Below are 72,089 nucleotides of genomic sequence, written 5' to 3'. Positions count from 1 at the left end.
CCAGAGCCAATGGTGATGCATGAGCAACCATTGGCGGGCCCATCAGCTGCAGCAGGGGAAGGCTGTATTTACTTTTGGGAGAGGTGAGTCATGCAACTTCCTCTTTTGCTTGCTTCTGAGGCAGCTTCTGTTGTGAGGGATGTAACTTACAGCCACTGGGAACAGTCAGCCCCTCCCCAGCAAAATGGGAGAATTGTTCAGTTGGTAAGACTTCGTGTTTGTTCAAGTGTGGGGAGGGGGGCAAGTGGGACAACATTGTTTGAATTCTTTTTGTGTTATAATTCATTTGCTAAAATGATTGCAAATCAAATCGTCTGGGAACAGAGCTGATTATAGGTAATGGAAACCAATTTTGATTTAGTCCAGAATTTATAGCAGACAGAGAAGGGTGAGCATAGCTCTCTGCTGCATTTTAGGTGTGTGGGTATTTTTATTAACACATTTGGGGAACCTTGTTTTATTGACAAAAAGCAAAAGGAAATCTGCTATCTGCAGCTTTTCTTAGTTCTCCGGTCAATATCCTGACAATACCTCGTGACCTTTTTTTTTTGTGGCACTATAAAGCAGAACTTCTATGCAGATGGGAGGGAGGAAGTTCCACACTCCAAACTCTCTCTTAATTTCTTCCCATCTCTGAGTGGTGAGCGCTGGCTTCCTGACTAGAATCCATGGCCACTGCAGTACTGTCAACCACAAATCATCTCTCAAATCATCGCATGACTCCAGAACGGGGGCTTGAAGCAAAACACCAAATATTGCAGGACTCAGAATAAAATCGTGAGAGCTGGCAGCTCCATGCACTACTTGTGTGTGTACTGGAAAGTAAAGGTCAGTCACCCCTGGGCTATGCAGAGGCAGCACAGGGGTAGGATTACACGAGGCACTCATGTTTCAACACCAAGTGTTTTTAATAATAGTGTTCATAATTTTTTTAAAAAGGAATGATCCATATGGGATTAAAATCCACAGAAACAGTGTGGTATGTTGTGGGAGAGGGAGTAAGGGGGAACCCTTATCCTTGCTGTCACTGTGACACAAATGCTGTGAAAATAGGACTTCACTGGCCTCACTGTTGTTTTTTGGAAGTGATTGTGCATCGATTGTTGGTTTGAATATCACTTGCCAGCAGCAATTTGCCAGCGGCTTGTAACTTTTCCTTTTGCTACTCCTAGTTTCATCAGGAGCTGTAAAAACTCCCAATTAAGCTTTCTGAATAAAATATAAACGTTTAAAAGCAGTTCTACTCAAGCACCGTTGAAACAGGGCATGCAGGCAAATGCTGCTGCCTGTTGGTCAGTTGAGAGTGTCTGCTTGGCTCTGTGTGCACAAGTTTGTGGGGAGGGAGGTGGGCAAAGGGAGGATTTAGCTGGATAGTGAGAGCTTCTCCAGCCACCTTTATCAACTGCCACTTCCTTCACTGCCTCTTTCCCTCTTCACTTGCCTGATATGTCATCCTCCTCTTACTCTTTCACAGGGATGATTCAATTATTTGAGGCCCCATACAGACCTGTTTTAGTGGGCTAGTACAGGGCCCAAACCTTTCCATCTCCCCAAATTCCTATTTTCAGACAGGTGGGGAGGGATGGAGAGGCAGGGAAGGGGGGGTAGAGTAGGTGATGTGTCCAGAACTGGTGACTATGTATTTGTCCACTTCGGGAGGATGTTAGACTGGTAAATATGAGGAGTGGGAAGCTTGCAACATGCAACCAGACAGAAACACAATAAAATGAAGGCACCCTGGTTGCCTAGAGACTCTGTTGTAACAGAGTTCTTGTGCTTTGTGTGGAAGGGAGGAATAAGCATGCCTGAGGAAGCTGAATGGAACTTTATTGCACTAAGATAAAATACTCTTTACTGTGGCATCTCCTGATGCCTCCACGTTTTTTCTGGGCAGGGCTCGCCTTTCCACACAGAGCTGTTCTAAACTTTGATTTGCCCTGAACCCTCTTTGGAATGAGCTTCTCTGACTGGCTAATAGTTTACTCACTAACACAGAAGAGTCTCCTGGGCATGATGAAAGTCCCATTGCTTCCTGGGGTGGTGCTGATGGCCTGCCGCTTGGGAACCCCAGTCAACAGCCACCTCACCCTCCTCCCCGAAGTCCTCTTTGACACTCTGTCCTCCTGCTTTCCCTCGGAATGAAATATCCCATTTACCATTGTTTTAAACATGCTTTAGGATAGAAATATCACTGTACTCTACATCAACACCAGGGCCAAAAGGATAGCATCACGCGTCCATGGACCTACCCTCCCTGCACAAAGAAACTGATGCTTAACACCATTGTGCTCTTGAATGGAAGCACTAAACCTCACAATAGCATATTTATCTGTTTAGTTGGGGAGGGCGGTGGGGGGAAGAGCCTCTGACCCAAAAACTTTGGCTGCAGGTATAATCTTATTATCTTAACTGTCCCTGCTCCTCTCCCTAGCAAAAGGCACGTTTCCTGTCCCCATATTCCTGCCTGCACTAGTCCCTTCACTTTATATCCTGTTCCTGTCTATTACCCTACCCTCCTCCCACCTTCATCTCTCTGAACAAATCCCTCTCCCTCCTCCCCAAACTGTGCTGCCAGTGGGCTATCTGCTCCCACTCTGGAGCACAGTCAGGTGCTGATCGGAATGAAGTCTGTTCAAAATTCTTCAGCTACAAAGCTGGCTCGCTGTACTGTGCTGGCAGAGATGTTTCCTCTCTTCCCTTTTCACTTTATGTGCCCATTAAAAGTATCCATAACCAAATCAAAAATCGTGCAGCTGTTTCAATAGCTGCAAAACTGCTTAGAACTGGGAGCCTGAGAGCAGAAAAGGAGACCTTTGTGAATTGAACACTCTGAACTAAGTTGTTTGTGCAAACCCATGTATAATTAAAGCCTCTCTTGTTCGTGAATGGAGCCATAGTTACATACTCACAATGTATATCTTTGCTTCCAGCTCAAATCTTTTTGGGGACTTTGCCCATGATGTGTATTATCGGGTGCCAGCTATTTTAGTGCATCATCATCATCATTCAAATGGTGGAGCACTCTGCTGCATTGTGGGGAATGTTACCTCGAAAATGTTTCTTTATAGAATGCAGTGTAGCCAGTCCAGACTTGATCTTGCTAACAAATGAATGTCATGCTTCCTCTAAAGGCAAGGTCCTCTATCCCCTTGCAAGTGGAATGCCGTATAATTCAGATATGCGCCCTTACTTGTAACGTGCCAAGATACAAAATAAACAGCAACTTTCATTTCAAACTCTTCCCTTTCCTCATCCAAAAAGTCAAGTTCCAAAGAAAATGTTTACCCACAATATTTTCCCAAACAATCTGGAAAATATTTTAATGGACCATTTACTTAGTATCTAATTAAATTTTGCATCATGAATAACATATTCAAATTGCTGTAGCATTATGAATAAGGATTCAATAAAAATATACAGGATAAAAGAAATCTACAAAATAACTACCATTAAACTAATGAGTAAAAATTCAGCAGCTATAGGAAAATCCACCGGAGAACAAACAAACTGCAAACAACCATATTACCAAACAATATTAGTCAGTTTTCAGCCTGCTCCCTCATGTCTGTAACACAGAAGGGGGAAAAAAAAGAAATACTCAGAGGAAAATAGTTTGATGAAAGCAAGGCCAAACACATACATAGAGATATGCAGTAAACACTAGCAGCTGTGTGGCTAGTGGTCTCAAATAATATCAAATCTTTTAATTAAAAATGAATTAATTGTTCCAAGGTTCTTTCTCTTGACAGAGAACGCTTGCAGTTGTGCAGATTGTAGCTCCTTACACAATTTAAAAATCTGAAGGCTATCTTGAAAATGTAGATAAATAATTAAAAAAAAAACACCTGACTTTAGTTTAAATTGTTCTTGTCAAGCTTCACCTGGATCATATGAATACTTGACTAAAGGCTGGTTGTTCTTTATAAGCCTCTCTGACCCAGATCCAGCAATGCACAGGCATAACTTTAAGCTTATGTTGCTCCATGGAAATCAATAAGTCTACTCATGCTTAAATGTTTTGCTACGTAAGGGCCTCGATGGCTATAAGAACATTGCTCTATCACACAGTCTAGAGTATTGCTCTGCTGCATAATATAGCACAGAAAATATTATCTGTTCTGTATATAATAGTAGTTAAGTAGCCCACTTGGGGGATATTCATGAAACTTTTGCACATTATTTACTGAAGAATTTAAACATAAATGCAGTCAAATAGAAAAGCACTTTTTATTGCCACCTCCTGCTCTTACGTGACTATTTGGTATTGGCTTAACTCGTAGGTAAAATAAGTAAAATTGTGTGATCTCACAAAGATGAACCAGTTCCTAACTTGAAACCCATGAGTAGGCTTATTGACTTCATTGGTACTACTGGTGCTTAAAATTAAACAAGCAGGTGCAGGATCTTTCCAGGAACAGGATCTTTTATTTCTAATTCCATTAGGTTACCCAGCCTACTTCTACATGACTTGTATTAGAGTGAAATATAGGGAGACCTGCGATATTCAAGACCTCTTACTCCAAATGAAGTTGTTTTCATAGAATTCCACTTACTTACATTGACATGTGACATGTGACTTACATTTTTATGGTTTCATTTTTAAACAAAATGTAAGAGATGGGGGCATAGGTGGCCTGGCCTACTGGTTACTTCTGGGCTAGTGTTGCCAAGTCAAAGATTCGCCACAAGACGGTGATTCGTGAGCAGGGGTCAGAATAGGTGAGAGCTAAAATCAGTAGGTAAGAGGGTCAGAGTCAGGCTGGGATTGGAGACAGTGGATTAGAAGTTATCAGGCTGGAGTCAGGAGGCAAGAGTCATGATCCGAGTAAGGCTGGGGTCAGAGACTGAAGATCGGATAGCAAGGCAAGGTCAGGAGCCACCACAAATCAGATGTCTGCATAGTTGTCCACACAACTTCCTGGGGCACCTTCAAGGGTTAAATCGTGAGCGTAGGCCAATCAAAAGGCACCAGAGTGCTGTTGCTGTGGCCCCTTTGGGCAGTGCTTCCTGTGGCACCTAATTTCCACAGTGGTCCTGGAAAGTGGTGCTGCATAGCCTCATAATCGTGGTGTGGGAAAGTCAGTTGCCCCAGAGTCTGCAGACCCAAGTTCTGGTCCTGCAGATCTTTATACATGGTTCCGAATAGCCATAGGTTGGTGGCATGGATTTATGCACGTATGCTGTGTGGTGAACCTTGTGTTGCTGAAAATAAGGGCCACTAGTGGTGGATTAATTCTACAATTAAAATGTATATTTTGTATGTTTTGTTTTGCATACATAACTTTGAGAAATTTTCACTAAAGTATATTGAAAGGTCATTGTGTGGTAGCTTTTTGCTAGCATTCAAGATCCATTTTAAAAAGTCAGTTTAGTACAAATTAATATCCAGTGACAACCTTACTTAAGTAATACAGGCTATGGATAGTATGGTTACTGTATAGTGGATTGGCTTTCCAGTTAGTAGTATTAGATATTTGTGAAAAATATGATAGCATAAAGAAAGAGACCTTATTTTTGTCCATTACAGCTATTCCCCTATTCCATTTTGTTTCCCCAGACTCCATTTTGTTTTCTGTTCTCCTGTGGCCGCCCTTCCCTGGCTGTTAAGTTGTTTAACAGGGCCACTGCCCTTCTCAAAGGGAGGGCCCCTTAAGTTGTTTAACAAGAGCCATTGCCCTTCTCAAAGGGATGGCCACTTGTGCTGCATGCTAAGTGGGACCACTGCCCTTTTCAAAGGGTTAGTCCTGTTATCACCTCGTTGAACCTGGGCTTGGTGTAGGGTAGGCAATGTCCAGAGCTGCAAGGCCTATTGTGGTTTTAAGATCCTGGGCATGAGTCATAGTCTCATGTGCTCTTGAGTCACCTATTGCACAGGACTATGTCCAGGCATGTCTCTGGGCTTACCTTCAGTTTTTCCCCTGTGCCCCCTCCCCTGTGACAGAGGGAGCCTATCAGGATTACTGGTGGGAAACTGCCCAAGTTTGCCTTTAAAACCAGACATTTTTGAAACACACCTCAGAAAGGTTCCTGCATTGCTGCCTGGTCTGATCAGCCAGGGGTTCTGGGGGGTCCTTTCTCCGCTCTCGTTTTATTTTTGAGCGTACCCCCGTTTTTGAAAACCCCCCCATGAAGAACGAATTGCTACCTGAGAGATCTCCTGATTATTGAGACTGTACCGAACCCTCCTTGTCTCTTCTGATGTTGCTGCTGCTTCTGCCTTTGCTGCTGCCTTGGGGACTGGTAAGAATCCCTCTGTAAAAACTTTCTATACTTTTATTTTATTATTTTAGCTGCTGGCTCTGTTTCCCCAGCACACAGACTCAAGCTAAACCTTGGTCTGTGTCTTAAAACCTCTCTTAAACTACAGGGCTCTTTGCCACTGCTAAGCTCTGCTCCTGTGGGCTTTGCCTTGGGGCTCTCTGCTTTCAGCTGTATCCACCGCTGTAGCCACCATCCCTTGGCTTCCTTGGGAGCTGGGTCCTGGATACATACCACTCTGCCCTCTGTAACCTCCCCATAGCATAAGGTGCACCATAGGTCTTGGTTTTTTTTAATTTAATAAGTCATAGTTTGTTAAGATTGTAGAGCTTGTAAGTTTCTGTGATATTTGTAGTGTTGCCTAATTGTTGGTTAAGATAAGTTTAGAAAATCATTGCCTGGTTGTATTCTGTAGCTGCTTGTCATTTTATATAAGTTTGATTAAGTTAGGGGATAGATAAGGTTTTTACTATTTGAATTTGTCTTCCCACTGCCCCAATTCCCCCCCCCCCCGAGCTCCCCAGTCACTCATTGCAGTCTCTCTGCTGTTTAAACTTGCAGCCTGTCTGCTCTCTGTGTCTCCCTGAGTTTAAATCTCCCTCTGTAGCGCCTCTATCTTTGGTTTCTGCTCCACCACGTGCTCCTCTTCCCCCATCCCCTAACCTCATTCCTCTACCACTGCCTTTCTCTCTCTCTCTCTCTCTCTTTTAATCCCTTCCCCCACGTGTTCACCCCACTCCTACTGCTGCCAAACTTCAATTGTATTACTGAAGTCTAGCATAAAACCCCATTGGTTACCCTTTTTCTCTCTCACACACCTCACATTTTATATTTACACCACTGTGACACATTTTTACCTAGAGTTGTTGGTTATTTAACACATTTTACCCATAACTGTTAGTTGGTTATATGCTGCTGTGACACACCCTTTACCTAGAAATTGTTAGCCACCTGTTACATTTATACTTCAGTGTTAGTTGGTTACCAACTGTATTGTACCCCACTGTATTGTACCCCACTATTGAAACCCCCTATACTATACTAAAAGAACTCCCTCCCCAATTGCCTACCTTAACAAACCCCATACCCCTCACTATTAAATTTTCCCTGTTTTTGCATTTTCTTAATAAAGTTTATTTTGCACCCCACCTGTGTGGTAATTGCTCCCCAAGATCCCATATACCTGCAGGCAGGGACAATTTTAAGGCATATGCACAAGAAGGTGGAGTTAAGATTGAGTGATCATTTGATTTCTATTTTAATGTTGTATTAGCACTAGTTATTTTGCCTGGAATTTCTTTGATTTTTAAGTGATGGCAGTGCGGGGGATGTGTGTGTGTGAGAGAGAGCTATTCAGCTAATACATTCCTTGAGCAGAGGCTTTTTGATTTAACATTTCCTGTATGCAACCATCTCTAACAAAAAGCTTACCTTGAATTACTGATTGCTAACATTTGCTATGCTTATGCACATCTGAGGAAAGGACCAGTCACAACTAAACAGCTTTGGACAAGCCAGTGCATAAACTTAGACTCTACCAGTGTTTTAAGTTGCTGTACTTTAATGGTTTCTGCAGGTCTATGCTTCAACCGTTCTTCTTATGAGTAGCTGCATTGTTGTCAATTGTAGCCAATTAGTTCATTTTATTGCCCATTTATCATTGTATTATGTGATATTATGGTCAATTCATATGCTATTTCATAAAAAATCAATGTATGCTAAATAGATTTAAATTGTAGAATTATAGAAGGTATAGGGTTGATAAGTATTTAGGATTTCTGAGTGTGTACAAGGTATGTAAGTAAAGCATCGCTGGAATGCAAGGCCTACTGGCTGAGACTAGGGCTACGTCTTCACTACCTGCCGTATCGGCGGGTAGCAATCGATTTCTCGGGGATTGATATATTGCTTCTCATCTAGACGCAATATATCGATCCCCGAACGAGTGCCTGTTGAATCCGGCAGGAGCGGAGTCAACAGGGGGAGCCGCGGACGTCGATCCTGCGCTGTGAGGACGGTAGGTAACTCGATCTAAGATACTTCGACTTCAGCTACGCTATTCAAGTAGCTGAAGTTGCGTATCTTAGGTCAATTTCCCCCCCAGTGTAGACCAGCCCTAGTAAGATGTTAACTTAGTCATACTAGGCTAAGAATGCTTGACATGAGTGATGACCTAGGAATAATTCTATGCCAGCAAGCTCACAAAATGGCATAAAATGTGCCAATAGCTAATGTTATGGAAAAATGGACTGCAATAGATTGCAATGTATTGTCCAAGACCACAAGACGCATAATGGCAAATGTTTTTGAACGTCTGTCTTGACCACAGCTTACATGTCATGTGTAGATGCTAATGAGAAGAAGAGTAACTATGAACAGCCTATGAAAAAGGGGAATATTCGTGGGATATGGAGGCACAGATAAGGAAAAGAGAGTTGACACCTTCATGCATAAGATGTTAAGTGTAGTCAGAATTGCAACATAAAAGAGGATTCCCTGGTTGGGTAAGAGAGGGAAGATGCAAGGAACAACCCCAAAGGAAAGCACAGCAGGAACCATTCGTCTAGCAATGATCATCTGTTGAGAGGTCCATCGGACCCTAGAATATCTTTGAGGATGTGAGTATAACTACAGTTTTAATTATTGCATAATTTGTAGGATTTCTACATATACATATACAAATAATACATATTTGTAGGATTTCTATTTTCCTGGGTAATTTTAACATTATTGATTTAATACAACTCATAGTACAGATAAGACTTTATACTTCTGATTGGGTTTGTAGTCATTATCCTTGGACTTCATGTCTTCATTGACCCTCCAAGTTTGAGAAAAACACCAGAAGCAATTTCACTCCACTGAGCTTGAGACTGTAGCAACCGGTGCCAAACTCATGGTGGCATAATACATCATTATTAAATTCACTCTAAATAAAATAAAAGGCTAAACAATGTAAGTTCCAAACAAAGGAGAGGGTGGGAGTATTGAGCGTGCGTGAAAGGACAAGCTAAAGCAGCATTTTTTGGCTGGCGATTCCTATGGACTTAAAAAAAAATTGTGACCGCTCTACTAGGACTTGAAGGAGGTAAGGGGCTGAAGTCGCCTGAGCCCCACCGCATGGGGCTGGGGCTGAAGCTAGGGCTGCCAGAGCCCCATTGTGTGATATTGGGAGTGGGGCTGGGGCTGAAGCTGACAGCACCCCGTTGGGGCTGAAGGCACCCCAGCCTCACCACTGCCCAGTGCTGAAGCATGTTGCTGGGCCCCCTGTGGAATTCCCCCAAACCAGTCCCATGATCCCCAGGTTGCGAAACACTGATGTAAAGTGAAGCGGTGCTGAATCCGGGCTTAGCTCAGACTTACATCTGCATATAGACCCCAATGAATTTCCTACTCGAAAAATACCGGTCATATTACTGTGCCAGCAGAGCCTCTTATTTGAATATATGGAGAGATAAATGTGCTAAGGTGTGTGCTATGTAAAGAGTTGCCAGAACTAGAAGCTGAACTCCAACAGAGGACTCCAGTCTTGGAATCTGATTTACAGAACTATGAGGGTCCTGACTGGTTTCCCTACTTGTATTTAAACCAAGTACAGGAGCTGGACGTTTTCCATGCAACTGGGTTTCCCACTGCTCCTACTGCTTGAGTCTGATTTTTTGGTAATCTTGACCATTCCTGCTTCCTGACACCTGACTTTCCAATTCTGATCTGGTATTTGACCTGGCCTGGCTTCCAGCTCCCGTTCTTAGCACTAAGTCAGTTCATCCACATCCTGGTCATGATAATAGAGCCACTTATTCTTGGATGTGTTAGATGACAGCTTTCTTCATCAACCTGTCACCAAGCCAACAAAAGGTGGTGTAGTTTTAGACTTGGTTTTAGTAAAGAGTAAGGACATCTTAGAAAAGCTGGTTGTAGGAAATAGCCTTGGATTGAGTACTCATGAATTGATTCCATTTAAATTAAATGGAAGGATAATCACAACCAGGTAGTCAACTGTGATGTTTTATTTCAAGAGGGCAGACTTCAGGAAATTGAGGGAATTAGTTAAAGAAGTCAACTGGACTCAAGAGCTCAAGAACTTAAACACAAAGGAGGCTTGCAATTTCTTCAAATCAGCTGTACAAAAACTAGCTGAAATTTGCATTCCAAGCAAAATGAGAAACTTATCGGGAAAGGCTCCAGATCCAGCTGGATGAATAATTGCCTCCAAAAGAAGGAAACAGAGAGCCTATAGAAAACTGAAAAAGAGGTTGATTAGCAAAGAAGGCTACATTGCAGAGGTTAGAAAATGTCGGAATAAAGTGAGAATTGCTAAAGTCAAGCTGAATTAGCTCTTATCAAGGGAATTAAAATGAAGGGTTTTTTTAGTTCTATAAATTCAAAGAGAATAAGGAAGAATGAGATTGCACTGCTATGCAGTGTGGATGGGAAGGAGCACTATGAAAGCATAGTGATATTAGAAACTGACTGGGTTCTCTCTGTCCCCTTCACATAGTGCCAGTTTCACTAACACTGCTCTCTAATATCTACACAGCAATGTAAGCCTAGGGTTAGTGGGTCAGCTGACCTGTGTCAGGGAACCCTGGGCTTGATCATCTACAATGCATTTTAATCCTAGGTTAAGGAATTTCTGACCCGTGCTCGAACCTAGGGCTCTGTTGTCCACACAAGTGCACAGGTCCAAGTCAAAGTAACCCTGTTCCAGAGTGCTTAGTGTCCCCAACTCCCAGTGTCCCCAGTAGACCTTGGCTGCTTTGCACTATTCTGGAGATGCAAAGCAGCTGTAACCTTCCCTTATATGCCAGTGCATTCTGGATGCTTTGTGCTGCTCCTTTGTACCAGTGAACCTGCCTTTAAAATTTAACGCCATGTGGAGGGGAAAAAAGCAAACAAAAACAACCTCTAATGTGTGCTTAAGTTTAATCAAGGACACCAAACTCCATGATGTATTAATTACAACCATCAGATTATTGCATGGTGTCAGCCAACGGCAAAATTAAAGTTACTTGGGTGCTATAACTCTATATTTCCACACCTTAATGTGAGTGGATTTTTTTTTAAGTGTAACCTTAGCTCTGAATTTCCTGTATTTATAATATTTGATTTTGGGATAATTACTACATCTCTGTAATTTCTTTACCCTTTTATTACTCATAGGTATGCGCTACCTTAACTCCATCTTAACTTTTGTTTTTTGCCTTTCACTTTCTTTAATACAAAAGGTAAGCTGATAACACCACGCACCATTCAGTAGACTCAAAGGTCTGCCCAGACTCAGAACACAAAAACCAGCCTCCATAATAACAATACTCATCAACAAACCCTGACATAGATCAAATGCCTGAGAAAAAATGTGGACTTTGCAGTTTGCCCAGCAGACTAACAGATCTGGGGCTCAGGTAACTAAAGAGGGTTAGGGAACAAACTTTTATTTTGGCTTTTGGTTTTTCTGTAACTCAAAAATAATCAAATGGATCCCAAAATTGTATTAAAAATATGTTGGGGCTGCTTACATACAATCACCCACTGGCATCAGCAGGGATCAAATTTGGGAGCTTCAGCACCTGTGTGACTTGAACTGATGCAAAGCTTATTTATGGAGAGAGTAACCAGCTAGATGATTTCTGAGTCTGGCCACTAGAGGGAGATATGGTCAATCACACTAGGTAGTTTATTGCACAGGTATTGTGTAACCAAGGGTAATTGCCATGCGCCCGCAAAATGTGGGGCTTGAGGAATGTGTCTCTATTTTTGTTGAATGCATGATGCCAAATGGAAAGATGCGGAGTTTGCTTTCATTGAGGTTCTTTTCTGTATTATTTTTTGGTTTGAAAGATGACTAAATATAGACATCCAAGTTCAAAGTATTTGCCCTTTTTGACATGATAAAGGCCACCTTAGAAGGTCACTGTCATTTGCTTAATCCCTCTATCAGGGATGGGCAACTAGAGGCCCAGAGTGTATATCTGGCCCACCAGATAACTTGACTTGGCTCACTATAGCTTTGGATAGGTAATCTGGCAGCATCAAGACCAGGAAGTGTGAGGGGTGGGGAGCAGGGGTGTGGTGGGCAGAGGGCCGCACCTGCACGCAGATGCTTGCTGACTTGACATGGTGAAAGCAAATGGGCTGGAGAAAGAAGCCAGGCCCAGCCCTGTGGGAAGAATCCGCTGCTGCAGCATGAATGTGAGGTGGGCTCACTCTCCAACTATCTCACCCGATGGGACCTCCTATCCCCACTACCCCAGGGGGCAAGACTATATAGTCCTCCACACCCTGCACAGCACACCGCCTTGGAGCAGGACCTGACACCTCTCCATATCGCACTCACCAGCCCTCCAAAAGTTTTAGTGGATTTTGTGGCCCTCTTGTACCTTAAAATTGTCCAACTGTGCCCGAGGCCATTCTGTGCTTCATACTATTAAGGCGGGCCCTTTCTTGTGACCAGTAGACAGGATCGATACTCCACAGATATACTGGATCCAATGTAGTCAGTCAGCTGGTAGAGAGCATGTAGAAGCTCTGATGCCATCAACTATAGCCTAGCAGCACTGGTTTCTATAATAGATTTGAGGGTCTTCCTGAAAACCAAAAGGCCTATGTTGTTTTTTTTCTCACAACCTAAAGGCCAGTACTGTGGCTTGGGGAGGAACAGCAAATAACCCGTGATCATTAAGACAAGTCTGAGTCCAGCTTTCAAGCCTCTTATATTTTTGAAAGGAAAAGAAAAGAAGACATACTGTTTGTTTGAAAACTGAGATTCTCCTTTACATTTGTAGGTCTCTGAATTTAAGGGGTGGGGGTGCTGGCTGTAAGCTTTGCAGACCTGCGAAAGCTGGCTCTGTGCTGAAGGCCCTTGCAGAGAAGACAATGGTACTTGAGGAGAGAGAACCTAAACATCTGTCTCTCCCCTCCCGTCGCTGCTGCAGCCAAGCATGCACTGATAAATTCAAATTACCTTAGACGATCAGCAGTGAGCCACTAATGGGATAACTTACATCTCCCTTCATTCACCGTATGCAGCTGACGTTGAAGCAAGTGATGAGACAATGCAGCCAAAACCAAACCAAAACCAAAAACCCACCACCACCCAAAGCAAAACCCTGAAACCACACACCCAGGAAAAGCAGAGTAGAAAGGGCTAAATTAAATAAAAGTTAAATCAAGGCTGAGAAACAGATGTCACGCCTCTACTGCGCATGCCAAAATCTCCTCTATATTGTCTGGATTTTTGAAAGCACTAGAATGGCATGTTGACTTTAATGCAACATTGTTTCGACGCTGTTCATTTTCATAGTCACATCACAGAAAAGCTAAGGGGGTGTCAATCACATGTGGTGCATTTGCCTGGGAAAGAGCTCCCTTCACAGTTACATCTGTCAGCTTGCACTTCTTATTTATTATATTTTTAGTAAGGCATGCTATCTTGTTCATGTGTGAGAAACTGTAATGCATCTTTCACATTTAAAGTGCCCTCTGAAGCTTTCTGCTTCACAACCTCCTACTTACTTTCACTGGTACCACTAAATTTTTAATATGTCTTGAGCATCTCTGAAAGAATTGCAAATTCCAGATAGAACATGATTAATTTAACACTGTCGTCTCCTACAATATAGCGTACAGCCGTCCATCCTTCTGCAGCAGTGCTACATCTTATCTCGGCTCTTAGTGAAAAAGTAAATTAAGGCAAAGGCTCAAGTCGGTCATGTGTGCTCCTTTCAAAATTAATTTTTACTGACAGTCACAGAGTGAAAAGCATGTAGTTGCATTATGAAAGGCAGAACAGAGATTAAAATGTGTATTTTTGTTATTCCAGGAAAGAGACTCTGTTGTTGCTCCTTCTACATTAGTCAGTTTCCCCAAGGAATCCACATTCTTCATTATTTGGGTGAGTAAAAGTCAAAACACAGGTCTCTTTTTCCACTTGTGAAAGAATTCTGCTTCTTACTTTGTTTAGCTCTTTACACGTCTCCCCTGTCTTTTCAGTAGCAATGTTTTCTCTTTACGGGGAGGAAAAGGAGGAAGGGAAGTGGTACATTTTCCATATCATGGGCCTGATTCGCCAATATATGAAATCTTTTTTGCCAGTGCAACTTGGTCAGAAAGCTGGTGCAAAGCAGGGTAGACTCAGTTCCTGTAAGCCCTTGTTCACCACTCTACAAAGCAGAGCTGCCTATGTTGGCCGTATTTTAGGCTGGCCAGTTTCAGCTAAGGCTGTTGAAATAGCCCAACAATCCTGAAATCAGAGGGCTGGTCTACACTACGGGGGAAAATCGATCTTAGATACGGAACTTCAGCTACGTGAATAAGGTAGCTGAAGTTGAAGTATCTAAGATCGAATTACTCACCATCCTCACGGCACGGGATCGATGTCCACGGCTCCCTCTGTCGATTCCACAACTCCATTCGGGTTGGTGGAGTTACGGAATCGATAAAAGCAGGTTCGGGGATCGATATATGGCGTCTAGATGAGACGCCATATATCGATCCCCGAGCAATCGATTGCTACCCGCTGATACGGCGGGTAGTGAAGACGTACCCAGAGACTGATTCAGAAGCAGTTTGCTCATCTATGGTGTGAGATGTTTTGTATGGTGCATTATGGTTTTCTGTAACAAAGGCCAACAGTAGATTGTAGTCTGACTTTTTTTCATGGTGACAAGAATAAGGGTAACTCTTTGTGATATATTTGGAGAGTAAGTATCCCGTCTCTTTCAGGATGCCACAATAAAAGCAAGTTCCCTTCAGTATATTTTTGAATGTTGAATGTGATGTGCTATCAAGCAAATTCCTAATGGTACAAACATCAAACCAAGTGGTTGGAGAAATGAGCAGACAGGCAATTTTCTTATGGATCTATCACAATTTCAGGATAACTGTACCTTTGAGCCTCTCCATGATGAGGTCTAAGAATGCCCATTGAGGTCTTAGGCCTCTAGCCTTCAACTCTTTGTGGGCAAGGACCCATGTCCCTTCTCTCTTAAGATTGAGGTTTTAGGCTGCAGTCCTCTGCAGTTCAATGTGATAGCCTCAGCAAGCCAGTCAGCTCATAGGCCAGCACCTACGCTTTGCTTTCTCTCTCAGGACAATGACAAGTGATTTACCAGTGACCACTGAGCTCTTTCTCAGAGACGACATCTATTCAGGATAAAAAGCATACAGTGAAAACACATAAAAAGGCAGTAAAAGGATCTACACTTTTACTTAACATACCCATCAGCCTTATGGGACCCTGGCAAGTCAACATACTTCCAGCCCTTCATCGAGGGTTGCCCTCACCCTCTTAAACCAAAGGTTATGTCATTTTGCTGCATCAGAAAAAAGGCCCTGAGTCTGTTTTAAACTCATCATTTTGGGGCATAAAATTGTTTCTTTGTCTTGACTCTTCTCTGGGCTGCCTTCATTCAGTACATGTGAACCATCATCTCTCTGGTGCTGTTAACAAGCCCAGGAACTGTAGTAGTTACCTCCCAGGGTGCCATAGGAACACCCGTTCTCACTTTCAGGTGACATTGTAAACAAGAAGTGGGCAGCATTATCTCCTGCAAATGTAAACAAACTTGTTTGTCTTAGCGATTGGCTGAACAAGAAGTAGGACTGAGTGGACTTTCTAGGCTCTAAAGTTTTAGATTGCTTTATTTTTGAATGCAGTTTTTTTTGTACATAATTCTACATTTGTAAGTTCAACTTTCATGATAAAGAGATTGCACTACAGGACTTGTATTAGGTGAACTGAAATAATACTATTTCTTTTGTTTTTTACAATGCAAATATTTGCAATAAAAATAAATATAAAGTGAGCACTGTACATGTTACGTGTGTTGTAACTGAAATACAAATATTTGAAAATTTAGAAAACATCCAAAATATTTAAATAAATGGTTTTCTATTATTGTTTAACAGCATGATTAATCACAATTAATTCTTAATGGCTTGACAGCTCTAATTGCAAGGATTCCAAGAAGATTGATCTTGAAGAAGTTTCTTGAGGAAGGAGGCTTTGAAGGTTCTTGGTGCACATAGTGGCAAGGACGCTATTTCAGCATCTTAGGCAGCTAAATAAGGCACAAAGGTGAGACTAGGAGAAGGAAAGTGCAGTAATAAAGGCCAGTTTTGCGGGGTATGCTCTGTATAAAGAAATTGCTTAGTTAGAAGTGCTACTAAGAAAATAGAGCAGAGACCTTTAATCTCTGTACCTTCTGTTATCTTGAGTGGGAACTTCACAAGCAGAAGCCCTGCAGGATTGGGCCCCAAAAGAAGAAATAACTTGTGTCCAATAAAAATATATTGCAAAGATTTCAGTGTGTAGATATGGGTGTTGCCAAACTCAAATAGGGATTCATACACCAGTAGAAAGTGGCATGTTGCTCCTGGGGTGTGGAAAATGAAAAACACTGAGGCTAAGACAGACGAACTTTGCAAAGGAAGTGAGACACTTTAACCAGTGATGCTTGGGAATTCTCCAAACGACAATTGCTTGTCAAGGGGTAAGATCTTGTGGCACAAATGACTGCTTTGGTTGCAAAGATAACTCCCTGAATGATCGATCTAGAATTTTAATAACTTCAAGTCACAAAAGCATGAAATTAGATTTGACTGGAAAATGCTGGTTGTTTTTCATGAAGAAATTTGATCTTTTTTCTTTTATTCAAAATTTCCTGCAAAAGTACTTTGTTTTTTCTATGAAAAACCAAATCTGAGAACTGGAGGGGAAAAAAAAAAGTTCTTAGGCGAAAGTGGGATCATTTTTTTTAAATTACCTTGTTCAGAAGTATTTGAGACAGGAGCTTTTAAAGTGCAATGATATTAATGTATTTTAATGTATTACAGATGTATTATAATCTGTCATGTTGTGCCAGGTATGATATTATTTAGTGCTTTGAAAACATGAGGCCAGATTCTTAGCTCCATGGACTTTGATGGAGCAACTTTGATTTACATCATCCCTGTGAGGGAGGTGATGATATTATTCTCATTTTAAAGATGAAGAAGCTGAGGGTGAGAGGTTAAGTAACTTGCCCAAAGCCACAGAGTGCTGGTATTATAGATGGAATTTAGGACAGCTGGCTTTCAGTCTTCTGGTTTGACCGCTAGACACAAAGGTAAGATTTTCAAAAGCATTTGAGTCTCATACCTCACATAGCAACCTAAAGGCTTGTCTGCATGGGAGGAAATTGACATACAAAACTATGTTGGAATAATTATTCTGGTATAACTACGCTAGTATAACCCCTCCCTCCCCATGTGGACTCTATTCCAGAATAAAAGTGACATTATTCTGGTACTAATTACAATAGAATAATGTCACTTTTATTCTGGATAAGTATGTCCACATCAGGAGTTACACCAGCCTATATATAGTGTTATAATTACTGTACTACAGCTTTGCACATCACTTTCCCTGTGTAAACAAGCCCTGAATCTCATTGAAAGTCAATGAGCTTTAGGATCCTAATTCATTTAGGCACTTGTGAAAATTTTACCTCATATTTCTTAAACTCAGTATAGAGAGTTATGTGCACCAAGACATATATTAAAAAGTTGTAATTCTATCAGAGTTTGTGATAAGAAAATGGGAGAAAAACTCCACTGGGGTTTAAATATCTCTCAGCTGAACTTTCAAAAGAATGAAATATATAAATTAAAATAAACTGCTGCCATAAGCAAGCATGATAGAAACTTCTGCCAGGTTACCAAATTAATCTTTAAATGGCTTTCTATAACCCCATGTCTCTATCCCTATGCTTTTCTCATGGTAAACAACTATATAAGAGGAAATATTGCTGGGTTACCCACTGATTTTTGTTTCTATGTCCCATAAAGAAAATGTTATAAATGACAAATTGTCTAGAGTGAATTAGGAGTCGTATTTGCACATTTTCCTGCTTGGTGGGGTTCATATTGTTTCTTTGGGAATAAGCTATCAGTTTTTAACACTCCTTTTCCCTTATTCCCTGAGCACTGCATCACTTGCCTTCACACTTTCTCCTATTTTACCATTGCTAGAGAGAAGTAGTAAGTTAATTTTGCTCCAGGGATAGAGATGTGTAGGAAGCAACATTTTCAAATTTCTAGTTAGTGGCTGCGGAAACTAAGGGATCCTCTTTGTCCTAGGATTAAAGGACTGAACAATGTCTGCAGGTTTCTGGCTTACTATATCTTGTACCTAAAGTCTATTGTTGAAAATATTGGCATCAAATATATTGCTTTTAAGATCTTGAGACCCTGGAACATTTCCCCCACTCCCCCGCACCTGAATCCACATGCAGATCTTCTACGGTCTAGGTGCAAGGGAAGTAGATCTCTAGTGCAAATGGTATCTACGTTTATTTGGGAGAAGTTCTATGGCCTGTGTTATACAGGAGGCCAGACTAGATGATCATAATAGTCCCTTCTGTCCTTGGAATCAATGAATTTAAATTACCTCTTGGGTACCATTTACCCTACTCTGTGGAGAGAGTTATTCTGACACGTTCCATGTAGCTAGGCACAGAGACAATGAAGAGATGGTGCAGATGCAGAGGGACTCTTTGTAGATTTTGCTGGTGTCCATCAGCTCCCCTGAGCCCTGTGGGTTAATTTCCTTCCTGTTCCCACCACCTGAGAGAACAATCTGGTGGGAATTTTGCAAGAGCAACTTTGGGAGTTTCCTGTTCCCAAGTTGGGCCTCTCCATGTTAGGGACTAATCGGGTTCATTTCTTCCCCTTCAGTATTCATTTTTGCTGTGTTATGTCATCAGTGTCCACAGGCTGAAAATCAGAGATGGGCCTGAACCAAACGCTTGGGTCTAAACCCTCCTGAATTTTGCAATTTCTGAAACCTAGATCCACATCTGGGGCTTGTACTTATCTCTGTGAGGTCAGGCACCCATGGAGAATCAGGTTGTGCCACTGAGACATAGATATGCATTGTGAGTGCATTGAAGAATTGCTTGTGATGGATTCTGCCCTAGGCATAATATCGCCTAACATGCAGGCAAATGTGCATGGTGCAATACCCATTAGAAAGGTATGCAACATGCACCTTCCTCTGTGGCTGACTTCACCTGGATGGTGCAGGAAGGGCAGTGGGGCCATGGCATCACCACCTCCTCCCTTCCCCCCTCCCCACTTTCTTGATGTTGGCTAGTATCTGGGGAGGGGTTGTAAGAAGGAGGAATCCTTATCCCTTGTGCCATGTTCTGCCCATCCCTGGGTGCACCTTCACAAGGACCCAGGCACATTCTGGTCCAAAATGTCAAGCTTGGGTATTAAGGATAAGTGATCAAGATACCCACAGCTTATCTGGAATGGCAGAGGGGGACTTGTTCGGTTGCATTCATATCACTAAAACAGTGATACTCACATGAGGTACCTTCCTCCCAGTCTGGCTAAAGTATTTCAAAAATTAATATGAAGATGCTATTGCTTGGCTCATATTTTAAAAATGTATCTGTAGGTTATAGCTTTCAGCTTGCCGCTGAGGGAATGCAGGAATCCCGAGTGGATAAGAGAAGAAACTCAAACCATAAAAGTAGGAACTGTGCCAGGAGATGGTGCCATCTCTGGAAATGAATCCATTATTGTTGAAGCAGCTGCCGATAGCTCTCATCCCATTACAACTAACAAAATGCTAAGTAAAGTATCAGCCAGTGATTGTGATGACATTTCCAGTCTGCCCTGTGGTTGAGGGATAGTGTGTGCCCTTAGGCACCATCATTAGAAAGTGGCGGTAGGTGTCGAGCTGCAGCCAGAAGCCCCAGGACAAATGGGGGCTGCCATCACCAGAGTTCCTTCTGGGCAGCATGGGCTAGCACGGCAGCTATGCCACCTTTCAAAAGGATGCAGTGTCTCCCTGCTGCATGATCTCAGCTGGTGAGTAATTACTGTTGTTTGTGTTACAGGAGTGTCTAGAGGTCTCATTGTGCTAGGCTCTATATGGGTGTCATGCAATCAGTCTCTGTCTTGAAGAGCTTACTATCTCTAGGCTAATAAGGAAGCACTGGTGGGTGAACCCATGGATAGATGTGGGAGAGGGTGAGGTAGCAGTGTTTTCACATAGACTAGCTGCACAATGTAGCTTGCCACCTGCCTAGCTGTGATAAACTGGCATTGTTCTGTAGGCATCACCGCGGGCTGACTCTTACTAAGGGAGTTGAAGAATGATAAGGTAGTGGCTTTGCAGACATTGATGGGGAGTCTTCTATTTCTAAGGGTGGTGGTGGCATTCCTGTAACTCCAGTGCTAGAACCAATGCTTTTGGTACTGAAGTTCCTGCATTTAAACCTGCTGGTGATCCATGGAGGGGGCCATTACCGTTGTATTTAATAATTGGTGCTTATACTAATATTTATAACACTTGGTTTGTGCTACCAAAAGTGTTATTTGATGTCTCAAAGGTCTTTAAAATTTATTGTAATTGCTCCATAAAAATAATGAAAAAATCCAGGGCAGGGATGGTCTCTTTTCTGTGTTGGTGCAGCACCCAGCAAGATGGCTGCACCAAGGCCTTTGAGTGCTATCATAATACAGAGTTTTCCTACAAATAACGTAGATGATGACATATCTGGATAGTACTACCATACATCCATCTCCCTTTTCCTTTAGAAAGAAGAAAGGTCCCTCTGTTTCAGTCTATGAGCACTAAGCACTGTGCTTGCGGGTTCAGTTCTGCCCCTCCTTCTGAAGGGTCTGCAAAGCCAGAGATTCCTTTTGGCCATTGATCACTAAAGAAGTTGCCTGGTGCTGTTTTAGCAGGTGAGTTCTCTGAGCCAAACTCACTGCTGGTGTAAATGGGTTCAACTCCATTGACTTCAGTGGAATTGTGTTCACTTCTGCCAGCAGTAAATTAGGCCTCTTGTGTCCTATCTGAGGAATCTTCCAGTGGGTAATTATCCAATGATCACCTGGTAATTGCTTGTCGGTAAAGGCGTTTCTTCATAGGATCTCAAAATATGGAAATGGGATAATATTTGTGGCAACAGTGCAATTTGATATCTAAATCCCTACATTTTAAAATCATTCATGGAATATATATTATAGATTTTTTTTTTTAAACCTTAGAGATTGAATTGGTAGTTCTTCAGATGGCTGTAGATTTTCAGGATGGGACAGATTTAGCTGTTTAAACATAAAATACCAAGTACCTTTCCACAAGGAAATGTTCTGCATTTGAAAGAGAACTATGTGCCCTGGACTGTTTGCTTTAGTTCTTCCTTTGGGAAGATTGACTTTGAAAACGCCCCTTGGTGTTGTCATGTCTAGTGTTTGAGGGGAGCAGTACTGTGTGTAAAAGATCCTTTTCTGTGATGGTAGGCCTCAGGCTGCATTAATATAATAGTTTAGGAGCTAAATCTTCCAGGAATTGTTACAAGTTAATTTGTATTGCTCAGAGCAAGAAGAGCCAGGAGAGGCAGGTGAATACTTAATACCTATCTGGGTGAGAGCTGGTTGAGAGCTGTGACAGACGTTAGAAAAGAACTACTGCATTAGATTGACCTCATTACTAACACACAAGGCTAGATTCACACAGAGATTTAGGTGCCTATCTGCCTCCTTAGATACTTAAGTCCAAAATCTAGATCTTCAAAACTCCCCCATTCAGCATCTGCCTAATCCTGTGATTCCTAAAGGTCTTTGGTGCTTGAATTTCTGTCAGTGGGCATATGCACAGCTGCATAAATCCTGATCCCTGGCAGATCTACTGGATTGGGGCCCACAGGACACCTAACTCTCATTGCAGAGGGATCTTCAAGTTAGGTGTCCTGTGGGCCCCAATCCAGTAGGCATGCTTAGAGCACAACTACAGGATCAAGCCTCACATAAAATACAACCAGAGGAGGTGGTGGTGTTGCTGCGTCCCTGGTAACCTTTATGCCCTATAGTTAGAACACTCACTCAGAATGTCTGTGTGATGCTGGCAGGCCAGATGCCACTCATGTCTAGGCCCATAAACCTCACTGAACACTAAAAAATGTGTGGCTAGAAACCAGTCTGACTCACCTGTCTGTTAGAACTGTTAATGTAGGTATTAGATTTTAATCCTTGTATTATATTTTAGGTTGTTATTTGTAAAGTAGATATTAGATTTTAATCCCTTTGTCCATTCAGCACATTTCTTTATAATCCCCGCATGATAGTTCGGTTATGCCCTAAAACATAAAAATTTCTATAATCATAAGAACATAACTGCTATATTGGGTCACACCAATGGTCCATCTAGCATAGTATCCTGTCTCTGACAGTAGCCAGTAGCAGCGGTTCAGGGGTAGTGAACAAAACAGGGATGTTGGTGTGATCCACCCGTGTCTTCCTCTCTTAGCTACTGGTAGTCAGAGGTTTAGGGTCACCCAGAACATGGGGTTGCATCCCTCACTATCTTGGCTAATAGCTATTGATGGACCTATTCTCCCTGAACTCATCTAATTCTTTTTTGAACTCATTTATATGAGTTCTGCAAGTTAATTGTGCATTACGTGAAAAAACTACCTGCTGCTGGGTGACCAGTAATTTTGTGGGACCAGTGGGAAAGGATAAATAACACTTCTCTATTTACTTTTTCCATACCTCTCATGATTTTTTAGACCTCTATCATATCTCACCTTAATCATCTCTTTTGCTGAGCTGATCCGCCTGAATCCTTTTTAGTCCCTCCATGTATGGAAGCTGTTCCATACCCATAATCACCTTTGTTGCTTTTCTCTGAACTCTTTCCATTGCACTTTTGAGCAAAGTGTGAGCACAACATAGATTTATATGGTGACATGATATTTTCTGTTTTATTGTTTGTCCCTTTCCCGGTAGTCCCTAACATTCTGTTAGCGTTTTTGACCCCTGCTGTTCATTGAGCTGAAGTTTTGAGAGGACTATCCAAGATCTCTTTCTTGAGTGGTAACAGCTAATTTAGAACCCATCATTTTATATGTATAGTTTGGATTTCCAATGCAATTGTGGATGTTTTTGTCCATATACCCATCTAATCCTTTTTTGGATTAATAAGATTCTGGCCTCATTGATATCTAGTGGCAGTGAGTTTCACATTTTACTTGTAGTAGGTTTTTAAAAAATGTTTCTGTTTATCTGTCTTAAATTTGTTCCCTTTCCCATGGCAATCTGGTTTAGTGGATCTTCTTGAGAGAAGAGAGAAAGGAAGGGATTATCATTAAAGGTTGCAAATATTCCAGTGCCGCAGTCACTTTCATATTGGCTGACTGAATCGTAGGTAGGAGCTCCATGACTAAAAATGCCTGGGGAGACAGAGAAAGTCAGCAGCTGTAGACTCTAAATTAGAGTAACACTCCATTTTTAACTGTGTATCTATTTAAATATATAAGGTACAGTCACTGGTTTTACTTTGAAAGTTCAATATTTCTCTATGTGCAGTAATTCACACTGATATAGATGTGCTCATCTATCTCATAGTTTCAGTAATGTTTCCAGGTCTCTGTAGGCAATCAAATTTGACTTGTCTCCTTAACACCCACTCCTATAAATGTATAATCACTTCAGGTGCTAACAGGGTTTCTCCCTGGATGGTGTTCAGTATCACAGCGTCCTGAAAAATTTCTTGCTTCTCTAAGATTACTTCTGGATCAGTGATTTCTTGCTTACATAAGTCCTCTGAAATGTAGCGGGGTGGGGGAGGGGGAAGTGCTACTCAGGTACTTTCATACTAAAAGAAACCAAAAGACCATGGTGATTAAGTTGTCACCCAGGAAGCATTGTTTTCTGAAGAGTGTAAAACACTGTTTCATGATGAGTTTTTCCCATGGCTCAGGTGGTCAAAGTAGAAACAAAAATAGTCATGAGATAAGTTATTTCTAGGCTGTAATGAACATGATAATATATAGCCTTTTGCACTTACATCCTCAGATGAAAAGTTACTATATATCGTAGGTATGTATATAACTGCTATTACCATATTACCCAAGCTCTGCACAATCTGTAATGTATTTACACTCCCAATCACCCCTGTTAGGTAGGTAACAAAATAAATAACAAAATAACAATTGGAGATATACCAATTTTCTAGAAGTGGAAGGGACCTCGAAAGGTCATTGAGTCCAGCCCCCTGCCTTCACTAGCAGGACCAAGTATTGATTTTTTGCCCCAGATCCCTAAGTGACCCCCTCAAGGATTGAACTCGCAACCGTGGGTTTAGCAGGGCAATGCTCAAACCACTGAGCTATCCCTCCCCCCTAAGGTAGGTGCTCTTATCCCTTATCTTACAGATTAGGAATTTAGTCACAAACAGCGGAAGGAGACTTGTCCAAGTCACATAAGAGGTCTATGGCAGGTGCAGGGGGCAGAGAATTGAATCAAGGCTTCTCGTGTCCCAGGTGTCATGGTATAATTCCCCACTCTGAACCTTAGCGTCCAAAAGGTGGGGTACCAACATGAATTCCTCTAAGCTCAATTACCAGCTTAGTACTTGTAGCGCTACCACCAACCAGGAATTCCAGTGCCTGGTACACTCCAGTCCCCCCAAAAAACCTTGCCCGGGGACCCCCAAGACCCAGTCCCTCTGGATCTTAACACAAGGAAAATAAACCCTTTCCCTCACCATTGCCTCTCCCAGACTTCCCCTACCTGGATTACCCTGGAAGATCACTGTGATTCAAACTCCTTGAATCTTAAAACAGAGAGGAAAATTCACCTTCCCCCTCCTTCTCTCTCCCCCTCCCAGACTCTCCCTGAGAAAGAAAGTAATCCTAACACGGAGAGAAATTTACCTCTCTCTCCCCCTTCCCTCCTTTCTCCTCACCAATTCCCTGGTAGATCCAGACCCAGTCCCTGGGGTCTCACCAAAATAAAAAAACAATCAGGTTCTTAAACAAGAAAAGCTTTTAATTAAAGAAAGAAAAAATAGTAAAAATTATCTTTGTAAATTTAAGATGGAATATGTTACAGGGTCTTTCAGCTATAGACACTGGGAATACCCTCCCAGCCTAAGTATACAAGTACAAAGTAAAATCCTTTCAGCAAAATACAAATTTGAATTCCTTCCAGCCAAATACACATTTGCAAATAAAGAAAACAAACATAAGCCTAACTCACCTTGTCTACCTAATACTCACTCTTCTGAACTTATAAGAGCCTGTATCAGAGAGATTGGAGAGAAACCTGGTTGCACGTCTGGTCCCTGAGCCCCCAGAGTAACAACAACCAAACACTAACAGCACACAAACTTGCCTCCCTCAAGATTTGAAAGTATCCTGTCCCCTGATTGGTCCTCTGGTCAAGTGACAGCCAGGCTCACTGATTTTGTTAACCCTTTACAAGCAAAAGAGATATGAAGTACTTCTGTTCTATTAACCCTTGACTATCTGTTTATGACACCAGACTACCAGCCTAACTCAAACCCATTCTTCCTCTGCCACGTTTCAAACAACTCAAGTCACTTTACAAACACTAAGCATCACAATATGCTTACAAGGCAGGTAAGTATTGTAATACCCATTGTCCAAATGGGTAAACTGTGGCACAGCAAAATGACGTCATTTGTGTAAGGCAGGGGTTCTCAAACTTCACTGCACTGCAACCCCCTTCTGATGACAAAAATTACTACAGGACCCCAGGAAGGTGGACCAAAACCTGAGCCCACTCAAGCCCCACCGTCTGGGGTGGGGGTAGGGGCAAATCCAAAGCCCAAGGACTTCAGCCCCAAGCATGGGAGCCTGTAACCTGAGCCCTGCCACCCAGGGCTGAAGCGCTTGGGCTTGGGCTTTGGACGCAGGCAGTGGGACAAGTGTTCAGGCCTGGGATCCAGCAAATCTAACTCCAAGCCTGGCAACCCCATTAAAATGGAGTCGCAACTCACTTTGGGGTCCAGGCCCTCAGAACCGCTAGTTAAAGGTGTATCACTGAAGCAGTGGTAGAGGTATGAATAGAATCAATGCTGATTTCCATCCCCATACTCTAAACAAGGGGTAGGCAACCTATGCCACGCGAGTTGATTTTCAGTGGCACTCACACTGCCCAGATCCTGGCCGCCGGTCCAGGGGGCTCTGCATTTTAATTTAATTTTAAATGAAGCTTCTTAAACATTTTAAAAAATCTCATTTACTTTACATATAACAATAGTTTAGTTATATATTATAGGCTTATAGAAAGAAACCGTTAGTGAAATGTATTACTGGCACATGAAACCTTAAATTAGAGTGAATAAATGAAGACTCGGCTCACCACTTCTGAAAAGTTGCAGACCCCTGCTTTAAACACTCTGCCACTTGAATGAAGTGATAGTCTATTTTCAGTACTGAACGGTATGTGAGAAGCTAAATTCTTCCCTCCTTGGTGAAGGGTTTAATAGGTATATCTCCATTAACTTTAATGGGAGTTATGTGCATAAATCCATGTTCGCAGAGGGGAGAAAATAGCCTGCAAAGTGTCTGTTGCAAGTATATTAAATTACTGAATATCTTAAAATGTGCTTGTTGATTTCATGCAGAGTGGAGTTATTAAACATGTCTTTAATTGCTTAAATGCCTCAGCTGTGATTTAAATACATTAGCAATTATTTGTATGAGTGATATGTTTGCAGTATATGTGGTTGATGCGCCTACCAATCAAAGAATTTCCATAAATCTTAATATCTTTTGAAGTATTTATCATTGTATAATACTTGTAGCCATGACGTCTTTATTTTTGTTTGAAATTTCATTTTGAATACAAGGTCTCATGATCTCTCTAGAGTGTATCAACCATTGTCTCCCTAGCAGTGTTAGTCTGTTTTCAGCATGCTGGGTATGTCTTTCCAATGTTTCTAGTAGCTTTTAACTTTCCTGGGTTACTTGTAGCTTGTACAATTTTACTGTGGTGGCTTAATATGCTGAATAAATGCTATTAAATTTCCATGCACAGCATTTGTTAATTAGAGATAAGTTTTCTAGACTGAATATCTCAACATCACAAACTGGAAAAACAAGAAAGCATAAGAAGTTAAGTCAATGGATACCCATTTAAACACCACTCATCAGTTCTTTTTCTCAGTCTTAGGTTTGGTCTACACTTAAGTTCTGTCAGCATAGTTATGTCAATCAGAGGTGTGAAAAAACACACCCTTGACTGACATAGTTATGCCAACAAAACCTGCAGTGTACACCCAGCCATTCTGATGAAAGAGGACTTCTGTCCTTGTAGCTAAAGCTGTTTGGGAAGATGGTATTCCTACACCAACAGAAAGTATTTCCATAGTACCAAATTAGGTCGACATAAGTTATGTTGGCTTAAGCTGCTGACTTTTGTATGTTGCTTGGGCACGTGCACACACGCTTCTTGCATTGGCACTGAGTGTATACTCCACGAGTGATTGTGTCACTAGAAAAAAAAGGTGGGGTATCATAGGTAGATATACCAGTGTGCTCTGTGCTGCTATGTGGTGCAATGCCTTGTGGGACATTTTTGCAGTGCTTTGTGGGAAACCAGCAATTTGTCCAGGGGTTTCTGGGAGCTAGGCATCAAGTTTCCACAATCCCACTTAGTCCATCCAATAATGCCTATTCCATCTCATAATTTTCATGCCATTTTTAAAATTTTCACAAGGGTGCACATCACTTTTCAATCTCTACCATTTCTTTGGCAGAAGCATGAACGATGCCTAGCTCAGCACAGTTTTCATGACCATTGCTAATACAGGATGCATGACTACTCCTGTAGCTGTGGAACTTCAGTGACTACAACCAGTGGCATGGTGAGAAAGATGAGATGCTTGAGGATGATGAATGGATGATGGATACAGTGAATAAAAATACTTATTGGTGGCATTTACAGAGCAACTTCACAAGGTGAGTAGGTGTTTCTGGGCTTGAGAAACAAGCATCAAGTAGTGGTATCACATTATAATGCAGGCTTGAGATGATGAGCACCAACTGCAAAACTTTGGAATGAGAAAATGTTGAGCTCGACCCAGTCCTCCAATGCAGGGGCACCAGTATGAGAGGGGCATTGACACTGGAAAAGCTAGTCATGATCACACTTTGGATCTTGCAAGACTTGATTGCTGTAGGTCAGTAAGGAATCAGTTCAGAGTTGGTAAGCCCATAGTGGAACACACTTGAATGACAACGGCCAAGGCCATTAAGCATATCCTGCTGCACAGGATCGTGATTCTCGGCAATGTGCAGGAAATAGTGGACGGATTTGCAGAAATGATTTTCCCGCGCTGCAGTGAGGCAATAGATGCACATCCCTAGTCTGGCACCATCCCTGTAAAAACCGGTGGGACTATAACCTGGGACCATGCGGGTTTTGGGCCACTGATGCTTCCACATAGCTATGGGAAGCTTAGGCTGGATTTCTGCTGGAGGACTCTGTGAAGCTAGACAGTGGTGGGAGTACTGCCTAGTAGGCCCTGAGTGTCAGTCCCCCACAGCTCACTGATTGGCTCATGCTAGTATATAAACCAGAAAGCCATCATGAGTTGCCTGAGCAATGACGCAAATGTCCAACTGGCTTCCGCTCCCCACTTTGCCTGCTGTGGACCCTAGACTCTGGCTTCTGACCCTGGTTTGTCCCTACCTCTGCGACGTGCCAGCTGTCTGTTACCAGGTGCCCAACTCCCTGGTATTCTGACCCAGTTTGACCCCAACCCTGCTACTCATCTCCTGACCGCAACTTGGTAACTGATTAGTTCACACAGGCCACCCTTGGCTCAGCTCTATCAGTTTGCCCAGACCACCTTCAAGTCCCCCTGATTTCCACCACAGATGATGGAAAGGCCGGGTTGCCCTCTGACAAACAGCTCCTAACTGGTCTGGGACTTGCAGGACCAGGTCACCCATCTGCAGGCAGAGAACCTCATGCTACAGACTCAAGTGATGCAGCTCACTGTTGAAAGCACAAACTCTGTGCGAGCAGCTAACACACTCACAGAGAGAAGCAGCTACGCTTCATGCCTGGACAGACCACCCATCATCCAAACTGACTCCATCTGCCTGAATGGTTTGTCGGGGATTGTTGGAAATTCTGGGAGTTCCTGAACCAATTCAGGCTGCTCTTCCTGTTTCTCTCAAAACATACCCCACAGACCAGACAAAGGTGGGGCTAGTAATCAGCCTTCTTACCAGTGAAGTGCTTGATTGGGCTTCCTCTCTGTTGGCACAGAAGAGTGCAGTGTGGTCTGACTGGGATGCCTTCCTGCATGCCTTCTGAGCCAACTTTGATGACTCATCGCTTCCTCTTCAAAGAAGCTGCCCTCTGGCCACCTCCTATGCTGCTCACATCTGATAGTTTGTGACTGAGGTTGAATGGAATAAGGCAGCCGAATCATATCTGTTCCAGCGGGGACTCAGTGAGGATGTAAAAGGTTAGCTAGCCAGTGTGGAAAACCTTACCCATCTAGAGGCCTTTATTGATCTCGCCCTGTCCATTGGCTCTTGGCTGTGTGAGTGGAAGGAGAGGTGGCCTGAGGCTCCCCTGCCCACCCACTATGCAAAAGCTTTTAGAACCAACTCCTGAACTCATGCAGGTTGACCTGGGTTACCAACACCTGACCCCAGAGGAGAAAGAACGCCAAGAACAGCTGAACCTTTGTTTTTACTGTGGTGCGCTCGACATGCTAAGATACCATCCCATTAGAGGCTGTTGTGGAAGTGCACCAGGAAATAATAGCAATCTGCCCATAGCCCAGCCCTGCCCACCCAACCTTGCCAGTGAATATATAATCTGAAAAGAATGCTTTTGTATGTGTGATGGGTTGAACCCTCCATCCAGGATGCCACCTGATGTGCTGGGGTCCCACTGAGACCTCCCTTTTCACCAGCCTGGGTTTCTTCACCCTGTTCTTGCTGTGCTAGGCTCTCAAGCCTTCTCTAGACACACACACACAGGTAAGGCCATACCCAGTCACAGATGCAGACTGAAATCAGTTGTGTGGGAGAGGATTCAGCTATGGGATTTACCCAGCATTCACGTGTACATCCCCTTTGGGGAGTAAAGCCAAATTAATATTGTCTTGCACTGTATAGAAAGATCTGCACAGCACAAACTCATATAAATCACCCTCTCTCTCAATGTGAAGAGAGATATGCACAGCTTCTTGCTCCATTGTGAGCAGAATGACCACTATTGTGGGGGTGAGCATTATGAGACCACTGCTGGAGGACTACTTGGTTTGACACAGGTAATGCAGTGTCTACACTAGCACTATGTTGACAGCAGTAGGTCAACTCTGGTTCTGTGTTATTCAAAGAGGTGGTGGTATTGTGTTGATGAAAGGAGGTGTTTACGTCAACAGGAGACCAATTTAGGTGTGGACACATGCAACTCTATGTCAAAACAAGTCTGCTTAAGTCAAGCTAACTTTGTATTGTGGATTAGACCAGAAAAACTCCTTGTCTGGATCCGAGAGGCATATGCTGGGAGAGGCACTGCAGTGTAGGCATACTCTCAGCTACTTCCCTTATACCTCCTACAGCCCATATAGCTCCACTGTCATTTTGAACAACCACTGTGCAACCTTAACTGAGACAATGTTCATTGTTTTTCTAGTTATAGGGTTGGTGTGATTTTCATATGTTACATTATGCATGATTTTGTATGTGGCTGTGTAATTATGTGTTAAGTACATGAGCTCTGGTGCCAGATTGTAGATGCTGGCTGTTTCCCTGGAATGGATTATCTGTATTAGTGATTGTCCTACATCTAGTATCAGTTTTTATCTAAAAGTTTGAGACATGAAATCTGCATGTGTGTATGTATGTTGTATGGTGTATATGGGTGAAGTTAAGGCTGTCTGTTGGTTGCTCAGGAGGAAGATGGAGATACATGGGCTAGGGTAGTTGAGGTGACAAGGAAAAATGGGGTGTGGAATGACTTAGCTGCTTATTTCCTTGTTTTGTGGGTGGTAGGATATGCAGTCTAGCACCCTTAACTTTAACTTAAAGACATTTTAGTGTATGTGAGTTTTACAGTATGCATCACATTGATAGTCGTATGGAGATAGCTATCAGTGTTCATAGGTATTATCCTGTAGGGCCCTCTGCAGAGGCCCAGTGTCTCCCATGCACTCTGCCACAACTCCATTCCCATTCATCCCTGACCCTTCAAGCTCAAGCTTCATATATCCTGGCAATTTTTCCTCTCCATGAAACATTCCTCTTGTGCAAACTGCATTTATATGTGGCAGTGTGTCAGGGTTGGGGGGACGCCATCCAACGCAGGGCAAGTATGCCCCACCTCCCTTAGGGTGTAGGGGCGCGGTGCATGTAACCTGCATCTATACCTCCATAGCCAGAGCCAATATCATCCCTATTAGCAGGGCAATGAGGCCTAATGGCTAAAGTCAATGTATTTGCGCCTATTAGCAGGGCAGTGAAGCCTGTGGTATCTCATGCGGAGCGAAGAAAATTCACACAGTCAACACAGCTGCAAACAAGTCAGGAATCACCTTTATTCTCTTCCACCACCTCCTTATATAGTTAAGTCTGGTTACATAAGAACCAATCATGTGGGCTAGCATCATACATGCTAGTAATCTAATTGGACAAGAAGAAAAATCACGCGCTTACCATGCCTCTAATCACGCGATTGGCCAACCGCAACAACGCAATCCCCGACCATACAAAGAAGGATCTACAGCCTCCTCCCCTCTCCTCTCCTGAACCAATCGCTCCGTGTGGAACACAGAGAACAAGCGGCTCGGACCAGCCCCCCCAGCCACAGCCACAGGACTCCAGCTGAGGAGGCAACGGACACCCACGTGTGACAGCTGCCGCCCACCTCTGCCCGCGGAGCGCCTTGCTCAGGGACCCACACCTACCCGACATCAGAGCAGGAGCGGCGCCGAGCCCAGCCGCCTGGGCTCCCCGCGCTGCCCGGCCGGGGCCCTAGCAGCGCCCGGCGTCCGAGCGCATGAGAGGGAGCGAGGAGTGGGGGCCGCGGCCCGAGCCGCTCGCCTCCTCTCCCGGACGGCGGCAGCAGAGAGACCGGCCCGGGGGGAAGCAAGGAGGCAGCGAGGAGGCGGCGGCTCTACGTGAAGAGCCCGGACACAACCCCGGTCCAGCGCCGCACCCGACCAGAGTAGGGAGGATAAGTCCCTACAGAAGCCCAGTGGCCGGAGTCCATAAATTTGTCTCCAGTTAGCAGGGCAGTAAGGCCAAGTGGTCAAAGTCCATGGATTTGCCCCTGTTAGCAAGGCAGTAAGCCTGAGCTGCCAAAATGAATAGTTTCACCTGAGTCAGCAGCACAGTAAGGCCCAGCAGCCAGAGTCAATAGAATCACACCAGGCTGCAGGGCATTAAGGCCTAATGGCCACAGTCAGTGGATTTGCTCTGTTAGCAGGGCAGTGAGGTCTAGTGGCTAAGTGGCCTCAGTCAGGGAAGGAGGCCACCACACAAAAAGGAAGGTGGTAGAAACCCAGGTAGGGGGGCTCAGGCCCACCCTCTCTACCAGGCCCCAGTCCAGGGCCCTGGTAGTGGCAAAAGCACATGCAAATGAGTCAGCAGGAGAGGAGGAGGAGGTTCAACCAAAACACACTGACTCAAAGTTCTGGTTCACTAACCAGGCAATTATCTAATTTCCCTGGGCTGCTTCCTACCATGGTTCCTGCTGCTATGGTCAGGGCATCTCCGCTGTTTCAGGGTTCCCTAGTCTGCATTGTCCCCGGTGATTCTGGACTCTGCAGGGCCTCTGTGGGTACCCTGACATCTGGCTGGGTTGCACCATCTCTGGCTTCCATGGCTTTGGGCTTTAGCTGATCCTCAGCTGGAGCCTGCAGCATGTGTCCTTCCTCTCCAGCAGTCAGCCACAACTGAGCTGAACTGCTCCCTTTTATAGTAGTGCATTTGGAGCATGCCCAGTACAGTTCAGGAGGCATGGCTTCCTCAGCTCACAGTATAGGGTTAACCCTTCCCTGTCCAATGTGGGGCGAGTGCACTTTGTCACAGGCAGTGTAAGAAAAAAATGTTCATCATAGTAAATTGGTGAATAACAGTTATAGTTAAACAACATCCATGACACTGGGTCAAGTTCTGTTCTGAGATAGGTGGGTGGAACACTCTTTGGCCACTTTGTCATTAGGGGCTGAGTCTGCACCTACCAGCCAGATCTGACAGGTTGACAATATAGCGGTGTTGCAAACTCTCACAATTTTTTTTGCCATTTGTGATGTTTTTCTTAAACTCTCAGCTACTGGAATCAAGATTACATGATGATATGAACATGCATTTTTAAAAAATGGTTTATTTTTAAAGTTGCTAGCCCTCAGATTTGTGGAGAAAAGTTAGAAAACCTGAGGTGAGTGCCCGCTGAAGGCTCAGAAACCAGAAAATAAATAAATAAGAATGCCAAACTTAATACGTCTTAAAATGTCATGATTTTTAAGCCAGTATCTTGACTTTTTGGGCCTGACTCATTAATTTGGAACACATAAGGATGTCAGTGCTGTGTTAACCTATGCTGAATGTAAAGTGTTTGTCATATTTCTGCACTAATGGGAAAAGTATACATCATGCCAGTGTTTAGAAACAAAGGATCCAAGAGCTTCCTTGAAGGTGCTAAGCATTGCCAATTGTTCCTGAGAGCTAAGAGGGCTTAAGCTCCCTCCAGGAGGTTCACAACACCTTACAGGTTTAGATACAGATTGACAAACTTCTAGGGAAACATTCTAGGCAAAATTGTGCTCATAGTTCCATCCGTGCAACACTGTTGATTTCCTTGGGGCTGCCTGGGTCAGAGTTTTGCCCTTCATGTCTGGAGATCCTTTTCTAGCAGTCCAGAAGTACATAAATTCCTCAATTTACAGTACCAAGGCCAACACAGGACAGCTAAAAGAGTATGGATTTTATATTATAGGATCTATTTAATAAAAATAATATCAGACACATTGGTGAACAGAATTAGTCCATGGTGATTACTTCTTCAGACGAAGCCTTGGTAATCTCTTTTGCCTGATCTTTCTTGGCTTTAGTACTTTTCATGTTTTCAGTAGAATTAAGCATAAATATATCCCCCCTGGTTGTTCACTAGTTGGATATTATACTGAAAAAGGCAAATATATTGTCTTGGCATATTATGTCTCTTTAAAGCAAGTAAGGTAGTGTAATCTGGGTATGTGTTATTACTGTGGCTCTGGGACTTCATCCTGTCTTACTGATCTAGCAGCTCTTTGTTACTGCGCCTCAGTGGGTTGCAGCTGAGGATACCAGATTCAGGACAAACCACTGAGAAATAGGGTAGGATCACTCCAAACTGGTGGTTATTCTGTTATTAGATATACCATGCCAGAAACAAAAGTAAATTTCTGTCTCACCACACTAATTACCAAGAAGTCCAAACTGCAGTCTCCTTAGGCATCTCAGCCCTTGTTTTATCACCCAGACACTGGACTTTGTGATGAGTAGTTATTTAAAACCAATTTAGTCAAACAAAGGGTCCTTCTATTCCCAAGAGATCAGCCACCGCCAGGTCAATATATAACTCAAATCTTACCCATTAATCAGATTGTTGCCAATCCTTTAGTCTCTAATATCCAAAGATCTATTTATAAGAGAAAAGAAGGACGAGAGAGTTAAAAAAGAAACCATATACATAGAATCATTGCAAAATTCTTGGATCAGGTTTGTAGCAGTGATGGAATAAACTGCTGGCTTTTAAAGTCTCTGGTAATCTCCAAAAGATTGGAAGATCCTGAGTTCATTGGTTGGAAAGCTTTTTTTAGTGTAAGTCCATAGTCCAGAGATCAGAGCAGGAGAGAAGCAAAATGGAGATGCTTCCAGGGTCTTTTTATACAATTTCCCATATGGAGGGGATGCTCTCAGTGTAAGTTTGTGGAAAATTACAGGCACAGATGGAGTTCAGGGTCACATGGGCTAGTCACATGCCCTTGCATACTTTGATGACTCATAGGAGCAGCCATTACCCATATTCTGGTTAAGGTGTCCACAGGAAGGCTCACCAGGTAGGGACAAGCTTCTTCTATGGACCGCTGTGAGAGCTAAGTATCAGAGAGGTAGCCGTGTTAGTCTGGATCTGTAAAAGCAGCAAAGAATCCTGTGGCACCTTATAGACTAGCAGACATTTTGGAGCATGAGCTTTTGTGGGTGAATACCCACTTCGTCAGATGAATGTAGTGGAAATTTACAGGGGCAGGTATATATATGCAAGCAAGCTAGAGATAACGAGGTTAGTTCAATTAGGGAGGATGAGGCCCGGTTCTAGCAGTTGAGATGTGAAAACCAAGGGAGGAGAAACTCGTTTTGTAGTTGGCAAGTCATTCACAGTCTTTGTTTAATCCTGAGCTGATGGTGTCAAATTTGCAGATGTACTGAAGCTCAGCAGTTTCTCTTTGAAGTCTAGTCCTGAAGTTTTTTTGCTGCAGGATGGCCACCTTAAGATCTGCTACAGTGTGGCCAGGGAGGTTGAAGTGTTCTCCTACAGGTTTTTATATATTGCCATTCCTAATATCTGATTTGTGTCCATTTATCCTTTTCCGTAGCGACTGTCCAGTTTGACCGATGTACATAGCAGAGGGGCATTGCTGGCATATGATGGCGTATATTACGTTGGTGGACGTGCAGGTGAATGAACCGGTGATGGTGTGGCTGATCTAGTTAGATCCTGTGATGGTGTCGCTGGTGTAGATATGTGGGCAGAGTTGGCATCGAGGTTTGTTGCATGGATTGGTTCCTGAGCTAGAGTTACTATGGTGCGATGTGTAGTTACTGGTGAGAATATGTTTCAGGTTGGCAGGTTGTCTGTGGGTGAGGACTGGCCTGCCAACCAAGGTCTGTGAAAGTGTGGGCTCATTGTCCAGGATGAGTTGTAGATCCCTGATGATGCATTGGAGGGATTTTAGCTGGACTCCACTGGCCATCACATACAGTCCCGGAGTCCAGCTAAATCCCCTCCACCGCATCAGCGGTGAAGCCACAATGGGAGGGATTTACACCTTCTCCAGGAACTAACATTCTAGACTTTTTAAGCAACCTACAAAGCACCCTCCGACACTCTTTAGCCCTTGCTAAAGAAAACCTAAAGGATGCTCAAAAAGAGCAAAAGGCCTGGTATGATAAACATACCAGAGAACGTTCCTTCAAAGTAGGAGACCAGGTTATTGTCTTGAAGGCGCAGCAGGCCCATAAAATGGAAGCGTCATGGGAAGGGCCATTCACGGTCCAAGAGCGCCTAGGAGCTATTAACTATCTCATAGCATTCCCCACCTCCACCCTAAAGCCTAAAGTGTACCATGTTAATTCTCTCAAGCCCTTTTATTCCAGAGACTTAAAGGTTTGTCAGTTTACAGCCCAGGGAGATGATGACACTGAGTGGCCTGAAGGTGTCTACAACGAAGGAAGAGTGACGGTGGCGTGGAAGAGGTGAACCTCTCCACAATCTTGGAACATCTGCAGCGGCAACAGATCAAGAAGCTGTGCACTAGCTTCGCCCCATTGTTCTCAGCCACCCCAGGACAGACTGAACGGGCATACCACTCCATTGACACAGGTAATGCTCACCCAATTAGAACCCCACCCTACAGGGTGTCTCCTTATGCCCAAGCTGCTATAGAATGGGAGATCCAGAACATGCTACAGATGGGTATAATCCGCTCTTCTACCAGTGCATGGGCATCTCCAGTGGTTCTGGTACTCAAACCAGATGGGGAAATACGCTTTTGCATGGACTACCATAAGCTAAAAGCTGTAACTCATCCCAACAACTATCCAATGCCATGCGCTGATGAGCTATTGGAGAAATTGGGATGTGCCCAGTTCATCTCTACAATAGACTTAACCAAGGGGTACTGGCAAGTACCGCTAGATGAACCCGCCAAAGAAAGGTCAGCCTTCATCACCCATGCAGGGGTGTATGAATTTAATGTGCTTCCTTTCGGGCTGCGAAATGCACCTGCCACCTTCCAAAGACTTGTAGATGGTCTCCTAGCAGGATTGGGAGAATATGCAGTTGCCTACCTCGATGATGTGGCCATTTTTTCTGATTCATGGGCAGAACACCTGGAAAAAGCCTTTGAACGCATCAGGCAGGCAGGACTAACTGTTAAGGCTAAAAAGTGTCAAATAGGCCAAAACAGAGTGACTTACCTTGGACACCAGGTGGATCATGGAACAATAAACCCCCTACAGGCCAAGGTGGATGCTATCCAAAAGTGGCCTGTCTGAAAGTCAAAGAAACAGGTCCAATCCTTCTTAGGCTTGACCAGATATTACAGGCGATTTGTACCGCACTACAGCCAGATCGCTGCCCAACTAACAGACCTGACCAAAAAGACCCAGCCAAATGCAGTTAAGTGGACTAATGAGTGTCAGAAGGCCTTTACCCAGCTTAAGGCAACATTCATGTCTGACCCTGTGCTAAGGGCCCCAGACTTTGACAAACCATTCCTAGTAACCACAGATGCATCTGAACGTGGTATAGGAGCAGTTTTAATGCAGGAAGGACCGGATCACAACGTCCATTCTGTCATTTTTCTCAGCAAGAAACATCTGAGAGGGAAAGCCACTGGGCAATCAGTGAAAAAGAATGCTACACCATTGTGTATGCCCTGGAAAAGCTATGCCCATACGTTTGGAGACGGCAGTTCCAGCTACAAACCGCCCATGTTGCGCTAAAGTGGCTTCATACTACCAAAGGAAACAACAAAAAACTGCTTCGATGGAGTTTAGCTCTCCAAGATTTTGATTTTGAAATTCAACACATTTCAGGAGCTTCTAACAAAGTAGCTGATGCACTGTCCCGTGAAAGTTTCCCAGAATCAACTGGTTAAAAAATTGTCCTTAAAATGTGGAAAATCTTGTAGTTTTACATAATTAGTAGTATATGTAAAGGTGCACGTGTTTTATTAATCTGTTTATTATAAAGTTCTAGGAAGAAATCACCGCCAGTGTGGTTCCACACTGTCTGAGATTTGGGGGGCGTGTCATAAACAGATAGTTAAGGGTTAATGTCTCTTTTACCTGTAAAGGGTTAAGAAGCTCAGTAAACCTGGCTGACACCTGACCAGAGGACCAATCAGGGGACAAGATACTTTCAAATCTCGGTGGAGAGAAGTTTTTGTTTGTGCTTTTTGTTTTGGGGGTTGTTTGCTCTTGGGAAAAAGAGGGACCAGATGTGCATCAGACTCTCCAAATCTTTCTGAATCAGTCTTTCAAACTTGTAAGTAGCCAGGCAAGGCAGATTAGTCTTATGTTTGTTTTCTTTGAACTTGTGAATGCTTTTCCTTTTGCTGGAAGGATTTTTACCTCTGTTTGCTGTAACTTTGAATCTCAGGCTGGTGGGGAGGGAGTCCCTCTAGGCTATATGAATCTGAGTACCCTGTAAACATTTTCCATCCTGATTTTACAGAGATAATTTTTACTTTTTCTTTCTTTAATTAAAAGCTTTTCTTTTTTAAGAACCTGATTGATTTTTTTTCTTGTTTTAAGACCCCAGGGGATTGGGTCTGAACTCATCAGGGATTGGAGGGGGGAAACGGAGGGGGAGGAAGTTAATTCCTCTTTGTTTTAAGATCCAAGGAGTTTGGATCAGTGTAGCCTCTCAGGGTAACCCGGGGAGGGGAAAGTCTGGGGGGAAGGCTAAATTCTCCCTGTGTTCAGATCCAAGGAGTTTGGGTCTTGGGTTCCCCAGGGAAGGTTTTGGGGGAACAGGAAGTGTGCCAAACACTATATTTTTGGCTGGTGGCAGCTTACCAAATTTAAGCTGGTAATTAAGCTTAAAAGTGATCATGCAGGTCCCCACTTTTTGGACGCTAAAGTTCAAAGTGGGGGAAAAACCTATGACAACAATATATAATTCTGATGCTGTGTCTTTGGATGTTGAAAGTAACTGTATTTTCTGCATACATAGTTCTAGAAATCTGCAGACAGGCTTTGAAATAGTTTTATAATGAATCTTAAAAGCTTAGAGTAATCAGAACGAACAGCTTCATAAGACTTTAAAATAACAAGATTTGTCAATTATACCAGATGAAATTTGCAAGGGGGAAAATGAATTTGATATTGGAAGAACAGGGATCTAGTGAAGTGATTTTAGGAGCAGGGATGAACATAACCCTAGTCTTGGTTGAGTAGATGATTCTTGCAACAATTTGGACAAATTGGAAGGCACTAGGGGTATATCAGGAGGACCAGAGAGGAGAAGATTGTAGTAGTCAAAGTACAAAGGTTGAAATCATGCTTCTATTTTAGTTAATGGCAATTTTGCCATTGACTTCAAAGTGACTGGGGTTTCAACTAAGGTGATTAAGGTCTAGACCAGGGGTCGGCAACCTCTGTCATGCAGCTCGCCAGGGTAAGCACCCTGGCAGGCTGGGCCAGTTTGTTTATCTGCCATGTTGGCAGGTTCAGTGGATCGCAGCTCCCACTAGCTGCGGCTCGCCGTCCCAGGCCAATGGAGGTGGTGGGAAGCCACAGCTGGCACATTCCTTGCCCGTGCCACTTCCCACCACCCCCATTGGCCTGGGACAGCGAACCGTGATCAGTGGGAGCGAAGATCAGCCAAACCTGCCAACGGAGCAGATAAAGAAACTGGCCTGGCCAGCCAGAATGCTTACCCTGGCGAGCTGTGTGCCAGAGGTTGCCAACACCTGGTCTAGACAAAGATCTTGCCATGGAAAGGAATGTGGGTGCATTTCAGAAAGATTCTAAAGTGTTAATCAGTAATAGATAGGAAAGACAGAAAGAAGCTATTGGTGTTTTAGGTGATAAATGGACTGAGGATCTGGCCATAATTAGTAAGGAAGTACAATTAGAATTAATAAATAACAAACATACACTGATCATTAATTTCCTCCGAGTATTATTTTTATTTCCACCTTGAATATTAAAATGGAAAAAGAGAGATGTGATGGAACTGCAGATGAATAAGAATTGATAAAGTGTATTTGCTGCAAATGTCTACCCATAACTAAAAGCAATATGACAAATAATCAAATGAACTAAAAGTGCTAACAAACAAAGGAACTTGTAAACTAGAGTTTATCAACTCTGAGATGGCTGTTACAGCTGCAATGTCTACATTATTTGGGGCATTGACCTTGTACTCTGTGCACCATTATTTCAAGATCCTGGAGCTGCGCTGGGGGGCATATGCTACCCAAGAGAGGTTTTCCGAGATAAGTGCAAGAGGAGAGTGGGTGTGATTTTGCTGGTCTGCACAAATAGACAGATCAGTCAGACCCTAAACTTGCTGTATCTGCACTATTTCCTGACCCCCCTTTCTATTCCTTCTTCCTTAGAAATCTTCCAGTGACCTCAAATCCCACCCTTATGGATTATCATTTAGTGGAGGGGGAACCTGCATATCATGATGCAGAAGGAGTCTGCATTATCTTTATCTGGGAAAGCTCTATGGGGGTTCAGAGGTGAGGTGTTGTGTTTTTTCCCATTTCCTTGCTTTCACCTCACTTTTTCTTTCTCCTGTGTATCAAGGTATATCTTTTCTTGTCTTTTACAAGAAATTAGCCAGCTACTGATGGCATCCCATTTTTCTGGAGCAGTACCCCATCTTTAGACCAGTGCCACTTGTCTTCTGCTGCACAAATGAGTTGAAACCTCATGGTACCTTTCTCTAAATTAGTTTTGGTCATGCCGACAGAGTAGTAGGAGTTTGGGGGTAGTGGGGAATAACCATTTGACTCTAAAGTAATCTGCATTGGCATGGATTGGGACTGCCAGTAGGAGTTTTATGACTATCAGTCTAGAGTTTCTGGAAGTTAAATTTTGTTGGGTGTCTAAAATGTCAGGAAGTGCATGATTTGAACATAACAGAAAAATCTGAGGTTGGAATTTAATAATTGTTGGAATGGTGCCAGAATCTCAGAGCAGGGCACATTCAAAATTTAACAACATAGAGGAGCAAATTGTAAAAATGCTGAGTTGGAAGCTTTGGTGCAGGGGAGGGAGTCAGAATGTTGAACAGTAAAACACTTGAACAAGAGAAAATTAATAGCTCCCAATTTTATTTTTATTTATTAAAATAAATAAACAGCACCAACGCTTATCTAGGAGGCAACTGCCTGAGGAGGAACATTAGCGGAAGAGAGGAAGGTTGCTGGGAAGGAAAGTTTCAATATGCCTGCTTGACATTGAGTTGGAGCAAGGAGCTCTGATCCTCTAGCATCCAGCAATGAGCATCCCTGGTAAGGGCTGCTAAAGTATAAAACTGAATATTAATCTGAGAAACCAGGAATACTTAGGCTAGTACAGATTTCTGGTGCTGCTTTTTCAGATCTGTACGTTAAAGCGTGGTCAATGCCAGGGTTGGAACCTTCTTTTCAAAGGAGCAGATGGCTGAAACATTGAAGGCATCCTACCTCTATCTTCCTCTGTGCAAATACATATATTTTAAAATGTTGAACCTGATCTGAAGTTTATTTAAATAATTGATGTGAGTGGTGTGCCCTTGGAGTGTAGGATTTCCCATCACTTCTTGGCAACATCCACAGAGAAATCTTGGAACAGAAGAATGCTATGCCCTTCAAACTGTCACAGATTTTTCGTGCAGAATGCATTCATTTGTGCTACCAGTGTATTTGTGGAGATGCCAGAACACAAGGAAACCACTTTTTAAAAAGTGTATAGCAGTGAATTCTTTTAAATTCGAAACCTGAGAATTACCCCCAAGTCTAGATTGGGCTTTTCTCCTCACCCAGATGCTCTTCAGGCTTTCTTCTTCTAAGTATATATTTTAAAATAGTGCTAATCCCAATGGAGCAGAACTAGTGTTAGCAGCAGTGAGGCTTTCTTAGAAAATGCCTGTATTGCAGATGAGACAAATGGGAAGAAGCTGAGGACTGCAGCCATTCAGCCAGATCCAAGCCAAATTTAGGCCTGGAATAAATGAGTGCAGCTCTTATTGGCTTTCAGTGGAATCATATGCAGCCATTTGAAGTAATGCTGAATTTAACTCATTGTCTTAAATTATTGTTGTGTATGCAAGCTTAGGAAAACCAGCCAATTATTTTTTTCCACAACTTTTTGCCTAGTGTAGATAGGATCTCAATGACTATCTTGTAAGGAAGCCGTCAGAGTCAGAGCTGGATTTTCCACTGCCTTGCATCATGTGTAGTCAGGTACACCTGTGAAGAATGGGTGTAAAATGCAGCCATTCTGATTTGCCAATTTATTATGGCAGCCAGCCCAGGTGTGTTCTATTAGCTCCAATCCCAGAGTATGAAATGGGTATGAGTACCTCTTGAAGGCATAGAAAACAAGGGACAGAGACAGAATGAGAGAGAAAATCCTTAGTAACAGATGGGTTCAAGGAAAAGCTGAGGCTGTATGTAGTCTTTGAGGTTTATGTTGTGGTGGCATTTAACAATAAAGGGAAACCCCAGATAGGGAATAACTTTGGAACAGAGCCAGGGTAGGGGTTGACTGGGGTAGGAACAGCATGGAAACAACAGCTGCTTATACACTTCTCTTCTCCAAATGTTTATATTTCAGTAAGTTTTCCCATTTCCCATCTGTAGGTCTTTGCTTCTCTCTGACTTGCTCACAAGTCAAAATACCAGCTGCCATGGCTGCCTCATCTTTCCATGCAGCAGAGCACAAACTAGCTCAAACACAGTTGTGTTTAGTGAGATGGGATGACACAATGTACTAAACCCAAAGATTTTGAATCTTAAAACAAAATAAAAAAGGGGACTAATTGGCTTAGAGGACTGGCAAAAGAATTCACAACATTTTGCTTCCAGGTCACTGGTGATGGAAGTTGTTGCCACCCCAATGGCTATTCAATGGTCCATGTGAAATAAGTTGGTGGTCTCTGCAATTCACAGTGGATGGGCACAACATTTGTAGAGTTGTGATAGGCTGTAAGCTCTATGGGGAAGAGGTCATTCCCTCTAATGTGTTAAGCACTACTATGTTACTGTATACAGGTGAAATAATAATTAAAGTTAGCAGGAAAATGGAGGACGGGAGGGAAGATTTTTTTTGAATTGCTCATTAACATTTTAAACTTTTGGCTCTTCTACTACTAGTAAATTTAGCAAAGAGTCCAGTGACTGAATAGACAGAGACCTTGAACAATCCTCCAGATGGGAGTCTCTCCAGGTCATGGTTATGGGACTCTGACGCCTTCCCACATGGCTTGTAAATCTAGCCCCTTTCACAAGCCATAATCCACTCTATCAATAGCTGCTTTAAAAATAACAACCCAGATGGCTGGTAAAATCCTGATAAACTGTAATAAGAAAAATAATATAGCTTGATCCAAAGCTCACTGTAGTCAATGAGAATCTTTTGGTTGAATTCAATAGGCTTTGCACCAAGCATATAAATTAGGGTAAAGAAAAGGCTGACTGCAGAGCTTAAATATAGCATTTTATTCTCTCTGAGGCAAATCCTGTATCCCCCGCTTCACTGATACAGAGGATTCTGTGACAAAAACTGATATGGTTTGCAAATTGCCAATAACAGTTATGGGTATAATTATTTTAGAAATACATTATTTTAACCAAATTTCTGTGTGGTGCTCTGCATCAAGGTGCTAGGGAGTGCTCATAATTGTTCAAACAAGATAATATTTTATGACATGACAGAAAGGCGATCAAAATATTTTACAATTTTCCTTTTGTTATTTATTGTTTAGATTTGTCTCAAAGGTTAAGCGGTCTTTTCTGGTTGTTATAATCTGCTTTCCAGTGCATTCTCGCTGCAGTTTGAACAGATACACAGAAGTTTATGTGTGTGAATAATCTGTGTTGATGTTGCAATATATTTTCTTTATTTCTCCATTACATATACAGCACACATCCTAATAAAACCAGACAGGAATGTATTACAAATTCATTTTGTTGGAATTCAGTTACTCAGTGAGTAAATAAATATATGTATTTTAAATTAAGAATTTAAGCCCCATTACTTACACACAAGCTCTTTTTACTTACTTCCAGTATATCTCTATTATCACACTTAACATGCTTCACTAACAGTTTTGAAGTCTGAGAAGTGATGTTAGGTACGTTGCAGCAGTATTAGCAGAAAACCAGTAGGATGTAGTCAAAAATTAACAAATCCAACCAAACTTTTAACCCTAAAAGAAAACTAACAACATTTTTTTATACCTATGTGTTCACAACTTCTTTATCATAGAACATTAACTCTGATTGGTGGGAGCTAGTAGGGACAAATAACAGCCACTTCTAGCAACATCTTACTCATGCTGGTTGTCCCATTGGGTATGCCTACACTGCAAAGTAAGCCTGGGCTCAGGCTGAGGCTCAACTCCATCTCCACCCCTCCCACTTCTGTCACAAGCAAATTGTGCTAATTCAGGGCTTGGAAGCAGGGGCCCAGGACCCTGCAGGGCTGCAGAGTCTGCCAAGGTTGAGCCTTGACCCAGGGTTTGGCTCTATTGCTTTGTAGTGTAGGTGCAGCCCTGCTAGTCTCAGATCCTGAGAATCCTCCAAAAAGTATCCTACAATCCCATGGGCCAACTTCTTTATATCCAAATAATCTTGAATCTACTCTATTGAAAACAGAAGCAACCACTCTTGGGATACTGCAACAGCTCAGTGAGTGAGCGTTAACCCTTCTCACCACTGAGCTACAAACAGAGAGCCTTCTGTGTTTGCAATGGAGACCGAACAGAACAACCCATTTGCAAAGCTCACTGCTTCATAGTCACAGGAGGACAGCCTGATATTGATAAATCTCTGCTGCGAGGCCAACAAAACTGTGGACTTTAGTAAGAGTACCAAGAATGATCACATGTACTAGAAAATAGTGCAAATTTACTGGACTGGTGATCAGTGCAGGGATTGGATTAAGTGGCCAGGGACCAGAACTGCACCTTGGTCAACTCACCAAAAATTCTGCCTGTTTTATGAGGAGTTTAACTGGATGCTGGGCATTGTGCCCAGCATGGAGCCAACACTGTTGTATGATAACCTGGTCAACAGGGATGGTGCCTTGCTAGCTCCAGAATCCAGTGTGGGGATTGAGGGAGACAGCAGCAGGCACTGAGTGGGGACAGTGAAGTCTCTCTGTTTCTGGAACTGGTTCCAGAGCAGGCTTTGGAGCAGGAGCAGTGGCAGCACATTCTGGATCAATATTCAGAGGAACTGATGCACCCTCCCAAGGAATAGCCTGCCATGGAGCCTGCAGCAGACACAGATGGGACAGAAGCCACCCCTAAACCCAGTAAGTGTCTGGCTCTATTTTAATGTTTATTAATACAGTAATGGGAGGGATTTCCACTCTATGAGCCAATGAAAAAGTTATGAGAAGCCCCAGCTAGCCAGGGCCGCTCAGAGGATTCAGGAGGCCTGGGGCAAAGCAATTTCAAGGGCTCCTTCCATAAAAAAAATTGCAATACTATATTCTCATAGGGGCCCCTGCATGGCCCAGGGCAAATTGCCCCACTTGCTCCCCCTCACGGGCGGCCCTGAGAAAAATAAACCTTCCACATTTCGGCACAAACCTAGTTTTGAGAACTTCTTTACAAGGTATCACTGGTTCTCAGCATCGACTAGTGCTAAAAGGCACTAAAGCTCATTAAAAGGGTTGGACAAATATTTTCCATCAAAACTTTTTTTGGTTCGAAAACTAGGGGTTTTTAAAAAGCAGAAAAAAATCACTGACAATGTCTGCTTTCCTTCAAAATTTGTTGTTTTTTTTTTAATTGAAAAGCTGAAATTAGTCTGCCAAAACCTGACTATGGTTTGGGGTTTCAGAAGTGTGTGGCCAAATATTTGCTGCTTGCTGTTTTTGATTGTTTAAAGAAACAATAAAAAAAATTCTGCTTAAAAAAAATCCAAAACTTTTGAACCACCTCAGCTTGTGACCAAACGCCTGAGCCCATCCAGTCAGAGATTTCCCCAGGTTTCTGATACTCTGCTGGCTTCCTTGACTCATATCTATCTCTATAACTTTGGGTTCATTTAGGTTAGAACATAAAAACAGCCATACTGGGTCAAACCAAAGGTCCATCCAGCCCAGTATCCTGTCTACCGACAATGGCCAATGCCAAGTGCCCCAGAGGGAGTGAACCTAATGGGTAATGGTCAAGTGATCTCTCAACTGCCATCCATCTCCACCCTCTGACAAACAGATGCTAGGGATACCATTCCTTACCCATCCTGGCTAATAGCCATTAATGGACTTAACCTCCATGCATTTAGCTGTTTCCTAGAGACTGGCTTCATGGGGTCCTTCACAAACAGGAGACAGTTACTGTGGGTTTGTCTTTAGTATAGCTTATGTACATACTCCATGAACTGAGCATTTGAGCTTGGTCCAGAATCTGGGATGAACCTATGTTGTGAAAACTGAAATGCTCAAAATAGCACATGCACGTGAATGGACACAGGGTGCTAAAATTAAATTAACCCAGGGTTTCTCACACTGGGGGTCAGGACCTCTCAGGGGATCACGAGGTTATTACTGGGGGTCGCGAACTGTCAGCCTCCACCTCAAACCCCACTTTGCCTCCAGCATTTATAATAGTGTTAAATATATAAAAAAGTGTTTTCAATTTATAAGAGGGGGGTTGCTATGTGAAAGGGGTCACGAGGATGAAAGTTTGAGAACCACTGAATTAACCCCTCTGGAGCCTCAGGGAATGTAGGGGGGGCGGTGTCTCCCTTGGTAGGGTTGGGAAGGATATTGCTCTTCTCATGTGATTTGTCCCCCAGTGGCTAATTTTAAATGAAGCTACCATCTCCTGACATGAATCTCCCTATGACACTGAAATTAAATATAGACTATAACTTGGCATTTGAGAAGTGAAAGGGATGGTAGCCCTAATGGAAAAGCTAACAGCTTGGTTTTTCTGCAAGCCTCAAACTGCTGAATGATCTTTAGGTTAGGGAAGGCTGTGCCTCCCAAACAGCCTGGCCCTGTCCCCCATCTGACCCCCACCCACTTCCTGCCCCCTGACTGTTCCCCTTAAAATGCCCAACCCATCCTGCTCCTTGTCCCCTCACCGTCCCCCAGAGACACCACCACCACCACCCTGGAACTCCACCCCTCCTCCCTGTCCCCTGACTGCCCCAACCCCTATCCACCCCCCCGCTGAGTCCTGACAGACCCCCCAGAACACCCACAATCCAAACCCCCTGTCATAAACAGATAGTTAAGGGTTAATGTCTCTTTTACCTAGGGTTAAGGGTTAAGAAGCTCAGTAAGCCTGGCTGACACCTGACCAGAGGACCAATTGGGGGACAAGATACTTTCAAATCTTGGTGGAGGGAAGTCTTTGTTTGTGCTTTTTGTTTTGTTCGTTGCTCACTCTTGGGACTGAGAGGGACGGGACATCAATCCAGGCTCTCCAAATCTTTCTGAATCAGTCTCTCATGTTTCAAAATTGTAAGTAATTAGCCAGGCAAGGTGTGTTAGTCTTATGTTTGTTTTCTCAACTTGTAAATGTTTCTTTTTGCTGGAACGATTTTACCTCTGTTTGCTGTAACTTTGAACCTAAGGCTAGGGGGGGCCCCCTGGACTATAGGAATCTGATTACCCTGTAAAGCATTTTCCATCCTGATTTTACAGAGATACTTTTTACCTTTTCTTTCTTTAATTAAAAGCTTTCTTTTTAAGAACCTGATTGAGTTTTCCTTGTTTTAAGATCCAAGGGGATTGGATCTAGACTCACCGGGGATTGGTGGAGGAAAGGAGGGGATGGTAAATTTCTCCTTGTTTTAAGATCCAAGGGGTTTGGATCTGTGTTCACTAGGGAAGTGGTGAAGCCTCTCAAGGCAACCCAGGGAGGGGAAAGTTTTGGGGGGACAAAGTGCCCCAGACACTGAAATTCTGGGTGGTGGCAGTGTTACCAGATCTAAGCTAGTAATTAAGCTTATAAGGGTCCATGCAGGTCCCCTACATCTGTACCCTAAAGTTCAGAATGGAGAAAAAACCTTGACACCCCCCCATTCCCTGTTCTCTGACCGCCCCCCCAACCTCTGCCCCCTCCCTGTGCCCTGACTGTTCCCGAGACTCCCTGTCCCTTAGCCAACTCGCCCGGCCCCAGCTTCTTACCCTCAGCTCTGCCCCCTCACCCGGAGTCTCCGCGCCTTGTATCCAGGGCCGCCCCTGAACAGCTGCAGCCTGACTCCAACGAGGCCTGAGCTCCGCCCTGCTCAGAACTGCATGGTAAGGGGGAGGGGCTGTGAGCTCCTTCCACTCAGTCCAGAGCTCGCAGCCCTGCCCCCTTACCACACGGCTCTGAGTGGGGCGGAGCTCAGGCCCCGCCGGAGTCAGGCTGCAGCTGCTCAGGAACAGCCCTGGATGTGCTGATGCTCCGGGAGATGGGCGGAGATGGGGTTGGGCTGGGGCAGGAGCCTCAGCTGTTCTCTTGGGGGCCCCTGCAGAGCCTGGGGCATGGGGCAAATTGTCTCACTTGCCACCCCCCTGCGTGGGCAGCCCTGCAGCTAGCAGCGTTTATCTGCTAACGATGGATTGTATGCCAGTGGTGGTTCCTTCCCATCCGTCTATCTGGAGTTCCAAAGGGTGACCAGGACATGCAAACTGTAAAGAACACCTTTAAAGTGTATTTTTACTGGAAAGACAGATTTTTTCCTAGGGCCATTCCAGTTTCTTAAAAATAATAACCTTACATTGCTGCGCCTGTAAGTACTCTAGTCTGTAAATATTCTACAGTCTGTTGAGCTGTTTGGAAACAGTGAATTCTGTTTGTGTGTGTTTGAGGAAATGTTCCATTCACAAGTCCATTTCAGTTACAGTGGTCTGTGCAGTTGATAGGCGACAAAATCATTTGTCCCTAATATGATTCTGGTTGGAAATTTTGTCCAGAAATGTGCTGGGGGTGGGGAGGAGGAAGGCTATGTTTTGTGTGTCTGCATGCAGCCATGACAGCTAAGCCACATGGAAGCTTAACACAGTATCCCACTGATCTCGAATGAATTCTGACCCGATTCTGTGTGCTGATAGCTGCAAACTTTTCCTGAAGCAGGAGCTCCAGATAGGCAGGGGTGAGAGTAAGCCAGTACAGGCTAGTATGGTGTTATGGTGTACTGGTAAAAAATGGCCACAGATGACTTTAAAATGCTGCCGTGGCAGCGCTTTAATGTCATTCCCCCCCGCCCCCTGGGCACCAACAGGGGTGGGGGTGGAGGGTGCGAAAGGAGCAGCTGCCCCGGGGCTGGTGATTTAAAAGGGCCCAGAGCTCCAGCCACTGCTGCTGTGGTAATCGAAGCCCCGGGTCCTCTAAACCACCAGCTGCTGACACTGGGCCGCACCCCTTCCCCTTGAGGTACCGGCCCCCGTACTGGTAAGTCTTGTGTTTTACTTTCACCCTTGCAGATAGATATCATGTTTTGGGGGAAAGCATATTTTCCAGGGCCACCTCAGTAGAAGACCAGCTACACCACTCATAGATGTGTTATTCAGTCCCTATATATTTGAATACTTCTGTTGCATAAACTGCAGGTTTCCCACCAGCGGGTTGGAATAACGTCTCCTTTTGCCAGTAGGGCGCCACAAGAACTGTTACGACCTCTGAAATGTGGAAGGCCTGGAATCATACAAAAAGTGTTTGTGGCACAGCCACTGACAGTAGCTCCTCCTCCCTCTGCCCCTTGGAAGAAAAAATCCCAAGTAGTTTTGTGATTTTTCTAAAATCTAAAAAGCAGCTTTTCATTTTTAACTAACCATTGTGCCGGCATTCCTTTCACTGTGATTAATCAAGCTGTGTTCAAGGAGCTCTGTGGTCTGAAGCATTCTTCTCACAATATACTGAAGTTCAGTTTGTAAAAGTATCATTATATGTTCTTGACATTCCACAAGCATTGTTTCTGTGCTCCTGCAGTGAGTTGTTTGAGAGACTGACCCTCTGTGTCTTGTCCTGTTCCAAGCTTCTCAGCCTTTACTGGCTGCAGTGCCTCCACAAGTCGCCCACACTGCAGCAGAAGTGTGGGTCAATGTACCTTCATGGACTGTTGCAAGAGAAAGTGTTTCCATGGTGAACTTATGTTTAAAGTGCTGGGCAAGATCAACAAACAGGTCCAATACCAAAGAGAGAGGGATTTAAGTTTAGAGGAAAGGCATGGCAAGACTCAGGCTGGCTGCACAGCTTGAGGACAGGCTTTCAGCACAGCATCAGGCATTTGCTTTGGAGTTTCTGGAACAGGAATTGTGGCTATGGGAGATGGACAGAGCTATTTGAGTGGCTTGTATCACTGAAGACTATAAGAGTAGCGGCTCCTGCTGCATCACCCACATCATGGCCTGAGTTCCCTGTACACTACCCTGTGTTGCAGCCAGAAGCAGCTTTGAAGACTCCTTGCCTTGTTGGCCCATGCAGCCAGGCCCTATGAGTGGTGGGGCAGGGTAACCTTGTAACACCATGGTGACACCGACAGACCTCAGTCGTCGGCAGGCAGGATCGAACCTGGGACCTCTGGAGCTTAGTGCATGAGCCTCTACTGTGTGAGCTAAAAGTCGTGTGCCTGTTAGCTAAGGCTGTAAAGCAGACTCATTAAACTCTCTCTCTAAGTGGGCGCGGTGTCACTAAATGGGACAGAAACACCACACCTAGAAGGTGCGTGGGTTACACTTGCCCCATGCAGTCCTCCATACTGACTCCCTCCCCTGTGGATGTCTCCACCTCCTTCCCACAGCACCATGTGTGTGACAAATGGGGAAAGAAGGGAAGGGAGAACAGGTGGCGAGAGAACACAGCTTTTTTTATGCTAAAGTTCTGGACTCAACTGCGGCCATCGCAGCCTGCATGACAATACAATCCCACCAGTCTGTGCCCTGATAGCCTGCCAGGAGATTCCACTGCTGTAGTCTGGAGCCCAACAGCTCTGCCTTACTCTTGGGTAGTTCCAAATCCCTGACAAGGTCATTCAGTTCACCTTGTGTTCTGAGGTGTGGTTCAGAGGAGGATGATGGGAGAAAATGTGGGTCCTGTGACATTGGTGGTTCAGGACCAGAAGTTTAATCCTCTTCCTCTTCCTCATCTGACTCAAGTGAGAATGATTCTGGTGCATCAGGAACCGGCAGTCCTTCTCCGTGGGGTACTGGGCGTATAGCTGATGGAATGTTTAGATAATGCCCAGTCCACTTTTTCTTCTTTGACACACCTTTCCCAACTGGAGGCACCATGCAGAAGTAACAATTGCTGGGAGGATCTGTTGGCTCTCTCCAAATCATTGGCACTGCAAAAGGCATAGATTTCCTTTTCCTGTTCAACCACTGGCGAAGATTTGTTGCACAAGTGTTGCAGCATATGTGTGGGGCCCACCTCTTGTCCTGATCTCCAATTTTGGAGCCAAAAGAAAGATGATAGGCTTTCTTAACCATAGTGGTTATACTGCGCTTTTGTGATGCAAAAGTCACTTCACCACAAACATAGCAGAAGTTATCTGCACTCTTCACACAAGTACGAGGCATCTCTGCTCACTTTGGCTAAACAGAAATGTGTCCCTTTGCAAAATCAAACACTGACAAATAAGAGAGCAGGACACTGTATGATTTCTAGAGCTGATCTAGGGCAATTTGTTCAGCAGAGTGATGTAAGCTTCGTTATGATTGCATCATCCATGACTTCTAGGAATAACATGATGCAATTCATATAATGTATGACGCAATACCAGCTTCAGATCGTATTGTTTATTGTTTTGCCTAAAAAGCAAGAACTGTCCAAACCCAGTCAGATTTATTCATAGATCCAGTCAAAGATGTATTTTAGTCATTTCTGGTTTAAATTGAGATCCCTTCCCTTCATAACTCACTTCTCCTCCACCATTCCCAAGTCAAGGGTTATATATACTGACCCAACAGCATATCTTGAAAACTAGAGCCAATCAACAATTTTAAGCATCATTTTCGTTCTCAGTGACCCAGAATTAGTAAAGTTGGACTACATTTATTTCAGAAGCATTTTTGCTGTAGAGCAGTGTTATTTTTCCATTTTGTGTGGGGAGGGGAAAGTAATATACTAGTTTTCAGGTAACTTATGTGTTCGTGTGTTAGGTCCCTTCCAATGCAGTTTATTTTTGATGATTGAAAGGTTTTCTGTAGGCTGAAAAATTTAGATTTTTCCATTTAGAACATTGCACCAATGTTCTTGAAAAGGGATTTGATGATGGTCTATTTTGCACGGACTATTAATACACATTTTCAAATGAGGATGTAGCTGTTTTGATGTGACTGATATTCAATTTGCTTAATACAACCCACTCACTATTGATGTGTGTTTCAGTAGTTAATGTTGTTACTTTGATGGGTAATATCATGTGAGGACTCCAGGCAGAGTCCACCAAATAAAGCCAGATGAATATACTGTTTAAGGTACAGCAGGGGAACAGATTTATTCTATTTCTAAGCGTGATAAAGTTTGGATCAAAGCACATTGAGCTTCTGAATGTGGTTACACAATAAATGGAATTTATTGTCTCATTAACCATTTCCCTGAATTGTGTAATACAGTCTACAGAACAACAAGTAATTATAGTAGATTCTTATAAACTCCACAGCCTTGTAGACATTTGAACTGAAGGACACCATGTAAAGGGATAGTGTGAGCTGACTCTAAGGTAACATTGATCAGTACGGGCAGAATTTTATTACAAGTGTCAATTAGATTGAAAAGTGTTATAAAAAAGATCATTTGCATAGCTTTAGGGGACAAGGAGAAACATTATTCTGAAATCTCCTTTGCTGATTGTTTAATGGTTCTCTAAGGGTGTCAGGGAGGCAATATTCCCTCCTTCAAGAGCATGGGAGAAGGTAGCCACTTTGACTGGTTTTGATTTAAGGCTTATGAATGAGGTGCGTGCAGCTAGTTAATAGAAGGCTAAACTTTGTTATGCACCAAAGTGTTCATTGGAGCATCAAATTTACTATAGCAGATCAGCCTATTGAAGTTCTGCATCTTGCTGTCAGAAGTGGCCCAATCCTGGTGCCTCAGAGAAAGTTAAAAAACTAGCAGCAAGAGCTGGTTGAAATTTTCTTTGACACACTTGTTCATAGAAAAACAGTTTTGATAACAATCATTTTTTTCCTACGAAAACCTTCATTGTCATTGAACTGTCAAATGAAAAACTTCATTCAAAATGGTGAAGGGGGGCGGGGGAGGGGAAAATCCCATTTTCTCTCTCTCTCTCAGCTTTTCCCCTCCTGTCTTGTGGAATGAGGGGAAACCTCAAATTCTAAACAATGCTTTTAGATAAAAATTTTCTCTAAGAGATATTTAACTTAGAATGTTGCCTTTAGAAAAAGTGTAACCCCCCCCCACCCCACAGGGTTTTTTGGAATTGTTTTTTGGTGGGGAGAGGATTCAACCAAATGTATACGTCCAATTTTCTACCCTCCAAATAAAAGAAATTCTGAAACCTCATGACACACTCATATAGACCTGCTTTTAGGTGGCCGCGTGAAAGCTTTCTTAGCCACTGTAGTCATTTGTTTATGGCCATAAGCATTCTTCAATTACTTTGTTTTTGAATTTCCTACTGGAAAAATCCTACAGAATTGAACAAGGATGAACCAGTAGGGTTTGTCTCAAAAAACTATGTAATATAATAGAGAAAGTTATGTCTTTTACAGGTAGATTTTAACCATTCTTTAGAATTTAGTATGAGCAAGAACAAATGGATATAAACTGGACACTAGGAAGTTTAGATTTGAAATTAGGTGAAAGTTTCTAACCATTAGAGGAGTGAAGTTCTGGAACAGCCTTCCAAGGGGAGTAGTGGGTGCAAAAGACATATCGGGCTTTAAGACTAATTTTAATGAGTTTATGGAGGGGATGGTATGATGGGATAGCCTAATTTTGGCAATTAATTTGGCAATTGATCTTTGATTATCAGCAGCTAAGTATGCCCAGTGGTCTGTGATGTGATGTTAGATGGGGTGGGATCTGAGTTACTGCAGAGAATTCTTTCCTGGATGCTGGCTGGTGAGTCTTGCCCATATGCTCAGGGTTTAACTGATCGCCATATTTGGGATCGGGAAGGAATTTTCCTCCAAGGCAGATTGGCAGAGGCCCTGGAAGTTTTTCCCCTTCCTCTGCAGCACAGGGCACGGGTTACTTGCTGGAGGATTCTCTGCAGCTTGAGGTCTTCAAACCACAATTTGAGGACTTCAGTAACTCAGACATAGGTTGGGGGTTTGTTACAGGAGTGGGTGGGTGAGATTCTGTGGCCTGCATTATGCAGGAGGTCAGACTAGATGACCATAATGGTCCCTTCTGACCTTAAAGTCTATGAATCTATGAGTATAGGATGACTGGAGGGTGGCAGGAAAATCCCTGCTGACGTGTAATTTTTCTATTAAAACCTATAGATATTTTCTAGAAGGACTGACAACTACAAATGAGAGAGAAGTATGATATGTGACATAGCAGAATAGAAACAGGTAGAAAAAGCAGTTCTGAATCATAGAATATCAGGGTTGGAAGGGACCTCAGAAGGTCATCTAGTCCAACCCCCTGCTCAAAGCAGGACCAATCCCCATTGTTTTTGCCCCAGATCTCTAAATGGCCCCCTCAAGGATTTAACTCACAACCCTGGGTTTAGCAGGCTATCCCTCCCACCAGGTAATAAAGTCACCTTTCTCCATTTTGGACCAATTTTGGATCCTCTTCTACATATGTTATGCAGAGGCCCTGGGTGGGCCATCAGCAGTGGGGGTGGAATTTGTATAAGTGTGAAAGGGGGTCAACTTACAAATTTGCCAGGATGCTAGTTATATTTTAAAGCTGACATCTAACAAACTAGGATTGCCAATATATAAAGAATCCATTAGGACAGGGGTTGGCAACCTTTGGCACGCGGCTGGGCCAGTTTGTTTACTTGCCACATTGGCAGGTTCGGCGGATCGTGGCTCCCACTGGCTGTGGTTCGCTATCCCAGGCCAATGGGGGTGGCAGGAAGCGACATGGACGAGGGATGTGTTGGCCATGGCTTCCCGCCTTCCCTATTGGCCTGGCCAGTGGGAGCCGCAATCTGATGAACCTGCCAAAGTGGCAGGTAAACAAACTGGCCCAGCCCTCCAGGGTGCTTACCCTGGCGGCCCGCGTGCCAGAGGTTGCTGACCCCTGCATTAGGATAACCCCTTTTCATTGAGTCCAGGGATATTAACTTACTAGTTTAATGCTGGGTTCTTTTCAGGTCAACTTTTAACTTGAACAGTATTTCTCACATCAGGACACTCGCTTATTCTTCACCAGCCAACAATGTGTTAATTTGCACAGAACAACATTAATATATAGTCAGCATTTCACCACTCAGATGTAGACACAACTAATAGTGTGTACTACACACACAATGCAATCCTGCACGCAATTATCATGCAGACTAGAACTGAGGTTCAGTAATTGTATCAAAGAACAATGTAATTTACTAACATTTCTTACTACATTTACTTATGATCAGGGATTCTCATGCTTTAGCACCTAGCACATATATCACACTTTCAAGGGTGCACTTGTCTTTAAGGCATTCTGGAGAATGTGGTTATTTCTCTTTCACTAGATTGGTCCAAAAGTGACAAGTTTAGAATGTTAAAGCAACTGCTTAAAACAATTCTTTTCAGTCTCTTAGGATAATTTGATTGGATTCATAAAGGAGTTAAAATCTAAACTATGGTTACTTGAGTATCACTAGAGAATGTATACTCAGGAAGATAACCTACTGCTATTTATATTAATGAATAGAAAGAGAAATACAATCTCTTTAATGAAATCTCACCATTACTACTTATCCTCTTAACCCTGGAATAAGGGTGAGTCCTTTCCACACTGCTGGTCCAGGTGTTGGTTGCACTTAGAGTTCTGCAGCTTCTTGTGTTAGGTTCAGGCATCTCTGCAGAGCACACAGTGACCTCAGTTTTTATATGCTTTAGTATCAGGGCTCATTGGAGGGAGATCACTCTCTGATTTCTACTGGATAGTGCAGTATGCTCGGATTTCAGTTTAGTTTCTCTGGATACTTCCATTGGTATCCAGTAGATGGCACTGGTGTATAACAAAATTTTTTAATCCTTCACTTATCGGCTGCTTTTTAAGTTGGATTAATTTCAAGGACTATGTTTCATTATTAGCCCCAGCTAACAGTTAGGATCCCCCCCCTTTTAAGCAATTTCTGTTAATATCTCAGAGGTTTATATCTTTTAACATTTCTCCTTCTTTGTGCCAGACAGTTCCTATTACTTGAGAGTGTAACAATTGTTTACAATGAAAATTAGCAAAACTTGTCTACTCTTCTAAATTTGGAGGACATATTCCCTACATGCTTTATTTATACATAAGCATTTCACATTATTTAGGCCTTACGATTGAACAAAAGACATTTTCCACATATAGAAGGATATAGATCAGACTCACAAGGCAAATAAATCCGTAGATTCCAGTTTGGATGAAAGACAGATTGGTATATTTGATTGTCAAGGAAACAATGTATAGATTATAATGTGGGGTGAAAATAAATGGCTTGGATTTCTTGTAGCTCTTTGGAGGTGGAGCACCCATGGAAAAAAAATTAGTGGGTGCTTAGCACCCACTAGCAGCCACCTACCCCCCTCTCCCTCATTGCCTCCCGTGATCAGCTGTTCCACAGCGTGCAGGAGGTGCTGGGAGGGAGGGGGAGGAGTGTGGATGGGGTATGCTCCAGGGAAAGGGTGGGATGGAGCAGGGTGGGAAGAGGCAGGGGAGTTGGGGGCAGGGGTGATGTGAGGACGCGGCCTGGGGCAGAACAGGGGTTGAGCACCTCCAGGGCAAGGAAGAAGCAGGCACCTGTGAAGCAAATTATGACAGATTCTTCCCTTGGTGATTAACAATACTCAGAAGAAGAGATCTGTTTAAGCTGAAAAGTTTGTCTCTCTTACCAATAGAAACTGGTCCAAAATATATATATTACCTCGCCAACCTTGTCTCTCTAATGCTCTCATTTAGCCATTTAGCTTCTATAAATGGGGAGGGGAATGCCTGAGCTCTGCTGATCAGTGAGCCATTAGACAAAGTGTTTTACATGTTGTGAACCATTTTCTTATTGTCTTCAAAGAAGTAGCCTATTGTGGGATGAACAGTGGTAAATAGCCTTTCTAATGTTTTGGGGCCAGAAGGAAACATTAGTTATTAATCCTTCAAGTAATATCTGTTCCTAAGACCTCTGGATCTTAAGGCCTGAGCTAAAAGACTTAATTAATCCTGCTAGCCAAGGCAGTAGCAGGTTTACCAGCCTCTCTATGTGGTCCAGCCACAAATAGACGGGACAGAGCAGCACACTACGTGAGTATGAGTTATATATATAGCTGTTCTTTCATTCTTTTCCCCTCCTCCCTTCCTCCAAATTTTCATTGTCATTCTGAGTGATGGTGGGACTTAAAGACACAAAAGGGAAATCCTTCATAAAAATGCCATGCAATCCCTCCTGAGAGTGGAAATGATGCTGAAGAGAAACAGTTTGAACTCAGAAGCTAGTTTTTTTGACAGGATGTTGTTGTGATAATTGGGCCTACAAATGTACCCTAATTGTAAGCTCAACTGTGAAACATGAATGAAAGTTCATAAATTGTTACAATGACCTGTTATATGACATTATTTAAGAAAAGATGTAAGAAGGAGACCAAATTAATTTAAACAGAAAGGGTTTTACTGATACCACTCAAGGACTGTATTAAGATTATGACTGGTAAACAACAGGAGTAAAGGACCAGAAATCAGTGAACCAAAATTGTGTGTTGGAAATTTGGCCTATTGGTGGACAAAATAATGAGAGGATGGACTGGCCAACAGTCCATTCTGAGGTTCTTAGAGAAGACTTTTGGGAAAAATGAGTAGAAGAAGCAGCTGTCTGCCAAAAAATGCTGCAGCGAGTTTTATCATCATGACTGCCATCCCCACCATCTCCTGGGACGCTGGACACTCTTTGTCCTAAACCTGAGAGATGTCCTGATAAGACTGAGCCAGAGAGGGACTGAGATAACATCGCCACCTCCACCTACTCCCAGCTAATTCCTAACCATCACCAGGGATGTGAGACCTTGTCAGTTCCTCTCCCCTCATGTGTCCTTTTCCATCTCTACCTTATTTCTTTTCATCCCATCTCTCTCCCTTTCCCTTCTGTTTAATAAGATTCTGGCTGTGCTAGCGAAGTCTGTATATTTTATAATCCAGCTATAAGCCTGTGACCAGAGAGGCAGCTAAATACAATGTCCTAAACAGCCCCAATGCCGGTACAAGTTTGCCAGGTCTCGGAGTGGCTGATAAGACTATGTGCTGGGAATGTATTTTTCCAGCAGTGAGGTTGCAAGCGAAAGCCAGCACAGATACGGAAGCAAATTTTCTTTCTATTTGTGTCTTCTTAGGAAATGGGATTGGACTTTAACAACAGGAGCAATAACAATAGCTCCAGCCCATCTCAACTAATTTCTCCTCTTTTCCACAGAAAGGGTGTTTAAGAGCATGTCTAAACTGCTCATCACTTCTGACTATGGTATGTGAATAACAATGCACACCAAAGTGCTTTGCTTAACTTCCCCATGTGGATGCTGCAGACAGGAACTTAAAGGTATCTAGTAAGACTACATTAGCATAAACTAGGGACCTTCCAGTTCCCACCCACAGCATCTACATGGGGGAGTTACTGCAGAGCACTTGGGTTCACAATGTTATTCACACCCCAGTCGTCTGAACTATGGGGCAGTTTAGACATGCCCTTAGAGACTGTCAAACAAGGTGTTTTTCTCTTTTAAAAGCTCTGTATAGCTAAAGAGAAGGGTAACAAGGGTTGTTATTAAAATAATACTTTATTATTAAATAATGCTTATAATACTTACTTAATACTTTACATTTTATTTGCTTTAAACTATTTCCCTTTTCTGTATCTTTAATAAAAGTTTTAAATGATTTTTAGTACTGTGTTTGCCATGATATTAAGGAGGCTGAGGTCTCTGTATACCAAACTCTGATCCTTGTTTAAAGACATTTTATGTTGGACAGTGACTGGATTATGTTAACACTGTGGACTCATTGTGCCCTCATATTCCATGTAAATTAATACAATAATGTTGACACTTTGCATCTCCTGCACCGGAGTAAGTAAATGTAAATATCTTTTCACAGCTAGCTAGTCTTATTTTACTAACTCTGTCCCCTAAATCAGCTGAGTAGTCCTCAAGGAGACATGACTACTTCCTGTAGGGAAAATAGGAGGTTAAAGGAAGAGTTGGGATCCATCCATATCAGAACTTTCCCAAAGCACAGGATGTTCTGATATGTGGTTTTTGTTCCGGTCCATCCCCATGGCTATAACTATAAGCAGGGTCTGAATGAGCTCTCCTCTGACATCTAGTGATGAGCTGAGGAAGAGGACTTCAGGAACTCACCACCTTTGCATGGGCACATTCACCTGGCCTATGTGCTCAGCATGATAGGACTGCTTTGCCAAAATGATCACTTTTGGCTGGTGTTGGATCACAGATTTCTTTGTTATTGAGACAGAAGTAATAAAAGATTGTTTTTCTTGTGTGAATCAAGGGCAGCAGAACTGTCCTTGGCATACCCTGACTGAGAGACTCACCCTCAACTAAACTGTACTCCAGGGGTCGGCAACCTCTGGTACGCAGCTCACCAGGGTAAGCACCCTGGTGGGCTGGGCGAGTTTGTTTACCTGCCGCGTCAGCAGGTTCGGCTGATCGCGGCTCCCACTGGCCACTGTTTGCCATCCCAGGCCAATGGGGGAGGCAGGAAGTGGTGCGGGTGAGGGATGTGCTAGCAGGTTAGGCCTGCTTTGGGACAGTGTCTCTGATGCAAGAGGCTGCCTAGTCTGCACTAGTAGTGAGGTTCCCCCTCTAACAGCTCAACTCTCTGAAAGCTGTGTTAAGTGGTGGGACCTCAAGACATCCCAGAAGGTGCAAAGCAGAGCAACCAGCAGAGGGGTGAGTGGCTGGCAGGGCAACTGGCAGAGTGGAGGGGTGAGCGGCCAGTGGAACAGAGGGCAGCTGATGCCAGTGCAAGTGCCTGGACAGCAGAGCAAAATGCATAGATGCACCTCTAAGTCGTCACTGACCAAGGACAACAACTATGAGCGGGATGCACTGGAGGGAGATGGGAGGGGCATGTTAAAGGAACTTTTGGTTGCTGAACTTAAGAACCTGAAGCAAAAGTACATTGCCCAACATACTCTGGGTCAGGTCTTTAGCTCATGGTTTCATGTTTATGAATCCTGCTAGTGGTGTTTTCCCAAATTAATGCCGGGTTACTTTCCTCTTTTTATTAAAAAGATTTTTTCTACAGTCTTAGAGGCACTAGGGAGGAGAGGAGGCAGTACCTAATTGCCCCAGGTTACAGGATTGGGGCTTGAGCCTATTTTGTGTGTATTGTTCTAAAGGAACCCCTAAATATTGAACCTGTCCCTTGTTGCTGCCAACTCCAACTAGCAGAAGGGTTACAACTAGAATTAATTATCTCGTGAATTTCTCCTTTTTACTTTTTTCATGAATTGTCAGTGAATAGATCACAAATTTCTTCAGTTAATAATTTAGTCCACAGAGATTGTTTGCTGAGAGTTCATTGTGATAATTTGCAATTCCAAAATTGTAGTGTAGTCTTATTAGCTAAGTCCCATGCTACTGTTTTTGTTTTCTGATTGGATGATTTAGGTAGCTAGCCTACACAGCAGGAACTACAAATGTTACAACTGAATATATATTTCAAAATTCAAGCTGTGTTTTTAGTTACAGTAGTGATTAGGTATGGTTTCTGGTCACTGATTGGATGATCATGTATGTAACCAATATAGTGTGTAATGTTATATTCATGTGGAAATTTGCTTTTGGTGAATATTCATGTATTTGGGAATATGTATTTCATGAATCTTTGCTTGCATGTTTTAATGTTCAAGGAAATCAAATACAAATGGCTCATTAGTAAGGTTGATTTGAAATTCTCATTTGCATTTGAATGAATATTTGTCAAACTTTTTCCATTATAATATAAAGACTGGTGATTGAGAAGTCTGACTGCCATAACTGCTAGATATCAGTTGTATTTGCCATGTAAATTTGTAATGTTTGATGTTGTATCTGTATAAATATAATGCTGATTGACAAATCTGCCAAGACACAGACATCTCAGAGGAAGTCATTAACATGTGAAAAAGCAATCCTAAAAGGAGGATGTATGTTCAGAAACCACAATGGAAGGTGGTACTTTGAAATGTACCAAGGTGTGAACAGTAAATAGAAAGGATGTCTTTATTTTTATGAACAAGTTTCAAGGAGTTCTTTGAAATGAGACAAATACTTAATATACAAACAAAGAAAATTTTTTAAAGGGTTAAGGAATAATTACTTTGATGAAATATATTGAAATGCAAAAATAGAATTGTAAATTGCATATTGATATTTACATTAAAGAAATGAGGAAATGTACTATAAGACTTTTAGCGTCAAATAAGACTTTTAGCGTGCGGGCTCCTAAAGCCATAGAGGACTATGAACAGAAACACACTGTGTATGGATGTGTCTATTAGTGTCACATTTCTAGAGAGAAGTGCTGTAAGTCAAATAGTACGCTACTGTTAAGTGGGATAAAGAACTCTCTACCATATAAGGCTTTTATCTAGTCTAACCAACAGTTTATAATAACAAAGAGGACAGGCTTAGCTAGCTACATGTATTGCATTGTCTTGCTTCCTATGATGAGGAAGTCGTTAAAAAGCAATCCTACAGGAAGATGTTCATTAAATTGCCATAAGGAAAGAAGATACACTTCGCAATGTACTGAAGTGTGAGCAGTGAATATTATGGACTTTGTTTTTATGGAAAAGGTTTGCTGTACCCTTCCAGTCTATCCACGCACCCTCTGTCTGCTCCCGTATTTCCTCAGTCTGCCCCTTGCTTATATCCTTATATACCAGTCCTCATCCTCCTGCATCCTCATTCTCTTGCACCTCTTCACCATCAATCCTCCCCACATTTCCCTGCTTCCCCATGGTTTCCTGTCCAAGCCCCTACCCTAAAGTGACAGCCATATTCTTTGAAGGCAGCCTGCCTTCAGTCTGCTTGAAAACAATGGGAGTTGGCTGCCATCTTTTCTAGGGATAATCTCAGTTCCACATGAAAAACCTGTAGAAAAATGGTCACCATATTGACTGAGGAGCAGCTTGGCTTCATCCCATCTAGAAATAATGGCTGATGGGAGCCACTCAGAATATGGGAAAATTCACAAGTTTCTTGCTAACAGTTGTAAGATCATGGAAAACCTAACATAACCCCTCAAATACCGAAAGTCTCATAATTAAATAATGAAAATTGGCAACTTCTCTGGTTTTGAGGATGTGCTTGGTTTCTAGTGCAGTGGTTGTGACACATCTAAATCTGAAGGAGTGCTTCGGGGACCTTCTGAGTGTGCTCAACTCTTGTTACTGTTGGGAGTTGAGGGTGCTCTGAACCCTTAGGAGTTGTTCAATGCCTTGAGGGATTGAGCTTTGTGAGAAGTTGGGGGTGTATTGACAGTTACAGCAATGCAAACCCCTAAAGTAGACATGCTGTGTTAATATATGCAGTGTAGCTGTAGCCATGGATATTATTAGAGAGACAAAATGGGTGTTTCCCAGATCTGAAGAAGTGTTCTGTGTGGTGTCTCTCTCATCAACAGAAGTTTGTCCAATCAAAGATATTACCTCACTTTGTGTCATAAACAGATAAGAAAAGTTAATAGCACAGAAGTACTTTATATCTCTTTGACTATAGAGGGTTAACAAGAACAGTGAGCCTGGCTGTCACCTGACCAGAGGACCAATCAGAGGACAGGATACTTTCAAATCTTGAGGGAGGGAAGTTTTTGTGTGTGCTGTTAGAATTTGGTGGTTGTTCACTCTGGGGGCTCAGAAGACCAGACGTGCAACCAGGTTTCTCTCCAATCTCCCTGATACAGGTTCTTATAGATTCCAAATAGTGAGTACTAGATAGATAGATAAAGCGAGTTAGGCTTATGTTTGTTTTCTTTATTTGCAAATGTGCATTTGGCTGGAAGGAGTTTTAATTGTGCATTTGGCTGGAAGGAGTTTTAATTGTGCATTTGGCTGGAAGGAGTTCAAATTTGTATTTTTGCTGAAAGGATTTTAATTTGTACTTGAATACTTAGGCTGGGAGAGTATTCCCAGTGTCTATAGCTGAAAGACCCTGCACCTATTCCATCTTAAATTTACAAAGATAATTTTTACTGTTTTTCTCTCTTTAATTAAAAGCTTTTCTTGTTTAAGAACCTGATTGTTTTTTTATTCTGGTGAGACCCCAGGGGACTGGGTCTGGATCCAACAGGGAATTGGTGGGGAGAAAGGAGGGAAGGGGGAGAGAGAGGTTAATTTCTCTCTGTGTTAGGATTACTTTCTCTCTCAGGGAGAGGGAAAGAGAAGGAGGGGGAAAGGTGGATTTTCCTCTCTGTTTCAAGATTCAAGGAGTTTGAATCACAGTGATCTTCCAGGGTAACCCAGATAGGGGAAGTCTGGGAAAGACAACAGTGGGGGAAAGGGTTTACTTTCCTTGTGTCGAGATCCAGAGGGTCTGGGTCTTGGGGGTCCCCGGGCAAGGTTTTGGGGGGACCAGAGTGTACCAGGCACTGGAATTCCTGGTTGGTGGCAGTGCTACAGGTTCTAAACTGGGATTGAGCTTAGAGGAATTCATGCTGGTACCCCATCTTTTGGACGCTAAGGTTCAGAGTGGGGAATTGTACCATGACACCTTGTCTCTCTGCTATGCTGTATTAATTTAGAGAAGGGCGATAGAATGCGACTTAACCCAGGAAATTACCAGAGCAAGAAGTGTTGGTATAAACCCTGCATTAAATGATGCAACATGTCTGCAGATTAGGTGTTTGCATGAGTGTAATTACATTTAGGTAGCTAAACTGGTGCATATTCGTCTAAAGCAGACTAAGCCTAAGCTCAAAAGTTCTCTTAAAGACAGAGATTTTTATACAGTGTATATCCTACCATATAGTACTCTAAGATCTGTATGCAAAGTGTGATTTTCTGTAGTGCTCTTTACTTTTCTGTCTTCCGTTCACAATTCCAAATTGCTCTAGCTGACTGCTAGGTTATTTCTATCTCTGGCTTGAAATTTCACATTTTCAAAGTTTTGCATCTCAAAATTTAAACTTTGAAAAAAAATTGTATCGGTAAAATTTCCTGAAAAACAAACATGTGAGGAATGAAGAACTGCAAGAAATTGTTACTTTGTTTAAAGCCAGCCAGCCAACCACCACCATTGTACAGTTTTGTGGAAAAAGGTCACCTGCATTTTCTCCTGGACCAATGCAATTCCATTGCCAGGCAACGACAGAGTCACAGAGATGTCAGATATCTTGCATTTCCCATGACACTCATGTTTGCCAGCCATGTCGCACATTCCCAGGATATTGCAGAATTAGAGGGTGTTCAGCAGAGGTGAAAGTAAGCCGGTCCAGTCCGGCATACCGCCAAAAACCCGTACATCGTGCCAGACAGGACCGGCTTCTCCACGACGATTTAAAGGGCCCAGGGCTCCAGACACTGCGGGGAGCCCTGGGCCCTTTAAAGCGCTGCTGGAGCTCTGGCAGCCAGGCTTGGGCGGGCATTTAAATGGCCCGCTGCTCCTGCCACTGTAGGGAGCCCCAGGCCCTTTAAATCCCCGCCGGAGCTCTGGCAGCTGGGCTCAAACAGAGATTTAAAGGTCCTGGAGCTCTGGCCACTGCAGGGAGTCTTGGGCCCTTTAAATCCCCACCAGAGCTCCAGCAGCCAGGCTCCCATGATGATTTAAATGGCCCGGAGCTCCATCTTGGCTGGAGCCCTGGGCCCTTTAATTCGCCCCTGAGCCCCAGGGCTCCCAGCCACCTCTGCAGCAGGTAGCTCCAGGGTGATTTAAAGGCCCTCCAGAGCCTTTAAATCTTGAAAGGCCCCCCCTCTTCCGGTTGAGGCCACGCCTCTTCCAGTTGAGGCCATGCCCCCGCTCAGGATTCCAGCAAGTCCTTTAAGTTATTTTCACCTCTGGTGTTCAGTGAATGGCTACAAAGATAAAAGAGAGATTGAAGAGACTGGGATTGTTTACCTTACATAGGAGGCAAATAAGAGGTGACCTGATAAAATAAATAAAATAATGAAAGATCTGGAAAAGGTAGAACAGAAGCTTCTCTTCTCCCTATTTCATAACTCAAGAACAAGGGGATTCTCAAAATTGATAAAGTACTTTTTCACACAACAGGAACTAAAGTGAAACTCATTGCAACAGGATGTTGTTGAGGTCAAAAACTTAGCAAGATTAAAAAAGGCATTGATTGGACATTTATATGGCTAGCAAGAGTATCCAGAGTCATCATAGTTATTGCTAACAAATATTTTAGAACTTCATTCTTCAGGGTTTAAGCCAATCTCTGACTATTCAGGATTAGGAGGCCTAACATGTGGGCGTTAGACTTTCTATTATTAGACTTTCCTAAATGTAACTTCCCTATACCTTCTTCTGAAGCAGGGATCGGCAACCTTTGGCATGCAGCTCGCGAGGGTAAGCACCCTGGTGGGCCGGGCCAGTTTGTTTACCTGCTGCATCTGCAGGTTTGGCTGATCCCTTGGCCTGCACCACTTCCTGCAGCCCCCATTAGCCTGGGGTGAGCCAAGGCCAGTGGGAGCTGCGACTGGCCAAACCTGCGGATGCAGCAGGTAAACAAACCGGCCCGGCCTGCCAGGGTGCTTACCCCGGCAAGATGCATGCCAAAGGTTGCTGATCCCTGTTCTAAAGCATCTGGTGATGGCTATGGTTCCATACGGTTTCCTGGACCAGGTGAACCTCAGGGCTGATCCACTATGGCAATTCGTATGTTTCTGCAGTGTAAACCCAGGTGGATCCTCACACATGCAGAAAGGCTGTGGGGAAGAGATAGAGTATTACTCTGAAGACCTTTTTCTCCTTCCTATGCTGCTCCTGCTGGCACCTGGGGAGAGCACTAGGGAGAAGGAGGCAGTGGTGGGTGGCAGAAGCAGCAGTAAGTCGTAGCGGGGTAAAACTAGGTGTCAAGGAATGGTGGAATATGAAGGGGTCAGTGTCTGAAAAGGGGGAGAACTAGGGAGAGGCAGCTGGAGAATGGGGAAAGAAGTGGATCCACTCCCACTACCTTGTTACCCCCAGTGGGAATTGTCTGCCCCCAGCCTACCCCACCCTGATCCAGGTCCAAGGCATGCTGGCAAGGCAGTGTGCATGGGAAGCTTGTCCTGCTGCTGCTCAGTAGCTAAAGAGAGGATTTCGTTCCCAGGGGCTGTTTGACACACTATTGCCAGCCCCGGGCATTAGGAATCGTGAGTCAGGCTGCCAAAATGCCCCCTGAGATTGTAAAGACAGTCTTTATTTTGGGGCCAAAAATATTCTACTGTAGGTGTTTTGGTCTGTCCTTTGATTTTTTTGAACTCACCCTGCCCACTGCTCTATGTGCACTTGACAATTACAGAGCTGCCCACTCTCCCAAAGTTATGGCATACGGTGACTTTGGGCCCTGCTGTCAAGGCTTTCGCTGGCTGCTGGATGGGGCTTATCAAGGTTTTTTCCCCCACTTTAAACTTTAGGGTACAAAAAGTGGGGACCTGCATTGAACACTTTTCAGCTTTATTACTAGCTTAAATCTGGTACGCTGTCACCAGCCAGAATTTAGTGTCTGGCACACTTTCTGTTCCCCCAAAACCTTCCCTGGGGAACCTAGACCCAAACCCCTTGAGTCTTAAAACAAGAAGAAATTAACCATCTCCCTCCTTTCCCCCCCAGACTTTCCCCTCCCTGGGTTGCCTTGAGAGGCTTCACACTGATCCAAACTCCTTGGATCTTAAAACAAGGAGGAATTGACCATCCCCCCCTCCTTTTCCCCCACCAATCCCTGGTGAGTTCAGACTCAATCCCTTGGATTTTAAAACAAGGAAAAATCCATCAGGTTCTTAAAAAGAAAGCTTTTAATTAAAGAAAGAAAAAGTAAAAGTTATCTCTGTATAATCAGGATGGAAAATGCTTTGCAGGGTACTCAGATTCATATAGACTAGAGGGACCCTCACCCCGAGCCTTAGATTCAAAGTTACAGCAAACAGAGGTAAAAATCCTTCTAGCAAAAAGACACATTCACAAGTTAAGAAAACAAACATAAGACTAATCTGCCTTGCCTGGCTACCACTTACAATTTTGAAACATGAAAGACTGATTCAGAAAGATTGGGAAAGCCTGGCTGTACGTCTGGTCCCTCTTAGCCCCAAGAGCGAACAACGAACAACACCAAAAAGCACAAACAAAGACTTCCCTCCACCAAGATTTGAAAGTATCTTGTCCCGCTATTGGTCCTCTGGTCAGGTGTCAGCCAGGTTTACTGAGCTTCTTAACCCTTTACAGGTAAAAGAAACATTAACCCTTAACCATCTGTTTATGACAGGGCTGAGCCTCCAGATCCTCTCCTGACACTCAAATTATAATTAATGCCGTGTCCCCCTCAGCCCCACACCTGCCTCTGCCCCCAGGGCCCTGCCTCTGCTTCTCCTGCTGCTCCTGCAGCTCTTCAACCCCCTCCCTTCCCAACCCTACTGTTTCAGGGAAGGGGGAGGAGCAGAGAGCAGACAACCCACTGCTCACAGGAGGGGAGCAGGTGATGGGAGAATACTACCCTGAGCTGCAAGGCTCTTTCTGCTCCCTCCTCCCCTTCTGTGAGAAGGAGGCTGGCTGCACCTTGACTCCCTCGCCTCCCCAAAATTCCTCAGCTCCTGACAGTGGGAGGGAAGAGCACCGTTTGCCTCTGCAGAAGCCCTGATTGGCTGCTCTTCTCCAGTTGGGGAAATCAGCCAATCAAAAGAGCATTTTCCTCAAGCCGGGTTTAAATTCATGAGAGGACTGGAGCTTCTTTTGTCCTCTCAAGACTAGCTACAACTCAAGCCAAAATTGTGTCACTCATGAAGAAATCCTAAGGATTGGCAACAAAGCTGACACTTTTCACCAGCACTAAAAGACTCAATTTTTTTGGCTGAAGCTTGTTCAGATGCAAATTAGCTCATTTTATTTGCATTAAAAAATCACACCTGGATCATCACAAAACTCTGCAGCAATGGGCACAGCACTTCTATAAGACCGCTTTGAGAGAAATCCAAAGCTCACTGAAGTTAATGGAAATCTTTCAATTGACTTGAATGGGCTTTGGATTAGCCCTGTAAGCCCTGGGATAGAGTAGCCCTTAAACCTATTGGTCTTCCTGTTTGGGTTTATATGTAAAATGATAGACGTGGGAAAGCAGGGATGTGATATTTGACTTATTTATTACTGACAGATACATAATTGCAGCTGATTGCGTTGAAAAAAATAAATTCCCTGATATATCATTTTAGCTTAGTAAAACACAGAATTATGAAAAAGTTAAAACATGTAAAAGTGGGGGAGGTGGTTATTATTGTTTACTACATTATCTATTTATTATTTGTAGAGAGAAGATTCCTTAGAAGCTGTGTTTATTCAGTATGCTTTCTTGTTCATGCTGTAGATTGAATACTCTAGGAGTAGAAGTTAAGTATAGATATTAGTCTTTAAATAATGACCGAATACCTGTTGAACTGTGAATCCACTACACCTTCGTTACAATTTCAATTATTTGTATAACAAAAACCATGAGATTTGTAGTTGTAAAAAGTTGAGGTATTATGCTCGTCTCCTTAATATGAATGTTAGGGTTATTATTGTAGGTAATGAGAAAATCTCATTCTTAAACTGTCATTGACTTTTGGAGAAAAAATGCTGTCCTCACCTTATCTAAGTTAGCTCTCATAGAATGCTACCTATTGTGGACAGAACACACATGTTTGCATTACCGGGCATCACAAATTTATGAGGGTGTAAGGTACATAACAAAGTATATAAATGTGTTTCTCCTTTTTGGGGGGCAGGTTGATTTTCTATTTTTGCTGCCTGTATTGTGATATTCAATTTCATTATGCTGATTTTCAGAAAACTCTTCTTAATATGATCTACACAGTAAATGATAACATTTATGGAAATCATAGATTTAAAATTTTGTAATCAAGTACTTGATCTGAGCACACTTACAAAAGCTAGAGGTAATGATTCTTCGAAGTTTATCGTTCATGGTAATCCTTTCGTACTGCAAAAAGGCAAGTAACTCTGTGACCAAACAAAATTAGAACCATAAATCAGATTAGCCCTTTGCTTATTTTTTTCACCAACCAACCAGTTCAATAAATCACTCTGCATAGCCTATATATTATGCTTAATGCTTTTCTAGTATCTACATCAGCACAACAGTGTGCTGTAAAATGTTATTTGAAATATGCAAAGTGAATCAATGGAAATTAAAAAAAAGTATTTTATTACTTCAAATGCAGCACTGTTTACAGAGTCTTCTGTTTGGAAAGAGGAGAGGATCTAGGAAACAGCATTTTAGAGAGGCTTGTACAGTAACTTTCTGTGTTCTTATCCTCCCACAATCAATCAATTCTTGTCTATCCACTGTTATAAATGGGTGGGCTAACCAAAGAGTTTTGAGGAGGGGGGGAATAGTGAGTTGATTCTTTTGGATATACCCCAAAGTAGACTCTCACGTTTTTCCTTAAAAGTTTGTGTGATCATTAGGGATCCTCCCAATCTGCTGCTGAAGTGGAGCCCAGCTGGTGGTTGTTTTCAACCACAATGATTTCCCCATAATTAACTATAGGAATTCTTTCTTATATGCGTTAACAAGGTTTCATGATTTCCCCCGGTTTTCCACTTCTTTACAGAGTTCCACACTTAAATGCCCAAGACTCATTCACAAACTTGCCCAAGCACAGTAAAAAAGATGCTTGATTTTCCAGTGTGTGGTCTAATGGTTAGATCAGGGTTCCTCAACTGGTAGATGGCAGTCTCGGGGGGGATGAGGTCATGAGGTGTTGACCATTTTATTACAGGAAATCTCTCCACACACTCTTACCCCTCAAGGTGAAGTATTCTGTCATCCTTTCAAAAAATAAATGAGAGAGGCTTATTATTGCTAAAACAAATGCAATTTTTTATGGTGACTTTTACAGTAAATGTAAAGGAGGTTGTGAAAATCTGTGATTTTTGAATAAGGAGTAACCAACCTGAAAAAGCTGAAAAATGTTGATGTAGAAGGAAGAGAGCCACAGTTGGGTTAGAGCATAGAAGTAGGAATCAGAGAGACCTGAGAGGAACCAGGCAGACTCAAGGTGGGACCATGAGCAAATAAGTTAAACTCTGTGCCTCTGTTTTCCAGTTTGTAAAGAAGATGATTCTGCATTGCCTTATGCTGTGTGCTAGGGGAGGTGCAGAATCTTTGCATGTGAAGGGTATGCTTGTGTTCATTTTAAACAAAATGTGATTTACAAGGCACTTATGCATAGGGAAGCATGCTGTGGCTCACCACCCTAGGAACATCATAGAAAAGGCCAGGAGAGGGGGGTGAGCTCAATATGTGGAGTGGAGAAATATAAGCATGTGATGAACAAATCCATGTATAGAAAGGTTAAATATGATTGGCTAGAGGTTTGTGTTATGTAACTTGTTATGGAACTGCCATGTGCTATAAAATAGCAATGGGAGGGGCTCCTTGCTGGAGGGACTCTGGCTGATTTTTGTACCAGGAGCCTCTCCCTTTGTGCACATTGAATAAAGCCTTGTTGAACTGAATCAAACTGAATTGAATTGAATCGAAGATCCTTGATTTTGCCCGGCATCTGACTCACTTGGTTATTATTGGGAACCATAAAATCCCAACACATGTAAGCTGGGACATGCAGAGCCTAAAATTTAGATGCATAGAATACTGCTCCAAATCCTAGCATATGGCTAACCCAAAATTTGCATCTTAGCACTGAAAGAGCTCCTGCCACACTTTCCCTTCCTTTTGTGCCCATACAGTCGTACACAACCTGCCCACAGCTTCACAATGCATCAGTGACAGAGTTGGAACTAAATCTCTAATCTCCTGACTCCCATTCTCATGCTTAATCACTAGACCCACTGTCTACTTGAGTCTGTTTCCTGTGTGTAACTTTTGGGAAACCATATTTGACAGAATATAAGCAAAAATGTCAAGTGGAAAGCCTGCATGCAGCCCTGCTAAATGTCATACTTCTCATGTAACACGTTTCCATTTGGTAGCCCTGTCATGCCTGCCTATCACAGATGTAGGTAGGGCATCTGTGTCCGTCCAACCAGCCTTTCCCTGTGAAATGCCCGTTAGCCTAGCAAAAGGTGTGCTGGACTAGGGGTCAGAAGATAATGGGTTCTAATTCCCCCATTTTACAGAGTGCTGTTAATATTTTTGTGAAACAATGGTCCAGTGCATCCCAAAACAAGAATACCAAATTCACATAACTTTAAAAAAATATGTACATGAGGATGATAAGTCTCGAAAAAAAAGTGAGGGAGTCTTTTCAATACTTTGATATTATCTAGAATCTAAGATATTTGACTTTTTATCTCTAGTTAGGCCAACATCAGCCTAAATATGGCCTAAAGGTTTAGATGGTCCAACAGTTACTCCAGCACAATCTAACCTGTGACCTCTATCCCTTTGGTTTTTATAATGTCCTTATGAAAACGTAGTACATTTAAGTATGCTTAAAGTGCCACTGGCTATAATTAAAGTTCTGTCAGCCTTTCCATTATAAATCTCTCTTTTCAAGGTTTAATATCTCAGCGGTTTCAAATCCCATTGGGCTAAACTTGATTCAAAAGGTGTCAGCACAAATGCAAATCCACCCTACCTTTCCTTCCCCAAAATCATTTTCAGTTCATAAAGTTATCAAGTCATATAGTCCATACAAAAATATCCTTGATTGGCTAAAAACACTACCTCCCTTGCACTACCTCCCCACACCAATCTCTTTTAAAAGACAAACATGACTTAAATTTTAAATGCAGAAGCACACCTACGGAGCCTGCCTTTTCCTTTTCCAGACTACAGATGAGCTGCAC

This window comes from Gopherus evgoodei, chromosome 1 (assembly GCF_007399415.2).
Source record: "Gopherus evgoodei ecotype Sinaloan lineage chromosome 1, rGopEvg1_v1.p, whole genome shotgun sequence".
Classification (NCBI taxonomy): Eukaryota; Metazoa; Chordata; order Testudines; family Testudinidae; genus Gopherus; species Gopherus evgoodei.
The sequence above is the reverse complement of the archived record's forward strand: the minus strand, read 5'-3'. Positions refer to the sequence as shown.